Below are 71,139 nucleotides of genomic sequence, written 5' to 3' on the forward strand. Positions count from 1 at the left end.
ATACAAATAAAACCATACAGTATGTAAACTTTGGGGATGGGCTTTTCTTCAACATAATTCACTGTAGATTCATCCGAATTGGGTGTATCAGTTCCTTCCTTTCTATTGCTGAGTGATGTTCCATAGTATGATCGTACCACAGTTCTTGCTTTTTTCCACTTTTTTACTGTGGTAAAATATTTATTGTTATGTGTATAACATGACAATCACCATCTTAACCATTTTAAGTGTTCAGTTCAGTGGTTTTAAATGCATTCACTTTGTTGTGCAGCCATCACCACCATCCATCTCCGTAACTCTTTCCATCTCGTAAAACTGAAACCCTACCATTAAACAGTAACTCCCTAGAGTCCTCTCCCCTAGCCCATGGCAACCACCGTTACACTTTCTGTCTCTCTAATTTTGACTACTCTAGGTACCTCACATAAGTGGAGTCACACTATAGTTGTCTTTTTGTGACCGGCTTATTTCACTTGGCATAATGTCCTCAAGCTTCGTACACGTTGCAGTCTACTGCAAAATTTTCTTCATTTTTAAGGCTGAATGATATTCTCTTGCATGTATATACCTTTCTGCATATCCATTCATCTGTTGATGGACACTTGGGTTGCTTCAACATTTTAGCTATTGTGAATAATGCTACTGTGGACATGGTGTACAAATACTCTTCCAGATCTTGCTTTCAATTCTTTTGGATATATAACCAGAAGTGGAATTGTTGGAACATACAGTAATTCTATTTTTAAGTTTTTGATGAAGGCCATGCTCTTTCCCACAGCAGTTTCATCATTCTACATTCCCACCAAGAGAGCATAAGAGTCCCAATTTCTCCAGATCTTTAACTGCACTTGTTTTCTGGACTTCCTTCCTTCCTTCTTTCCTTCCTTCCTTGTAGCCATCCTAATGGGTGTGAGGTGGTATTTCTTTGCACTTTTGATTTACATTTTCCTAATGATTACTGATGTTGAACACTTCTTCATGTGCTTATTGGCCATTTGTATAATCATTTTTTGGAGAAATGTCTGAATCCTTTGTCCACTTTTGAATTGGGTTTTTGTTTTTGTGTTGTTGAGCTTTGGGAGTTCTCTATATATTCTGACTATTAATCCTGTATCAGATACATGATTAGCAAATATTTTCTCCCATTCTATGGGTTGCCATTTTACTCTGTGGATAAGTGTCTTTGATGCACACATTTTAAAACATTTTCATGAAGTGAAATCTATTTTTGTTGTTGTTGTTGTTACCTGTGCCTTTGGTGTCATATCCAAGAAAACATTGCCAAATCCAATGTCATAAAGTTTTGTCCTATGTCTTCTTCTAAGATTTGTATTGTGTTAAGGCTTATGTTTAGGTTCTTGATCCAATTTGAGTTAACTTTTGTATATGGAGTTCGGTAAAAGTCCAACTTCATCCTTTTGCATGTGGATATCCAGTTTTCCCAGCACCATTTGTTGCAAAGACTGTCCCTTCCCTATTGACTGGTCTTGGCACCCTTGTAAAAATTCATCTGACCATATATGTGGGGGCTTATTTTCAGACTCTCTATTCTATTCCACTGGTCTTTATACCTGTCTTTATGCCAAGGCCACACTCTTTTGATTTAGCTTGGTAGCAAGTTATTCAATCAGGAGTGTAAGTCCTCCAGTTTTGCTCCTCTTTTTCAAGTTTGCTTTTGCTATTTGGGGTCCCTTGAGATTTTATATGAATTTTGGGGCAGTTTTTTCTATTTCTGCAGAAGTGTCATGGGGTTTTTCATAGGGATCGCATTCAATCTGTAGGTCGTTTTGGGTCGTGTTGGCTTTTGAACAAGATTCAGTCTTGCAAACCATTAACACGGGATGTATTTCAATTTATTTTTGTCTTCTTTTATTTCTTTCAGTAGCGTTTTGTACTTTTCATACAAGTCTTTTACCTCCTTGTTTAAGTTAATTCCTAAGTATTTTACTCGTTTTTTGGGGATACTATAGTGAATGCAATTGTTTTGTAAGTTTCTTTTTAGATTGATCATTGTTAGCGTATAGAAATGCCGTTGATTTTTCTGTGTTGACCTGTATCCTCTTACTTTGCTGAATTTTTTTCATTGTAACAGTTTTTTTTCCCCCACAATCTTCAGAGTTTACTACATATAAGATCATATCATCTGCAAACAGAGGAAAATTTACCTCTTTCTTTCCAATTTGTATGGCTTTTGTGTCTTTTTCTTGCCAAATTACTCTGGCTTGAACTTTCAGTGCTACATTGAATAGAAGTGGTGAAAGCACACATCCTTGCCTTGTTTCTAATCTTGGAGAAAAAGCTTTCAGTCTCTCACCACTGAGCATAATGTTCATTCTAGTTTTTTCACATATGACTTTTATTATGTTGAAGTCATTTCCTTCTATTCCTAGTTTGTTGAGTGTTTTTATTATGAAAGGATGCCGCATTTTGTCAAGTGCCTTTTCTGCATCAATTGAGATGACCATGTGTTTTTTTTTCTCTTCGTTCTGTTGATATGGCATATTACATTGATTGATTTTCATATGTTGAGCCACCCTTGCATTCCAGGAATAAATCCCACTTGGTTATGGTGGATAATCCTTTCAATATGCTGGTGAATTATGCTTGCTAGTATTTTGTTAAGCATTTTTGCAACGTTGTTGATAAGAGATAAGGATCTGTAGATCTCTTGTGTTGTCTCTGTCTGGCTTTGCTATCAGGGTAATGCAGGCCTTATAGAATGAGTTAGGAAGTGTTCCCTCCTCTTCACTTTTTGGGAAAAGGTTAAGACAGATTGGTATTAGTTCTTCTTTAAAATTTGGTCAGTGAATAATCAGGTTCAGGGCTTTTCTTTGATGGGAGACATTTGTTTACTGATTCAATCTCCTACTAGTTATAGGTCTATTTGGATTTTCTGTTTCTTCATGATTTAGTCTTGGGAGGTTTTATGTTTCTAGAAAGTTATTCAAGACTGCCACCGTATTTGTCCTATTTTTAAAATTTCACATACATCATGATAATTTCCCATTCCATAACATATCCTGTGGAAGCATGACTGTAAATGGTTGCATAATACTCCATCCCACAAGTATGTCATACATTATCTAACCTTCTTCCTGTTGTTGAATGTAGGTTGATTTCAACTGTTTGTCTGCAACGAATATCCTCATTCTGTGCACACATCTCTTCTTAGTTCCTTAGTATATATTCCTTGGAGTAGAGCTCCTGGATCATTGGGTCTGTAAGCATTATTTCCTGCTCTGACCTAATCTTTTGAGATGATGCCGAAGAGGAAATTAGGCTCAAATCTAAGCTACCAGTTGAGCAATGAGAACAATTTATTTAGAAAATTTTCTTGTCAGTATCTTATTACTCCAGTCTATTTATCCAGTTAGTTATCTGCTTAATAGAAAATTATGGATATAAATATAATTAGCTTTAATAGCAATAAATCTTAAATACAACATTATAGTAGTTTTTATTCTTATGTTCAGTACTCATATGTGAATTCACGAACATTATTTAAAATGTGATAACAACTAGTCATAAACATCATAATCAAAACATTTATTTATTGAAAATTTGATCTGTACCAGACATAGTGCTAAGCCCTTTATATGCATAATCTCATTAACAAATGCCCTAACAGGTGGATGTAAGGAGCTCTAGTTTACAGAGGAGCAACCAGAGTCACTGAGAAGTCCAACCTGACAGCCTCTCCAGAAGCTAGAACCGAGACCTAAGCCTAGGTCTTTCTTTAACATTCATTTAGTGCTCACTACAAAGCAATGAATGTTCTAAGCTATAAAAATGAGGATTTTTACAAATGACAAAACAAAGACCCTGAGAGGTTTGTTATCTGTCCAATGGAACATAGCTAATAAATGGTGGACCCAGGCTCAGACGAATTCTGGATATCGTCCGCTTAGGAGTTCTCCCTCCCTGATCTGCTGCAATTGCACATGAAGTGCAAAGGAGGAAAAGGAGCCACGCTGGGCTAAGCAATTAAGAAGATTTTTTTTCTCTGACTGACAATAGACCAGGCCGCCTGAGCAGAGAAAAGGCTGGACTTTGGGCTCCCACCTGGTCCCCCTCCACCAGTAGTACCCTATTGTGGGAAACAGTGTGTCCAACCCAGGAGCTGGCACCGGCTCCATCTCTCTCTCTCTCACCCTCAGGACCACAGTCATCTTTTCGCATCAGTGTGGCATTTTCTGGTCACACTAACTGGGTAGTCCGATTGTCAGGAGACCTGGTTTCTTGTGCTCCTGTCACTGAAGACAGGATTTGACCTCACGGAAACTCAAGGTGCAAAGACGCATTTGGCACCTGCTGCGATGCTGGGCGGTTGGTGGTCAGTAGGCGCCAGTTTGCCAAACCTGTTGGAAATCATTCAGCTGCTGCTCCTGCTGACTCACCACAAGCCCCCTCTCGGTGCCCACTGGCATTTCTGGAAACATAATCAGACCCAGACCTAAGGCACCTTCCTGCCTGCGGCCCACGGGCTGCTGTGTTGCCCCGCACCAGGCGCACTCAGCCACAACTTTGAAAGGTCAGCCTATCTCGGAGTCGCGGCCTTAACGTGAGATAACGTGGACATTTCACTCGTCTGGCAGATATTTTTAGTCCTTTGTCCAACTTTTGAAAGAATGGAATTTTGGAAATGTTTCGCCTTAGACGTTTAGCATTCCTAGGCTGATTCACTACCCCGGTGAGCCCGTGGTTTCCCCGCTGCCCTGATTACGGTAAAAATAGCAGTCATTCTGGGAACTTGTTCAGGTTTTTTTCCAAATCCACCGAGCCTCGTCTCCGACACCACTGCTCTCCGGCGAGTTCCGGCACCAGGTGCTCCGGTCCGGTTAGGCCCCCCGTAGGCGCCCGGCGGAGTATGGACGCAGTCCAGGTCCCTACCCGGTTCCTGGGTTCTTACTACCTAACACATAGACGGACCTGACCTGCGACGCGTTTCCTTTCCTTGTTTATAGACTTTTCTTTCTGACAGTTAAGAGTAGTGCTCAGGTAGAGATTTAGGAAATTAAAGAGTCAGAAGTTTCCAAACACGCTGAGGTCACTTTAAGAATTCAAAGGACACGAGACACCTGCCGGGGTGGTGGGGGGGCCGTGAGCCGCTCTGCCCTCCCCCAGTCCGGAAATGCCAGCGTCCAACGGGGACCCGAGGCACTCCCAGGCTGGGAGGAGGCGGTGGATACCTGGATCTGAACCAACTCGATCCCTCCCCGTTCCTCTGCCCTGTGGCGCAGACTGGCCCTTCCAGCTCCGGAGCGCCGGGCTCCGCGCGCAGCCCCCTGGGGGCAGGTCCGCCCGCAGTCCTCCAGGCTACTGGCTGCCCGGAGCCAGTGTGGGCGGGGGCGGGAACCGGGAACCGGGCGCGCGGTGAGGGGCGGGGGCGGGAACAGGCGGGGAGGAGCCGGCGGGGCGGGGACCCAGGCAACTAGCCAATCCGCGCGGACTCGGGTTCGCCCAGGCTCCCGACTAGCCGGCGGGAACTGGGGAGCCGCTCCCCACCACTCGCGGACTTCGGAATTGGCTGGCGGCCTGACGGGCGCCGCGGCCGCAGCGCGTTTCCGCAGTTTGTCGAGCCCCGAGGATGCGCGCCCTGCCAGCCCTGGACGCGCCCCCGAGCGAGCGCCTCCTGTCCCGGGACTCCGGGGCCCCCCGGGCCCAGGACCCGGCGGGGCCGACGCGCAGGAGCGCGGTGGAAAGGCTGGCAGCCGACCGCTCCAAGTACGTGCGGGGCCCGCCGGGAGCCGGCCCAGGCCCGGCTTGCGAGGGCAGCGGCCCCGGGGCGAGCGAAGGGCAGGCGGGCGACCCTCGGCCCCCGGCGCGCGTCCCCGGTGCGGTGGCGCGCAGGGCCATAGCGCGGAAGCCGCTGAGGCCGGACTCGCTGGTTATCTACCGACAGAAATGCGAGTTCGTCCGAGGGTCGGGAGCCGACAGCCCCAGGGGAGGCCTGGTGAAGAAGCTCTTCCCGGGGCCGGGCAAGGACAAGACGCCGGGGTCCCCCGGCACGTCCCGGGTGGGAGAGGAGGGCGGGGCCGGGGCCCAGGAGGCCGCCCCGACCGAACCCGGCCCCGTCGTGGCTCCCGCGGTGCCAGGGCCCTCCGCGCCCCCGGCTCCCGCCCCGCCGGTCAGGGCGCCCTCCAGAGTTCCGGCTGCGCCCCGGGCTCCGGAGCTGCTCGGGGCGAGGCACCGGGGGCTGCAGCGTTCGCAGTCCGACCTCAGCTCGCGCTACTCCGCGTCCTTGGCCGAATTTGACACCTTCTTCCAGTACTGCGGCCTGGAGCCCGAGGTGGTGGAGGCGATCGGGCGGGAGAACTTCTCCGCCGGGTCGGACGTCGTCGCCCTCAAGGTCCGCAGCGTGAGCGTCGCCACCTCCGACAGCGGCTTCTCCCGGCACAGCGGCGGCGACGAGGGGCTGCAGGAAGAAGAGCTCACGGAGCAGGTGCCCAGCACCACCTCGGTGGTCGAGAGGAACGCCCGCATCATCAAGTGGCTGTACACCTGTAAGAAGGCCAAGGAGACCCCCGGCCAGGGGCTGCAGGGCCCGGCGTGACCGCTGCGCCCCGGGAGACCCGGACCGAGGTTTGCGTCCAGAGAGGCCGGGAGGGGTGTGTGTGCGGCGTGCCTGTGAGGGCTTGGGGAGTGACCGAGCCGGGTAGATCCAGCCTTCTCAAGTAGCGAGGGACCCTAGCGATAGCGACGCAGAGGCTCCTGCGTCAGAGTGGCCGCTGCTGAAGAGCAGAAGGGCCGCCAGGCCAGGTCCCCGCAGGGCCTGCACCAGTTCTTTTGAGTGTGCGATTTCTGACTGCCTGGAGAGGTAACACCATCCCAGTTGGTCTATTATTGTGAAAAGTGGAGAAACTGGGATTATAAATGCTCAGTTAGGAAGTGGTTTTACACCTCAGCAGTTATCCTGATTTGAACGTAGCCTGAGAGCCCCAGTTCCTGTGGGCATCCAGAGCTTTGATGTGAGTTGACCGGTCAGCCTGTGGCCCTGGGGTGGGGCTGCCATCTCCCCTCCAGCAGAAAGGAAGGCTCTGCACTTCCTGGAGGCCTTTACCCAAGTGGGAGGGAGGAGAACTTCTCTACAGGATCTTGTCAGCAGTTTGACATTCATTTAGCTGCAGAGATCTTTATTTGGCTAAAGTTTGTTCAAATTGTTCTGAGACCTTCCTGCGGAGAGCCGCTGCAGCGTAGTTCACAGGAAGGAGCTTCGGTTGGTTGAACTGGAGCTGGACGAGATCGGAACTAGCATCTTAGAGTGCTGCTTGGCAGTGATTCTGTATTTTATTTGCCTCTGACGATAATTTGGGAGGTAAATTTCTTCGCCTTGGGCGTCAGTAGCTCAGGGTTGATCGCAAGAAGTTCTTTTTCCCTGAGGAGCTAAGGAGTGCTTATCCTCACTGTCAGCTCTGTGGAGAGAGCACTTCCGGGGCTGCTGAAGAGAGAAGGGAAGGTACCTTTTCAGGGCTCTCTTTGGGAGCCAAGATTTTAAACATTGCAACATCTTGTTTTCTCTGACCCTGCACTGACAACCTGCTACAGGTGTTTGTGAAATTCACGTGGTGGAAGTATTTTTTCTGCCGTTGAGATGACTGATTGAACACACAGTATCAGTCTTCAGCGTGGTGGGGAGTCTGCCACAGACATGATGCACACAGCTCACCTGTGTCTGAGGCCTGGAAAAAGCCTGACTTCCCCTAGTGGCCATGGTCTTGGTACGGTTGTGACAATTCGCAAAAACAGAGGAGTTCATTGTTTCTCTTGAACTCAGAGGGGTCATGACTTAAGTGCTCCCTTGTCGTTCATTGAGGATTATTGCATTTCCACTAGCCTGAATCCCCAAGGAATGTATATAGGCAGTCAGAATTTAAACTAAAAGCACACATTAACTTGTACTTTTCACCGGTTGTGCTGGGAACTGAGACGAGTGAATGCTGGCCAGGGTTAGGGTTGGCCATGAACACCCTGATGTGGAGGAAGGAAGCTGCAGAGGCCAGCATGTCCCAGAGGGATGTTGTGTAGGATGGAGCCCTCAGTGGGGAGTGGGGAGTGCTTCTGGTAGCAACCACTCCCGCACTTCTAGCTTCGTTGTCCATAAAACGAAGGTAGATAGCAGATGCTTTCCAGCCTCTACGCTTTATGATTCCACAGAGTCAGTAATCTGTATGTCTGTGTTGCACGATTGAAACCCAGAAAAGGAAAACAAAAAAACTGTCGTCTATTGTAGTATGTAAAAAGTAAACTTACAAATAAGCTCCTTCCAAGTGGCCAGAGTGCACTGTACTTTATGCAAAGAGTGTAGGTGAAATTGGTGGTGCAAATAGTGCTGAAGTAACACAGTGGTGCGCAAACACACCAAAATAAAACCTGACACCAAAAAAATAAAAGCACTGTCCTCTGATCCATCAAGACCCAGCCCCACCTCACCCAGTGCTCACCCACAGTGCTCACCGACAGTGCTCACCCACAGCGCTCACCCAGTGCTCACCCAGTGCTCACCCACAGCGCTCACCCAGCGCTCACCCACAGTGCTCACCCAGTGCTCACCCAGTGCTCACCCACAGCGCTCACCCAGTGCTCCAGTGTGAAAGCTGAGAGGGAGTTTAGGATTCAGTCCATGAAGTAACTTTCCAAATAACCTTTCCTTTTAGGTCTGAGTCTGTGTAAGATTTAAGAAGGTTGGTTAGCCTGTAAGAACTTTCACTTTTATGACAGAGAAGTAGTTGAGGCAAGAGGGAAAGTGACACAGGTTTAGGAAACTGGCCAGGTGAGCCTCTGCAGAAGAACAGAGGTTCACTCACTCACCCTCTCCCTCCCTCTACATAACCCTGTTTGTTCAGGTGGGGGTCGGATGTCACCTGTATCCTGAGCTGTTTCATGTTACTGCTCAGAGAAGGGAGATGGAATTGACACGGAACCTGCCCAATTTTCTGTATGTCATTGGCAATCACCAGCACTGTAAAGATTTTCTCTACAAATTCACTCTCCTAGACCCAAAACAGCTCAGGTTATTTGAACTTCCACCCAGGACACCTAAGGGCTGGCTGCTCGGAGAACTGTGAGGAAGAAATGCATGTCCTTTCTCCAGCTCCACTGGGACTGGGACGATGTCTGCCCATGATCACGGCCCCTCAACTTGCCATTCGCAGACACGAAGCCCCCTCTGAAGAAGAGCCAGGAGGGCGCTTAGACCCTTCGCCTTCATTGGTGAGGGTCTTCTGGCAGCTTGAACAAAATGCAGCTGACCTTCTCCCACAGGATTACTTGGCCGAGATTAATTCCATAACTTCTGGAAGCTGTGGAAGCAAGACTACAAGGTGTAATTTTTCTCTAGTTTATCAGGACATTTCTGTTGGAGTCCATATGGATTCATTTTAAGATTTCATGAAAATTCAGAAAATTTGAGATGAACAAATATATGCTTTCTAAGTGAAAAAAGAAAACATTTTATATGGAGGGTTTTGTCCCCTTGCTAGATAGAGATATTATAAAGTAAAATAAAAATATCCCATCCAGAATTAAATAAAAGGTTCACAAATTTATTACCCCATGGAGTAAAAATATTTGCTTTCCAAAACTGAGGATATCAGAGCTGGAGAATGACTTGTAGAATCTGCATGCAGTCCCGCTGGGATCCATTAGTGATAGATAGTTACATGTGGATAATTTTGGTGTTCTGTTTCCCAGTGTATAATTCCTGAAAACTGCTCTTCTGTCTACTGGTGTTCAGTCATCTTCCTGTCATTCAATTCATTAAAATGATAGGCCTGCCAAAATTTCGGTTTTTGGTTTTCTATCTTTTGCACAAATAAATGTTACCGATCTTAAAATTGTTAGAATGGTAACTTGCCCTTTGAATTAATTAGGGCTAAACATTGTTCGGTTTTAAGGCAAAAATCTCAGACATCGCCAGCTCTCTTCACATTTCTCTTTGATAGATGTGGGGCAACTGAAAGCTAGGGGGTAGAACTGTCTCACCATCTGCAAAGATGCCGTGGGGAGATAGCGCAAACAAACTGGGACACCCCTGAATTTCTGCTTCTTTCTTTTTTGACTAGCTGGGAAGCTCTGTAGTCACCAACTAAGAGTACATTTTAGGTAAGCTAGTGGCTTGAGCTGTAATAAGGCTACCTACTCTGTCTTCAGGCCAGCCCCTGGGCCTTTTAGAGAGATTTGTGTTTGAAAGCAAAGAATCTGTTTGCCTCTAAAAATTTATTTGTACTGCTTCCTTTGTGTTCTGTTTTGTTGTCCAGCTCTGTGCTAGTGGGCGCTGGCCTTACCCATCAACATTCAAAGAAATTTTTCTTTACTTCCCCAGAAAAAGGCCTGCGGGGAGATGGATGCAGAGAAACCAGATGATAGCTGCTTTTGCCACTGATTTCTTTTCAAAATTTAAAATGTGCAAAGGAGATGCTTAAAATGCAGAAAATATCACAAAACCAAAAACTGCAGGGACCTGACTTCGTAGTTCAATGCTTGGCTTTATAACTTTTGCCTAGAATGGTGTTGATTGACAGCTTTTTCCTTATCCTCAGGAAGCAAGCCTTCCCGACAGTGGGGACTCCTTGAAGTACGTCTGGTTGATTGGGACCCCAGGGCCATCCTCATGCCAGGTTTTGTCCAGTGTACCCAGGTGTCCATATGATTGCTGTTTTCCCAGGAATAAAGCACACCATTGAAGAAGCCTAAGCAATTTCAGAAGGTTGGAAGTGCTATGGAGAAGATGGGAACATAGAACTTGGAAATTAGCTGAGTTATAACTGTTATGACACAGCTGTAGCTCTGGAAGATATTTTCTTGTGTTAGGTGGACCTATCCTTGCTTCCAGAGAGCAGCAGAAGAGGGAAAAACTGCTTGGAGATATTTTCAAGGGCATCTTTTTGAGTGGCTTGCTGACAAAGAGGTACAATTATACATTTTGATGATATCTAAATTAATTTTAAAAAGAAAAAAGGCAAAGAGCATGAAAAGCAAACGCGAATGCCACGGTATTTACTTCTTCAATCATATTGGATGGATTGGCACCATTTAAATCAAAGTTCTGTGATCATAAGAAGTTATATTCTACACAAATACTATGGCTAACAAAGAGCAAACACATGCTCACACTTGCATACTCACACGTAGACCTCAATTTCTAAGCACCACTGCACCATAAACTACAGTGAATTCCCAAACTGTGCAACGGATCATCTTATGAAATGAATCAGAAAGCACTTTTAAAACCACTTGAGAGCTGCAAGGTCATTCTGTGAACATCACTCCTGTTGGGTTGTAGACATGCAGAGGTACCAGTAAAAGATAAAGAGCTGAAATACTGCTCGGAAACCTTTTCTTGTACCTGGACAGTTCCTTGAGAGTTGGCAGAAGAATATTGGAGCTTCCTTCCTTCAGATCAACAGCAGTGGTCCTCTTCTGCAGCACCGTTTAGAATATGGGCCTCCACGGTTCTCTTGCTCCCAGCTTCCAAAAGGATAAAAAGCCTCGGTTTAGACAGAACATGGACTCATGACAAGTGATGTGCCCTGCTCTCTGGTCTAATTCACACACCCACCTATCAGGCAATCATTCCAAACTTGGCAACACTTCACCGTTCTCTGAAAAGGGTGTGTTTGAGACAAGGGTTAGCCTCTGGGTGTCCATAAGGAGTTACTGTGACCCTAAATCTGAACCAGCTCATGGCACTCAGAGTAAATAGATTTCAGATTCAGAAACTTCTGGGAGGAATTTTGTATCGATGATGACAACCCAAAGAAAACTTGTCACCTGGTCAAAGCTTACAATGTTTTGTCAAAATATGTCCCTTCAAGAATAAAATTATTAGAAGAATCGGGAGGGAAGAGAAATAGCTTTCTCAGTGGTAAAATATTTTATAAACCAATTTTGATATATTCATGTATTTGTTTAATATTGTATTCTATTTTTGTAACTGTTTTACTGTGAATATGTCCTTGAATTACTTAAATATTTATTTTTACATAGTTATTGGTCTTCAAATAGTTTTCCTACACTTCGTATGGTTTTAGTTTTTATCAGGATAATTTTAAATCATTCTCTCCTTGATTATCTTTTTGTGTGTTGTTTAATTGAATTTCCAGATTTGACTGTAAGCAGAGTGCTCACTGCTCTAGAAAGTGCTCTGTACTCGAGGGATTTGTTTTCAAGTAAAACACAGATGCGCATTTGGGGAGGCTCTGTTGGCTGGTGGATGTACCTCTGTCAATGTAGTCTCTAGAAAGACAAAGATTCCCTGCTCGAAGAAATGTTTCCCTGGTGTTTTTTTAAAAATGCTGCTGTTCTGCTGTTCACTGGATTACACTTAGTTTAAAGATAATGTCAAAGATGAGAGGAGTTTTCTTTAAAGGACCTTTTCATATATGCAGTTCCCTTGTTTACAGGTTCCATTAATTTTATATGTGAATGCTTTAAGTAAAATTGTTATGTGCCTTTCTATTGTCAGAATAGGATGAACCGAAACCTAGCTCAGATTTATCTGAGATCAAAATGGTGCGGACTCTACCATCCGTGTAATAGATGAAAAAGAGAAAAACAAATTGGTTACCATTTAAAAGCACCAAGATCTTTGAGAAGCATTTGCACTTCAGTGGAGGCGACTCCTGGAAGGAGCTGTCAGGAACAGGGTATCCCCAGACCCCAGCAGGATGGGTTAAGCTCCCTCTTGTCCGTTCAGATTCATGCCTAAGCTCCGGGCCTGAGTGTGTGGTTGGAGGCCAGAGGTCCTTTCCTCACTGAATTACCCCAATTTGCTGAGTGACTTTGAGAAAATCAAACTGTGTAGCTCAATCTGAATGAAAAAGCTTGTAATTGCTGTTCACTATTGCGGCAAAATAGTTTCTTTTGTTCACAAAAGAATAGCTTCTCAGATAATATGATTAAGCACGATGGAGAGAAAAAATTATTGATACAGCATGGAAAATATCTTGGTAGTATCTATTTCATTAATACATGGGTACAGATCAGCAATGCCTCAGAGTGAAAGGTATTTATGTAACTGGAAAGCTTCCTCACTATATACTGATGCATATAGTTTCTAAACTGCTGGTCACTGACACTGGAATACAAAGAAGGATTTATCAAACGTTGCCCTTTTCAGTGGGTTAAAGGTGCAGTGCTGTAGTTGGTGATTCCGTAAGATATCAGGCCCAGACAATTGTTATGGCTGTTTCTGAATAGAGTTCATGTTTTCTGCACGCTACTTGCGACATGAGTGCAATATTGTATATTCTGTATCAAGGAAATAAAGTATTTTTTATCATTTTTAGTATTACTTTATGAATTTGTACAATGTGAAAAAACTGAAGCAAGAGTCTGCTTATTATAATTACTCAAATCTTTGGCTTTCTCCCTTTTTTCCTAATATCATCTCAGCAGATTATCAGTAGAAATGAGGAGCGCATTCTAAAATCTGGCCCAGGAGAGCCATGTGGTGTCCGAAGTCTCCAGTTCTCCCTGGAGACGGAATGCAATGAAAACAGTTTGAATGTTTAGCGCGTTGGTTTTCTTTGTTTCATCAGTCTTTTGTTTAACTTTCTTTCCTTCATGGTTTATTAATATTATCATTGTAAACTGGGTCCAAAGATAAAAATGAGAGTATAGTTTGTAACCTTTCCCATTAGTTAACTCCTTGGTGAAGGCAAACTCTACGTACAGCAGGTTTGCTCTCTGTATCTGCTGGTACTGGAGATGTAGGCCTGAGCCAGTGGGGAAGTCCAGTCTCTAGCTGATCCGGCTAAGCCAGGCCAGCTTCTTTTTCAGTCCTGCAGTGGCTTATGCACAAATCCACACAAGCATCCGAAGACAGGATTCTGGAGAATAGTTTACCCTGTATTTCCACGAAGACCATGGACAAGCCCCCGGGGACTGTCGAAACCTCTGATTGTAACTGTTCAGAACTGTCCCGACATCGTGCTACGTGGCTTCCATCACAGAATCCAACAGCAGCTGTCATTGTCTTCCTTCAGGTAAACGTGAGTTCTCACCTTTCTGTTTCCCTTTTTGAAAATTCGATAAGACGGAAGCAATGAAGTGATGCACAGCGGTTAGATGTTTCAACTTTGCTTGTGTTTTCTGTGATGAGATAAATTAATTTATATAATAGTTAAATGTTCCAGGTTGGAAATACCAAACAAGAAGGAAAGCAAATTCTCAACCAGGAGCTTATAACTCTGGTCGTGGAAGTAGGAGCAGTTCATGGGGAGAAAATACAGAAACACCAGGCAGTGCGCTCCTATCCAGTAATATTTTCTCTGCTACAATGTCCCCAATCCTACAATTGTCATCTTTGTGTCATCTCCTTGAAAATTGTCATTAAAATTGAAATGCTTTCTGAAGGGGAGAATGTATTAAGCCATTGATAACTATTCATCTTTAAGTCAAAACAGAATATTGATGTCTTTAGAAAGTGAGAACCCGAGCCACAGAAACAGATATGGAAAGACCGGAACCTTGGCTTTAGTATATAGCCTGTGGGATACTCAATTTTGAGCTTAAGTAGGACTCTTACTACAAGTGCCAGAATGGAAATTACGGTATCCACTAAACGCATACCCTGCTGTTGAGACACTCATGGTCCTGAGCAGTAGCGGCTATAATCAAGGACAACCCACTGATGACAGGAAGCAGATTCACCCACGTTCATGTGTTGAGGAGCCAGGCACCGCAGTAGGCACTGGGGCTCCCCAGGCGCCCTGCCATGAGCGGCGTGCGTTCTAGGAGGAAGGTCGGATACTCAGTAAAGGGTAGATAGGCCGGCAGTTAGATGACAGACGTGGGAAACACGCAGATGGAAGGTGGGAGAGGGGATAAAGCGGAGTAAAGTGGAGCAGGCAGAAGTGAGCGGCGCCCTGAGCCAGACTCGCGGATTTCAATACGACCCTTCGCTTTGTAGTTTTTATTTATTGGCCAATGTGTCTGAACCATAAATGGAACCCAAAGTCCAAATCATATAAAAAGAGTCAAGCTACTGGGAAATAAAACATGCAAGTTGCGAATGGTTTATTTTAATCCCTGGAGGCCCTTCACCCTTCAAATTCAGGTGAAGTCTAAACTGAATGAAAAGCAGAGCGCGTTCCAAATGGGGCCTCGGGGCTTGGGCTGTATCCAGTCAGAACGTTGTTGATGGAGGACTGTGTGGCTTTCCTGGCTCTTAGAGGAAGTCCTCCTTTCAAATAGAATAAAAAGTCAAGACAGCAAAGAAGTGGTGACTGCCAGAGGGCAGAGCAGGCCCGCTCTCACGAAGGGGCGGTGTTTCCTCTGGTGACCTCTGAGCCCGTGTCGAGGACATGCCCTTGGAGGTAAACAGCTGGGTGCAGGCTGGGCCTCCTCTGCTTGGCAGTCAGGACTGCAGCGCCCACAGTCCGGAAAGGGGTGCATGCGCAGTGCCAAGTAGAGAGCTCTCAGGCCGCTTCCTTGCGGGTGTGAGTCAGGCACCAGAGAGGATGTCCGTGCAGCATCTGCTGGGGTGGGCAGGGACCCGGGACCACAGACCCTCAAAGCTGGAACGGATGTTAGAACTCGTGTACCGCCGCCCCAGCCTCCAGCAGGTGGACGCCCCTGCGTCTGTCCAGGCTCCTTCCCAGCCCTGCCTGAACGTGAGCAGGGCAAACCAGCTGTCCCTGTTTGCCGGGAACTTCCTGGTGTCCTCGGAGAATCTCCAGTCCCCAGCCAGCTGGGAAGATGGGACACCCTAAGAGGGCACCTAGATTAACACACGTCTCCATGCCAAGTTCTCGATTTCACTTTAATTCCCACCCTGAGGAAATTAATGCCAAAACTACTGTGAGCACATGAGAACTCGAAGTTCGCGGCGTTAAGGGTTTGGCATTTTCACTCTTGCCTTAAATTAGGGCGGCTTAGGTAGAGTGTTTCCTGTCTGGTGGGGAAGGTCATGTGGTGAGGATGAAGAAGGGTTAGCTGCTTCTCTGGTGTTAGCCCTGCTCCTGGGAGAGCCTAGCTCCCCGGAAGAAGCTGGTCAGCACAGCCCAGGAGGGAGGCCGCATGTCCTGGGCGCCCGCAGCAGGAGGAGCACGAAGCGCCCACCTTGGTTATTCCGCCTCAGCCTCGCGCCAGTCTATCAGCATCACCATTTTTTTTTTTTTTTTTTTTTTTTTTACTTTTTTTAGCATCACCATTTTAACCTGTGAGGTAGCTGAGGTGTGGAGAGATTTAGTACCTGCTCGGGTCAGAGAACTAATATGCTGGAGAAGAAAGAGTATGAACCCAACCTGCCTGGTTCCAAAAGCAGCCATACCCTCTCTTTTAAGAAGTGAACGAGCGCCAGAATGCTTGGAGAATTTCGTAACTTCTCAAGGGCGCAGACTGATTCAACAGATCAAAACCTAGGCAGGATTCCGATCCAAGCCGCCACTCCCGCACTACCTGACCGCCCTGCCCCCATTTCCGTCCGCTGAGCGGCTCCGGTGAGGGTGGCGACGCTGCCCCAACGTCTCACACGCTGAGAGGCTCAGGGCAGCGTGCACATGTCCACGCTGCGGGACAGGCTCTCACGGTGTAAGGTATGTTGGTCATTTTACATGAGATGGCATGTGCCTTAGAAACAGAGTCTTAAATAAAGAGAAACTCGGAGGGGGAGCAAAGCAAGCTGTGCCAGAAGAGCTTGGGACAGTGAGGTGGAACGTGCCAGACTGGGCGACGGCCCGCCTGCTGCACCACAAGCTCCACGAACGAGCGTTGCGAGTCCAGCGGGCATCCGCCTCATGTACATCACAGAATTCCAATGCCCGATAAGAAGCTCAGGCCTTCTGGACCGCCTCAGCGAAGCCTGGCAGAACCGTGATTGTTGCAGGGGCTACCCAGCGACTTTTAGGTAAATGAGAAATGGCCACAGTTGTAAAAGGAGGAGCACAAACTCCTTTCAAGTCACTTTGAAGTCCTGGGAACTTTGGCACGTCTTTTGGTTTGTGAAGTTTTTTCAGCAACAGTAAAAGAGAAGAGCAAGATATGCACTAAGTCTCGAGTGTGCTTTAAAGCTACGGCGCAAAGCCGACAGGCAACACTTTCCCCAGGCAGGTAGAGGCAGAAGGAAGCCTGAGTCACCTTTTCCTGTTGCCTCCGGGCTGAGTAAACTCAGACCTGAGGGCCACAGGAAGTCGTTGCACCCACTCTGCCAGCATCCTCAGGATTGCTCACCCAGTACTAACCCTGGTCACGGGATGTACTTATGTGGTCAGCGTAGTAAACCTGCAGTGGTCCATGATGTCAGGAACCCTGTCAGAGAGCTACAGGGCCTTTTCCAAGGAACGTTTTCTAATAAAAATGCATCTGCAGGAGAGATTAAACTCCGAGCTCTGAAAGAGCGAACGTGAGCGCTGTCCATACAGTAGAGTGGGAGCTCATTGAAACAGAGGCTTGTGGGAGGTAAGTGCCTCTAGAGCAACTTGGAGAGCAGTAAACCGTCTCTCAGTTTCCTTTTTATTAAAAGGTAAACGGGCAGTTTAGAGGGTGAAGAATGTTTTCAAAGGCACTTACGCAGAGGAGACACTGAATAGTTATTATTATTCTCATCATATTAGTCCCCTAATGATTCAATATATATTTATCACTCAATAATTTGTCTAAATATTTATGAACCAGTTTATATATTCAAGCTGCCATCACTTGGTATCAATGTTTTTTTCTTTTCTGGAGTTCTCCGGGTTTCACAGCTCTGGAACATGGGATTTGCTAATCGGCTCTGTGTTTAGCTAGCCATTTCCCTTTGTAGAACCTACTTCCAGCAGAAGGGGAATCAATGGTGATAGGTCCAGTTGGTGTATAAAGTTCTCTCACCACCATGGTTTAGTAAAGTAAGAGTGGGTTAGAATTTCAAAACAGAGAACAAGAAAGAAAGCAAACACATTTTTCTGGTCTAGAGAAAGCACCAAAACTGCACTAGGAAATTCTGAAAAAGTATTGTGGGATTTTTCTGATCATTTAGTGAAATATCTGGAAGCTATGAAGGAATATTAATGGCAAAGCACCGCTACCTTGAACTTATCTAGAAGTTTAAAGTTTACTAGGCTCTCTTGATATCTATTTTCTCATTTGATCTTCGCAAACATCTCTGAGGTAGTCGGGGCAAGTATTGCTACCGCTTCTGTTTTGCAGAGGAGGAAAGACACCTCCATTTAGTGATATAATTGACCTGCGGTTGTGGAGGAGTGATAGAGAATCTATTAGCCTCACTAAATGGTTAAGTGATTCATTCAAGAACTTATCCGAGGCATCTCTGCTTTGTGTCTTGGCTGCTGGGTTTTCCTAGAGCTTTCTGTCAAAAACCCCTATAGCTTTCTCATGAGATTCTCCACTAATTACCTTATCCAGTTCAGTGAGAGACCCGATTAAATTTTCAAATTCATCCTTTTGCATAAAACCTTTTATATGTTGAGTGCAGTGTGTGTGTGCATATGTTTGTTCCATTTTGACATGATTGTTCTCTTGTCTGCTCTGACTGGTCACACATGCACATAGCAGCTTGTGCGTCATACACAAAAATAGTTTTTTACGCTTAGTGGAAGGAAAACCTACGCCACATTATTTTAAGCCTAGATTATTCTTCACATCTGCAGAGAATGTTTACAAGGGTCTTCACATACACTGCCATCTCATTTAAAATGCTGCTCCGCTGTGGCATAGCTGGAGTGGAAGTAATTGACCTGTTTTCAGATAGACTTGGAAGAAATGGACTGATTTTGTGGATGTTGCCATCCAGCCCTCACACTCCATAAATACTCCGCAACCAAAATTTTAGGGTGCTGATCTGGTTCTTTTGTTGGTTTTGTTATTCCAGTTCTGATAATAGTTCCTTTTTTATATTCAGAGTTTCTAGAAATAAATGTCTTAAAATGCATAATGCATAAGAGTTTACAATCTAAAATCCAACACTTCATACTCTACTTCCTACTCTGACGTCTCTTCATTTCTGATCAGAGAACATTTTTCTATTTACAGCAAAGTAGAACACGTGATCTTAAAAACTGTTCAAAGATATTGTTACTAATTAGTCACAAGATTTCAAAATCCGCTTCCATTATGGGACTTCACTGGCTTGCTCAGAAGACCCCATACTTGGTACGGTATGCATCCCACGTGGACAAAACCTGTAGGCAGAGGCTGACTGTTTTCTCTGTTCAACAGTTTTATGATCTGTAAACAACAATTGCTATAAAGCCAGCCATTCTGCATGAGACAAACTGTGCATCTCTAGTTTTTCAGACAATTTTAGATCCTTGATTTCATCATACAAAGAAAAGAGAACCACCTAAGTCAAAGGACATGGAGGATGGTTGGAGAATCTTTCTTGCACCAAAAGACATTCCTGCCAGCCTTCTCAGAGCACCACATTTTAGATATTTACATTACTCACAATTATACAACACAACCGTTTACAGGTGACTGTTTCTTTGATTTGGAGAGTTCATGTATGACTCTGTAAATTCTCCTTGTTATACCTGGAGTAGCGTGGTGCAAATTTGCCTACTTTGTTTTATACCTAATAGTAAACATTAGCATAGTTGGTTAGTGAACATACCAATCAGAAGGAGCTGGTTAATGAATCCAACAGTAGCTTCATTAGGTGTGACCCCGCGTTTGCAATTGCCTGGTATCGTAAAGCTCCATTACGCTGTTGCCCTTCTTGGTTTCTGTTCACAGGGTTTCAAGTCCTCTCCTCTTCATTGTCCTTCAAGACATCCCTCTATCACATCCATTATATGCTTATCTGAAGCTCTATAGCTCTGTCTTCACTTCTGTGTTCACAGCAGGATTTAAAGACAAAAGTTGATAAAATGCAAGTATAAATCTAAGTTGTGAGGAAAGAAACGAAGTCATTCCCTTTACAGTCGTTGCTAGTTCTGTTTTCTAAAAAAATCGTCACTTAGAAATATTACTGGATTTGTTCCACCCAGGAATGCCAATTCTTTGTGTTATTTTATATCTCTTAGAAAAAGTTATGGGGGGTCCTCTTCACTCCTTTGAAATGCAGAAAGGAAAACGCCCAACAGTTAGACTTCAGTGTGATCTTCTAGAAGTTACTCAAAAAATTCCTAGTGTGTCCTCCCATGAGCTTCCAATTTCTAATTCTCATTCAGTTTCATCTCTTCTCACTCGCTGACGTCTATTTGACATATTTTGGCACTTTTCAAGTGTGTTGTGTGTATCCAGAGTACCCACACTGTGTACTCCTTAAGATTCCCCAGTGAAAGCATCTAGGAAAATTGTACCAGCCTAGGGCTTCATCGCTAGGACCTGAACCTCACTTAGAAGGATGGGTTATTACAATTTAAGAGCTCAAAAACAATATTTCCCAAGGCTGAGATCTTTATTCAATGCTAGGACAACTCAAAACAAGACCTGCCCCATAAAGTATTTGGGAAATGATTATTCAGCATTGTACACACCCAGATTTCTGTCTATTCCTTTTATTAAAAGCAAAAGGGATTAACTACTTTTGTGAGCCATTTATCCCCTTTGTAACTGGGCCAATATGCATCAGTAGTATTGCTTTGTCATTATAGTTTATTCTCCTCCTTTTCATTCTGAAGTGTATTTCTATGTAGTGTCTTTTATTTTTCTCAGACTTGTGGGCTCTCCAGTTCATTTCCCTGAATTGATTATCAGCCAGAAGAGGTAAACCCTCATAGACAGGCCTTTTACACCCCCTGGTACTCCTCAGTTGACAATTAAAGTTAAAATCTGAATTTGCAGAATAGGAAAGCCTAAAAAGTTTAATGGTTTCCTGAAATCAGAGGCAGATATGTATATTTATACAAAGGTGTTCTCAGCCTCAAGGAATAAGTTTGGGTTCCCTGATGAGAGATGTTCATGGAAAACCAGACACAATTAGAATGAGCCTAGGTTAAATCCAAGTCCTACTTGATAAACTGCCTGGATATACTGTATCCTCATTAAAATTGCCAAGAAACAGGCCCTCTCTCTTGTGGCATCCGGTCTCTTTAGCTGATTTTTGGCTTGCGTCCCTGGTGTCTTCTTGTTCCCCCTAACTAGTCAACACACATTGCACTTGGATGTCTCCTCTTCTGAGCTGGAACTTGCAAGCACTACCGTGAAGGTATTTGATGGAGGGACACTCTGAGGCCGAGATTGCAAAGGCAATAATGGTGAACAGTCAGTATGAGTAACGGCAAAAGGAGGCTTGCGGGCTGTCAAGGCCCCAGGAGCTGCCATGGTAAGGTGCCCCAGCTAGAGGCCCCTGGTGCTCTTCGGCCCATCACCATCCTTTACACAACTCTGTTTGGCTACAGTTATTACCATCACATCATTCCATCAGTAGGCGAAAGTGGAGGCTTGCTGAGATGAAGCAGGTGGCCTATGGTCACACAGCTACTGACCCACAGAACCATGCTTAGATCCAGACCCTCTCACTCAAGATTCGTGACGCCCAGCCACAGTCATGAGCTGCTTCTGAGTCCAAAAGGATCAATGGGAATTAGTTTTCATGGAAGGGGAGGGTTGCATTTGAGGCAGAGAGCATAACGTTTCCAAAGGCTGATAGGCATGGGATCCTCTAGCACGTGCAGAGAGTGACAAATAACTTAGTAGAATTAGAAGCCAATGGGTGAAGTGACCCAAGATCAAACAATTATCCAAACTGATACTGACACTGCTCTGACTCTCAGGATAAGACTGAAACCTGCTGTGGGTAGTGTGTGTGTGTGTTTGAACAGGCATGTGTACGTGCATGTGTGTGCACTGAGGGGAGAGTGCACTGAATAAAGAGGTGGAATGAGGCACGACTGCAGAATAAGACTGACTGAGGAAGAATCTTCCAGAAACAGGATCCCAGCTGCTAGTCGCTTTATTTGTTCCACTGGGCCAGTTACAGGATCACCCACCATCTCAGGAAATAACTGTTTTGTGGTGAATCGTTTCTGGTAGATGCTCAATAAATAATGGATTCAGACTTTATCTTACCTTTCCTCCGTCAACATCCCTGTCCCCGCCTTTCCCCCATGTTCATCTGGCAAAAGGTGCAGAAGGAGAGTTAAAATAAATATGGCTCTTTATTGACTCTATGAGAGAGGCCCTGAGAAGCCCCAAGTGTCACCACACCCTTAAGTAAGTAAAATTGCTGAATCAGTGAGAGTAAGCTCTCTCTCCCCTCCACCCAGGGTTCTCAGCCAGCCCCGTAGCACCCTTGGTTCTTGAATGCCAAGGTCTTCCTATAGCTCCAGCTTTTTTCCGTGCTCTATTACCATTAGCAAAGAACTTCTCTTTAACTAGGAGAGCCCTGATCAGGTTTCTGCAAATCAGCTCCTCTGAACAGGGCTGTGCAAGCCCAGACTAGATCCAAGTAATTAACGGGAGGCGGTAAAATGATTAAGGAATAAATCACAATCGGCGGTGGCGCCTCAGGGGCCAGGCGGGAAATAAAGGAGCTACTAACTTCCTCAAGGAGTTCAAGTGGCCCCATTGCTCCTTAATCTGCTAATCTCCAGGTAAAACTGTGGGGTTAGTACCTCCCAGTTCCATGGAGATAAGGCAGTGTGTACAAAGAGGGTCTGCACCGAGGTGGAGCTCCAAGGACCCGTGGCAACTTTCTTTGTGTATGTTTGCTACTTTACTAAGTTGGACACATGCAGTGGAGTTTCAGTGTGACTCCACTGTGTGGGGCTGGAAGCAGTCTGGTAAACCAGAACACAAGTGTAGAGCTTAGGAGTACCAGGTATAAAGACTTGGAAACTAACCTAGCTTGAAAACACTCTGCTTCGGCTAAGTTCCAATTGGTAGTGGAAGTTATGTCACAGTAGGTGACCAGCTGCTCCAGTCTGCCAGGACTGTCCTAGGTATTTGGGATGATTGGCCACCCAGAAGGACACAGTCAGGAATGTATTGATAACATATAGTATAATGACTATAGTTAACAATACTGGATTCTATATTTGAAAGTTGATAAGATTGTAGATCTTAAAACTTCTTATCACAAGAAAAATATAATATGTGAGGTGATGGACATCAACTAAATTTATTGTGGCAATCATTCTGCAATGTATACAAATATAAAATCATTATGTTGTACACAAACTTGTACAATGTTATACGTCAATCATAGCTCAATAAAACTGGGGAAAAAACATAGTTAAATTAAAAGAATGAATTTAATTTAAATTAAATGTAAATTAGAACACTTATTTAATTACAGAAAATGCTCCTAACCTAGAAAATAGTGTTCCTTGGAAATTAGAACTAAAATTGAGTGAACAGAAAGAAACCAACTTATGGAGGCCTTAGGTCATAGGACCTGTCTCACCTATGAGCAAGATGTGGGGCTGGACCATCACTGCCAGCGTTGAATGTTACCTAGGACAGGCAGGAATTAAGTAAACAGTCCACTGTTTCCTTTGTGGGTCATTGTTTCTTTCATTTCCACTTTTGACTCTGATCTAAAGCTGGAAGAGTTACCGGTTCAAATGTCACTGTTAGTATAGTAAAACTCTACCATTATTCAATGAATAGGATCCAAAAAATTCAACCGTGTGAAATATGGAGTCTTGTCTTTGCAAGGTAAATGAAAAGTAATTTGCTGTTGGTCATTACCGTGACAAAAAGCACAAAAATAACAACACTAAAACTTATGCTGTTTACAACTGCGTTACATCTGAAGTAATCAAGAGCTAGTCCCTTTCTAGCCACCCCTTCCCCAAAAGATGAGGACTTTAGCCATCCCCACATGAGCAGAACAGCTGGATGGAGGATGGGAGACAACAGTGTTACATGTAAATTCCGTCACCACAAGAGGTTTCGCTGCTTTTCTACTTTCGTAGATGAAAGAAGACTGAGCAGCAGATGACTGTGACCAAACCAGCTCACCACTCTGGGCTTCATTACATTTCATTTGTAAAATAGGAAATTGGAATGAGTTGTTTAAATCATTTTTCAAAGAGAATCCTTATTTAGAAAATAAATAAAACTGGTGCAGGGCTGACTGAAGGGGGCCGGGAGTGCAGCCCATCCCTTAGTCCCCAGCCCCTCACCCTGGCTCTGCTCCTTCAGATCGAAACCGCAGCACTTCCACATCTGCCATCCGGAGCTGAGCCATGTTAGGCACTTCTCTACACTCATTCCATTATGGTTTAATATTTAATTAAAAGACACATATTGTGTTTCCTCATTACACAAGCTTGCCTCCATCCACCAGGCTTGTCGAAGACTCAACCCGTCATTTCTAAGAATTACGTCCCATTTCCTGGAGCCTGTTCCCTTTGGCTCCACTGTCAATTTGTCACCTGCGGCTGGGGAAGAGATGTGCTCAGAAGTTAAAGATGTGTTGGGCGAAGCTTTGCATGGTCCAGATTGGCAGTGGGCCAGGCAGTGAGGAGACTCAGCCACTGTGGGCCTGAGACCCACACATGTGGTGCTTCTACAGAACCACCTGCCTCAGTGTGTAGACACACTATATTCCAAAGCCTGCAAATCGCAGAAACAAAAGTCCTTTACAGCGCTGTGTGCTCACCCAGAAAGAGATGTCCCCCTAATTCCCACAGTTGGGGCACCTGTGTTAAATCAAGATGACAATATGCAAAAATTAGGAGAGACCAGAACCAGGTCTGCTGCTGCCATTGTGTTCAGCCACTCGCCAGCCACGCTGCTTCAGGTTTGTCCTCACCTGTGTGGCAATATGGCAAAGAGAAATGAGGTGTTAGCTGTGCTACCTACTGCCCACAGTCAGCCAGCAAATGCTGGGTTTTAAAAAGCTCAGGCAGGAGATCTTGATCATTAGCTATGACGAGGGCTGGCAGGGGAGCGTGTTCATTTCTAACTTACCAATGCATAATATGAGACATTAAAGTTTGAAATATGGTGATTTTGTCCTCTCACAAAGTGTTTCTCTAAAAAAAGCTCTCGTCTTTTAGGTGCCAGTGACATTAACTATGGCCCTGATAATTTGAGAAAATTTTGAAAATGAGCTATGTGAACCAATAGCTTCGAAAGTGACATTTAGATAAATAATGTCTTTCTATATAAAAGGAAAACCATTGCTTAAGTGGGCAACATTCTTGTCTCTCAGTGAATTAATAGAATGGCTCTCTGGATACACTGTGGCCACAGGAACTTGCTGGACTCCTGGAGGGCAGGAAAGTGCGCTCCTGCGGCATCCTGGTGCGTTTGAAATCCACAAATCGCAGGAGTGCTCCTGACTTTTGGACCCTAGATCAAAACACGTGAGTCATTACTCTTGATCCCACTCAAAGTCTTCTTTCTCCAGAATTTCCAGGTGTATAGGCCCATAAAAAGCATGATGTAGATAATTTTAAAGGCTATTAGAACATGTTTCTCTTCAAAGACTGACCTCAGTGTCTATAGGCAGTGCTTCTTTTCTTGCTGAATAGCTGATAAAATGTGCCTTTCAACAAAAGACACACTACAGCAGATGTTTTTCTTCTATACCCTTTACCTCAACGATATTCCCATTACTTCTGGAAGCTCCTTTCAGTCCAATCTTGTCAACACAGCTGATACTTAGCAAGGAACTGTTGCGTTCCAGGTTCCAGAAAACTAAATGTTTTGTGTGCTTGTTATTATTCACCAGATACAACTGACAAGGCCATGAGAAAGTGTCACTCATGCTGGGACTTAAGCTGAGAAACACCAAGTGACCTCCCAGGGCCACAGTGCTGCTAGGGGCAGAATCATGGCTTAGACCTGGGTCTCAATGGCTGCAGAACACAGAAATGAACTAGGCTCAAGAGGCTCCTCAAGCCAACTGTTCTCTTCCTAAGGAAAATCTTCATGTGAATTTTAAACTGCAAACACTTTTAGAGTGGCAGGCAGGAATCTAGAGCTGAGCCATGCGTGCGCACAGCAGCTGGTTACAGCTGCCACCGCAATCTCTGACGTGCTCCTGCACAGAAGAAAGAAACAGACATAAAGAGGTGCAGTGAGTGCCCAGACTGTCCAGGAGACGCTGGGGTGGCAGACAGACATGTCTGAGGTGGGGACACATGGGCTGCCTTTTCAAGAGGAAAGAAGGAAGTTGTCCCAGAACAGAAAGGTGTTTGGAGTTAGAGTACAATGCCCAGAATAAGTGAGAGATTATATCACATTTGGGGGCTGCTATTCCATAGGTATGGCTACAAGGAAAGTGACAAGAAGGAGTGAAAGCAACTGAGGCTGGATGTGAAGGTAGGGCTAAAGTGATGGAAAACCTGCACAGAACAGGTGTTGGAGCAAAGACAAGTCCTGAAGTAAGGCCTGCGCCCACCTACTACATGCATTTCCCTGCTAAAAGATGTGTGACCCATAGGCTCTGCAACAGCACAACTACTTTGTAACCAGCCGTATTCAATACGAAGGAAAATAATGTCTTGGAAATGGTGCAACTGAGCAATTCTGGAAGCACTGAAGACCACCTTTACTAAGTAAGACAAAATGAAAATAGAAACTTAGAAAACCTATCTATTAAGTAGATAACTTCAGTTATCTAAGTCAAAGGTCTAAGAAGAGTTTCAGCAGCTCATAATTCTACCATGATCTCTCCCCAAGCACAAATCATACAGAAAGGTGCTTTTGTAATCGCAGCTTTTTCTTCTGTTTTTGGTGGTGATGGGAGTACGGGGGTGGGCGGGTGCTTCAAGTCCACCAAATGTTTCAACTTTATTTTTTCTCCTCTTCCCTGATTTTTGAACACAGCAGACTTTGTCAGTTCAAACACTGTGAGTTTTCTCTTTTTTAAGTAAAAATTTATAATAAATTTTCAACTAAAAATGCAACAAATCTGAAACTTTGTATTCTGCAGAAGCAAGATGGACAAAGGTGCCCTTATGTTCACTTTTCCTTGCAGCAGCCTTCACCTTGTACACAGCCACTTCTCTGGGGGCTAAACCCCAGAACCATTGTAGGCCTGGCCACCCCTTTCCTCTTCTAGTCTCTTCTGCACTGTGGAAGACTGTATTGTTTTAATCTCAGTGAGGGGGAACCAATGTAGCTCTAATACAGTTATGGCCTAGATGCCTCTATTTCCAGCACACTTTATTTTATTGTAAACATTACGTCTAATTTTTTGTTTTTTTTGTTTTCTTTGAAAAACAGGTATCTATAACTTTATTTAAAATTTTGATTTACAACATAATAAGTTTCTCTTTCATCTTAGTATTACCTCTCTGTTGTTATTTGAAATTTAGTTTTGTTTCCAAAATCACACTGTAATCATTCTTAGATTCCTTAAGCAACTGACTCAAGTTCAGATTTACTGAAGACAAAACAATATAACAGCTTAAAAAAAAATAGGTTCTTGAAAATGAGTAAGCAGTATCTCATCTAACGTTGAGTGTTTGTAAATGTCAATTGTGTTTTGAGGGAGCAAAACTGATCTGTTCTCTTTCCATTGCATTCTGGGGAAAGCAAGGGCCCCATTCATGAATAATCTAGCTCTAACCTTTTGTTAAACTTTCATCTGCACACTGTAGAATGGGTAATGAGCAGATATTGAAGAAAGTTCTGCTTCATTCCAATAGCAGCCTCAGTTTTTCTCAACAAACTTCTTTTTCCAGCAGTGGAATCCCAGACTTCCTAGAGAATCCACTGAATTCTCACAACCTAATCTGTGAAATCCTTCTGTTCTTTTTTCTTTTGTCGTAATATATACAATTGGAGCACGTGAGGATGAGATAAAGCCAGAGACATTCCTTCAAAACTGAAACCTTTCTGTGACATTTGCTTCAGCTCCTACTGTAGTCTTCTGCTTTTTATTATTAATCATTTAACACTTTTTAAAACTTGAAATCAATTTATTCTGAATTTTAGCATATTTTTAGTGGAGAAATGTTCAGATCTGTCTTCCCTTCTGCACCCCTGACCTATTGTCGGATTAATTGTAGCTCAACTTTAGTTTCTGTCTTCAGTACAATGGATCTCGAAACATCAGCTTTCACTCCCAGCACTGGTGCAACCTCCAATTCTCTCTCTTTCTAGGTCTGTGTGAGGAAGCTCCAATGTGACCTGTTTGTCCACGTTTCTTTCCCAGCCACTGTGAAGGCACACACCTCCCCCTAAACACACATGTGCCAGAACCTCCCAGCCAAATGTCCTCTCAAGGCAATGGATTTTTTTTTATGAATCTCCATTTTGCTGTGGTTTGACTTGCACCCCTGTGATTCACTTCATCACCCCCAAGAGTTCCAAGAGGGGAAGGAAGGGAGCAGACGAGGCGGTCAACCCTGTGTGTTAACCGATACGGCAGAATATCTGTATTTAACAAGCTCTGGCAAGTGTGAATCATTTTGCGCTGAATATGCATGCCTACGCAGTGGTCTTGGCTTCAGATCTCCTGATCATTAGACTCTTCCACCCACAGAAGGGAATTGCAAGGACCACTTAGTAATTTTAGGTCTATAAAAAGTGAAAGGTGCTTTCCTAAACCTTGGAGGAAAGAATGAAAGCCGACAGCTTTGCCCGAGGGCACAGCTGTAGGAGAGTCTCTCATTGCATGTCGTTGGAGGACGTGGCTGATTTTCTCCTCTGGAAGTCTCCTAGAGCAGAGCCTGTGGTCCATCCTTGGATAAACCAGGGCTTTTAATGGCTTTGTTTGGCCATCACAGCCCGAAATGCTCAGGCAGACACTGGAGTCTCCATGAACCCAAAGTGAAACTTTCTCTTGAAGTCTAGCTCCTCATTTCTGCATGTGGTATTCCTTATGTGTTCCTCATCCACCTCAATAGCACACAATGCTCACTGTCATTTTTGAGATAAGACTTGCATTTTACTCTGCTCTTTGCATCTCTTCTCCAGATCCAGCTTCTACCCATCCTTCAGCCTGCAGCAGTCAGGTAGGCTCAGTTACACTGTGGTAACAAGCAACCCCCAAATCTCAGCGGCTCAAAGAAGCTTCTCCATAATATACATGCTCCTCAAAGGCCAGATGGGAGGGGCCTCTATTTTATGTCATCCAAACTCAGAACCCCAGGGTGAGGGAGGTATTGTCAGTATTCCCCCCAATTACTGTGAAATGGAAAAGAAGAGAGCTGACTCACACACTGGTTTTTGGAGATTTCTCCTGGAATACTCACATGACATTTCCCCTGCACCTCCACTGGCCAGAGAAAGTTGCATGGTCATGCCTGAGTGTAAGGAGATGGAAAAGCTCAATCAGGTGAGTCCCTGGAAGAAGACCTGGAGATATTTGGTGAATGGCCCTAATGACTGTCACAAACACAATGCGTATTCCCACCACTCCATGCAGTTGGCCTCCAGATATCAATCCTTCTTGCAAAGTCTTAGGATTTCTGATCTGAATCCATATGGCTCATGGCATTCTCCTACATGGAACGTGTCTTTGAGGAGGCATGAGAGTAGTCACAAGCACTGATTTAAAGCAAGACAAACATGCATTTGGGCCTGGGTACATGCCAGCTGAGTGATCTCTGAGAAGCTTCTAACTGCATCCTGTCTCAGCTTCCTCATCTGTAAAATCAGAAGAATGGTGCTAACTGTATGGTTCTGAGTTTGACAGAAAATTATTGATAAAGGCACTGCTGGCAAAGGTGTAAGAGCAGAGTGTAAGGAATCCAAAGGAATAATGCTACACCGCAGGTGAGTAATGAGGGGGACAGAAGCATCATCTCCTCAGGCCTGAGCTGGCTCCTAATAGGACTCAAACTCAGAGAGAAAACTTTGTGAAGTATGTGATCTGACAGGAGCTGCGACCTTGGGTCAAGGATCACCGTGCCCCTCGTTGGCATGCAGAGCAGTAAACACTCACTGACTGAGCTGATGGGAAGCCAGAAGGCGGGAGAGCCTGTGGACTGTACATACAGGTCAGCTCTCCGGGAAACTAAGCAGGTAAATGTGGCTGAGGGTAGCTCTGGAAAGTGAGCAGAAGATCTCTAGCACATTCAATCATTGTGCCTCTGTGATGGTCACAGTGACCACCAATGATTCTATGGTAAATGTGAATTTGCTTTTTTATTGTACATCACTGCTATGGAGTGTGTCGTTGGTATTCCTGTGGAAACGCAAGGCTTTTATATTGTATGATTGGTTCTTTCTCAAATGTATATATGATTAATTTGCCTAATATTCTGTAGGGTTCATATTAGTGTACTAAGATCTAATTCAAGTGTCTGGGTTACTCTGCAAAACTAGCATTTGATCCTTAGTAAAGCTTTCCCTATATTCTTTTTTTTGTTGTTTTTAATTTTTTAAATAATATTTTTATTGAAGTACAGTTGATTTTGTGTTAGTTTCAGGTGTACAGCAAAGTGATTCAGTCCTATGTGTGTGTGTGTGTGTGTGTGTGTGTGTACATATATATGCATATATATATATATTCTTTTTCAGAGGTTATTACAAAATATTGAGTTAGTTCCCTGTACTATAGAGTAGGTTCTTGCTAGTTATCTATTTTATATATAGTAGTGTGTATATGTTAATCCCAAACTCTCAATTTATCCCTCCCCCACCCATTCCCCTTTGGTAACCATAAGTTTGTTTTCTATGTCTGTGGGTCTATTTCTGTTGTAAATAAGTTCATTTGTATCATTTTGTTAGGTTCCACATATAAGTGATGTCATATGATATTTGTCTTTCTCTATCTGGCTTACTTCACTTAGTATGATTATCTCTAGGTCCATTCATATTGCTGCAAATGACATTATTTCATCCTTTTTTATGGCTAATAACATTCTAGTGTGTGTGTGTGTGTGTGTGTGTGTGTGTGTGAGTGTGTGTGTATGCCACATCTTTATCAATTCATCTATCGATGGACATTTAGATTGCTTCCATGTCTTGGCTATTGTAAATAGTGTTGCAATGAACTTTAGAGTGCATGTATCTTCTTGAAAGGGATTAAAGACCTAAATGTAAGATTGGGTACTGTAAAACTCCTAGAGAAAAATATAGGCAGAACAGTCTTTGACATAAATCTCAGCAAAATCTTTTTGGATCTGTCTCCTAGGGTAACGGAAATAAAAACAAAAATAAACAAATGGCACCTAATTAAACTTAAAAGCTTTTAAGTTTAGAAAGAAAAGAAAAGAAAAGCAAAGAAAACCATAAGCAAAATGAAAAGACAACCTACAGAATGAGTGAAAATATTTGCAAATGTTGTGACCGACAAGGGATTAGTTTCCAAAATATACAAACAGCTCATACAGCTTAATATCAAAAACACAAAGAACCCAATCCAAAAATGGGCAAAGGATCTGAATAGATATTACTCCAAAGAAGACATACAGATGGCCAACAGGCACATGAAATCAATGCTCAACATTGCTAATTATTAGAGAAATGCAACTCAAAACTACAGTGAGTTATGGCTTCATATCGCTTGGAATGGCCAAAGTCTACAAATAATAGAAGCTGTAGAGCAGCGGTCTCCAGCCCCCAGGCTGCACAGCATGAGGTGAGTGGCAGGCAAGCAAGTGAAGCTTCGTCTGCTGCTCCCAATCGCTCCCCAGCGATCGCATCACTGCCTGACCAACTTCCACCCTCGTCCATGGAAAAACTGTCTTCCATGAAAGCGGTCTCTGGTGCCAAAAAAGGTTGGGGACCACTGCTGCAAAGGGTGTGGAGAAAAGGGAACCCTCTTGCACTGTTGGTGGGAATGTACATCGGTGCACCAACTGTGGAGAACAGTATGGAGGTTCCTTAAAAAACTAAAAATGGAGTTATCATATGATGCAGGGCATATATCTGGAGAAAACTGTAATTCAAAAAGATACATGCACCCCAGTGTTCATTGCAGCAGTATTTACAATCCCCTATATTCCTCTAAGTGTGCTTGGAAGGACCACAGGTATGCAGCGATGACTAGATGACACCTCATACAAGAGAGCCCTCTGGTGGAAACTGGCCGATGCGGACCATTGCTTGCCTGGCCCCAGGCCTGGGCTCATATAAAAGAATGAAATGTCTGCTCAGCCCACAGATGGTTTTAAATCCAACTCAACCTCAGTCAAGGGTGTTAGTGCCCCAGAGGTCACATAAGGTTTGATTTTCTTCTTCCCTCGCACTTGGGGAGGGTGGTGCTGGCCCCACTCTGCCTGGTTCCTGCGTAGCCTTGACATGCACAGCTCTCAGTAGACAGGAGTGGGTGTATGTAGACGCGGTGCAGCAAACTACCAGCCCCCAGGTGCTGCCTTCCTGAGGGCTGGTGAAGCCCTCCTGGGACTGGATGGATCCTTCCGCCCAGCCAAGTGGGCAGCAGTAGATGGTCAGGTTCAGACAGGAAAGCCCCTGACTTCCAAACATCCAGGCAGCCATCTGTGGTCCTCCAGCTCAGGCCTGCCTTGGCCCTGTCAAGCTCCTGTGGCCAATTACTGAGCTGACCTTGCTGCTGGGCAAATGAACAGCTACCTGGGCAGCCTAGACAGTCCCTGGAATTTTTCAGTTTCCAATGCTCACATGGTTGAGACAAGTGTCCACTCCCTCAGAGCCTCTTAGCCTGCCAAGAGAGGTCATAACCCAGCAAGCATTGAATATGGCCCTGGTCCCAACCACCACATAGCAGATTGTGGCGTGCTATCCTGTAGGCTTCTGGTTATAATAACCTTGGACATTCATACTCACTGAGAATCAAATGTATGGGAGCAACTGTACCTCCACCCTGGCAGTTTTACACTAAGGCCCAAAGGTCCCAGAGAGCCACATGCATTCATGTCGCCTCCTGAAAGCCGGTCAACTCTGCATTCCCTGCTATGGAATAATCCTTGAGCCTCCCACTGCTTCACTGAGGAATAATTTCTTTACCACCATAGCATTTATTCTCTGCTCTTTGTAAAGGAGAGAGGAGACTGGATAAATGAGCAAACTTGTTCTTGGGGCATGGGTGAGTAATGTGGCTGGGGGGCGGTGTGACTCCTGGGCTCCCACCACCAGGGACATCAATGAGAGCTGTGCCTTTTGCAAGAGGAAGAGCTTCTTGCTGTCATGGGAGGACAGCAAAGGCACTGGATGGGTGGCTGCAGCCCTGACCCTAAGTCAACGCCGTCAGACCCCACAGCTGAGCAGTGCACTGTCAGAGACGTGGAATCTGCTGCTTTCTGCAAGCCAGCCTCTGTTCTCATGCCAAAATCCAGCACCCCAGCTTTCCTTTGGAAGCGTCTTACCTGCTTCCAATCCAAACAGTTCCAGAGGGCTGACCCCATCTTCCATCCACATTGAAGATGGGCATATCATCCACATCTAGCTAATCTTATGTTCCATCCGCTGGGTGCTCTGATGTGTTCAAAGATGATAGTATGACCCAAGCCAGGCCAATGGCATTTAAAGCCATGAATTTCTGTGGAACACAAAGGAAGGAAAAACCTTTTCTAGTAGACTAGATGGTGAGTTGGTGTCAGCTGGAGTTGGTGGAGGCCCTGGATGCAGTGAGACTGTGCCTGTGAATGGGGCCACCCAACGTCACATAGCAGGACATAGGGTTGGAGAGGGAGCAGGCCACACTGTGAGAGTGTGAGCCCCTCGACCTGCCAGGTCCAAACCCACTGTTAAACTCGCCGCATAAAAGTATGAATTTATTTCTACCATTTACAATATATTAAATTATTTTGCTTCAGTAAGTGTGTCCAGTTCCTCGGAATCAGAAAAAGTCCTTGCTGACTCATCAGCATCAAAGGTCTCTGAGTCTCCCTCACATGGTGTCCTCACTGAGCAGGGCCTGACTGGGGAGGTGACCACACTGGCTGGGCTCAGATCTGAGGGGAGCTGCCAAACATCTCTGTCCCTGTTCCTTCCCTCCCCCAGGAATGAAAAACCCCTGAATGATGAGAGGAGAACCAGAAGGGGAAAGAGGTCCCTGGATGGCTAATTGGTTTGTCTATATTCTCTTTATTTTAAGGTCCATCTTGTTAATGTGTGTTTTTCCTAAGAAATCACCCATTTCCTCTTGGTTTTCGGTTTGATGTAATAACTTTCTCTTATTTGATTTTTATTTTCTCCTCTCTTTCTAGTTTTCTACATAGTTCTTACAACTAACAAACAAATATCAATACCTTACTCGTAACTAGAGTCTGTGTTTTTCCAGTTCCCTTCACTCTCTTTTTCTGTCCCAGATTCCATCCATGGTAAAGCATGATATGTAGGCATCATGACTATGTAAGCTCTTTTTGTCCTTGACCGTTGCTCAGACTCTTTTTGTTTCAATTACCCTGACAGGAGGAAGGCACTATGTGGAACCCACACTTCAGGAGAGGTGTTTTAGCTCCACCTCATTGAAAGATGGCTGAGTGTCTATATCAATTATGTGGAATTCTCTGGCATAGAATATTTCTATTTAACCTCATCAATTCTCAGGAATTCTCCTGCATAGGAGATTTCTATTCAATCCTATTAATAAAATACCTGTGCAATCATTTCTTTTTACCAGTGTGGACATGTGGATAGTTAATTTAAACTTCTGGGTATAACCCAGCACTGCAGTATTTTGTTGCTTTGTTTATTCCTGTTTTGGCTATTGATATCCCTTTCGTTTGGCCCCTGTTTCCTTTGACATCATTCCGTCTGTGAGTTTTTCTTTGTCCTTCCTGCCTGCGTTGACTACTTCTTACGTCTCATTTCTATGAGACCCCTGTGTGCAGGAATTAAATTTGTTTCTTTTTCTTCTTTTGATCTGTCTTGTGTCAATTTTATTATTAGTTCAGCCACAAGATTTCAAGAGGGATAGAACTCAAGAGTTCTAATACGTGTGCAGCAATATCTCATTGTAGTATTAATTTGTAATTCCCCAGTGGTGTATGATGTTGAGCAAATTTTTTAATACTCTCTGTATATTTTCTTTGGTCAGGTGACTTCATATCTCTACCTATCTTTAATTGGGTTGTGTTAGAGTTTTTTGTATATTTGAGACAGAGCCTTTATTAGGTATGTGTTTGCAAATACTTTTTCTCCCAGTTTGTGGCTTGCACTTTGATTTTCTGAATAAGGTCTTTCACAGAGTAGAAATCTTTAATTTTTATAAAGTCCACAGTATTCCTTGCACTTTTTTTTTGTGGATAGGCTTTTTGTGCTGTGTGTTAAAACTCAAAACTCATGATCTACATGACCAAACCCAAGGACATATAGATTTTCTTCTCTGTTTTGTTCTATAATTTTGAATAGTTTTGCATTTAAAATTTGTCTATGAAAATTTTTCAGTGAATTGGGGTAAGTTTTAAAGTTTGCACCTACATTCATTTCATTCCATATGGTTTCCAATTAATTGTTCCTTAACTACTTTGGAGAACTTATGGGGTATAGTCTCCAGTTCAGTTTGAATTTGCACAGTTTAATGGATTTAGCAGTTCCACCAGCAGGAGGCGGTGTCTCAAGTGCCATGGGAGGGAGGCGCGGCCTGCACTTCCGAGACTGACCAAAAAGTGGCGCTGAGCTCGCCCCCTTCCGAACCACAGCACCTGTGCATTCCCAGCGCAATCAATTCTGAGTGCAGCTGAGAGGGGTACGGGTTCGGGTTAGGGTTCCGGTTAGGGCTCGGGTTAGGGTCTAGGGTTAGGGTTTAGGTTTAGGGTTGCCATTAGGGTTAGGGTTAGGGTACAGGTTAGGGTTAGGGTTAGGGTACGGGTGAGGGTTAGGGTTAGTGTACGGGTTAGGGTTCGCGTTAGGGTTAGGGTACGTGTTAGGTTTAGGGTATTTATTAAACCTCTCCCACTCTCTAGATACCACTTAGCACGTAAAGGAATATTATTTCGGGTCCAGCCATGGAGAAGATTTTAGACACTAGGATAAGATAAAGAACACACACATTATAAATAAATCACATTAGGATTCTTTTTTGAACCTGTACATTAAAACAGTAGTGCTTAGGAAATCTAATGGAGGCAAAAGCAGTAAAGGGAAGTTTTATGGGAATAACATCACAGATTTTCTGTAGAGCACACAGATTTTGAGTGGTTAGAAAGTCAAGGAGGAATGCTTTCGTTCTGAAGATATAAACCCTCTTCTAAATTGAGCTGTTACTGGAAGTTAGAAATTTTTTGTTGCGGTTGTGTTGCTTTGTGTTTTCATGATTATTCTGCTTGCATCTCCCTTGTTAAACCTTTGATTTGGGGAAGAGTGCCATTACTGGAAATGAGTTTACAGAATTATTCTCAAAAACAGAAGGAAATTGTTCTCACTTAAATAGTAAATAAACTCTATACTGGTATACTAACAGAATTATGATTCAGGGATAATAATTCTATGAAATGTAATTAAACACACAATATATATTTTTTTCTTTTAAATTTCCATTGTTACTTTTTTAAAGTACAATTATAATTCAAGTACTTTGTAACAAGTGAAATTTAAAAAGACTAAAGGAAAAGATAATATTTTACCATTTGCCATCCTTTCCTACTCCCTGAAACGATCAGCATAATGTGTAACTTTCTCATTTTATCCAGGTGTTCCTTACCTGTGGAACATCATGTTCCTCACTGTAGAGAAACAGATTTAGCTCTCACACTTTTTATAGGCTACATAACAGTCCGTAGAACAGAAGTACCAACTATTTCAGACTTAGGTTTTTGAGGGCCACTCAAGTTAATTTCTGTTTTATTTTGTTGTTCTGCTAATCTGTTTTAATGCCAGAAAAAATATATTTTAAAATACAAAAAAAATTAAGTTAGGGGTAAGGATTATGGGTTAGGGTATGGGTTAGGGTATGGGTTAGGGTTAGGGGACATGTTAGGGTTAGGTTATTGGTTAGGAGTAGGGTACAGGTTAGGGTTAGGGTGCCGGTTATGGTTAGGTTTAGGGTACGGGTTAGGGTTAGGTTATGGGTTAGGGTTAGGGTACAGTTTAGGGCATGGCTACAGGTTAAGGTTAGGTTACGGGTTAGTGTTAGGATAGGGGTTAGGATTAGAGTATGGGTCAGGGTACGGGTTAGGGTTAAGGTTAGGGTATGGTTTAGGGTACAGGTTAGGGTAGGGCTATGGGTTATGGTTATGGTTAGGGTACGGGTTAGTATTAGGGTACAGTTTAGGGTATGGCTACGGGTTAGGGTTTGGATATGGGTTAGGGGACGGGTTAGTGTTAGGGTATGGGTTAGGATTAGGGTTAGGGTTAGGGTATGGGTTAGGGTTTGGGTGCGGTTTAGGGTACAGGTTAGGATTAAGGTACAGGTTAGGGTTAGGGTACAGGTTAGGGTTAGGGTTAGGGTACGCGTTAGGGTTATGGTACGTGCTAGAGCTAGGGTATTTATTAAACCTCTCCCAATCTCTAGACACCACTTGGCACTTAAAGGAATATATTTTGGAGTCCAGCCATGGAGAAGATTTTAGACACTAGGATGGGATAAACAACACACACATTATAAATACATCACATTAGGATTCTTTTTTGAACCTGTACATTAAAACAGTAGTGCTTAGGAAATCTATTGGAGGAAGAAGCAGTAAAGGGATGTTTTACGGGAATAACATCACAGATTTTCTGTAGAATACACAGATTTTGAGTGGTTAGAAAGTCAAGGAGGAATGCTTTTCTTCTGAAGATATAAACCCTCTTCTAAATTGAGCTGTTATTGGAAGTTAGAAATTTTTTGTTGCTGTTGTATTGCTTTGTGTTTTCATGATTATTCTGCTTGTATCTCCCTTGTTAAACCTTTGATTTGGGGAAGAGTGCCATTACTGGAAATGAGTTTAAAGAATTATTCTCAAAAACAGAAGGAAATGGTTCTCACAAAAATATTAAGAAATAATCTCTGTACTGGTGTACTAACAGAATTATGATTCAGGGATAATAATTCTATGAAATGTAATTAAACACACAATATATTCTTTTTCTTTTAAATTTCCATTTTTATTTTTTAAAGTACAATTATAATTCAAGTTCTTCATAACAAGTGAAATTTTAAAAGATTAAAGGAAAAGATAATATTTTACCACTTGCCAACCTTTCCCACTCCCTGAAATGACCAGAAAATTGTGTAGCTTTCTCATTTTATCCAGGTGTTCCTTACATCTGGAACATCATGTTTCTCACTGTAGAAAAAAAAATTAGCTCTCACACTTTTTATAGGCTACATAACAATCCATAGAACAGAAGTACCAACTATTTCAGACTTAGCTTTTTGAGGAACACTCAGGTTACTTTGTTTTATTCTGTTTCCCTGCTAATATGTTTTAACCCCAGAAAAATAATACTTAAAATACAAAAATTAAAGAAGTTAAGTTAGGGGTAAGGATTAGGGTTTAGGGTATGGTTTAGGGTACAGGTTAGGGTACGGGTTAGGGTTAGGGTACAGGTTATTATTAGGGTACAAGTTAGGGTACGGTTTAGGGTACAGGATAGGGTATGGGTTAGGGTTAGGGTTATGGTTAGGGTTAGGGTTAGGCTACGGTTTAGGGTACAGGTTAAGATACGGCTACGGGTTAAGGTTACGGTACATGTTAGGGTATGGGTTAGTGTTAGCGTACGGGTTAGGATTAAGGTACAGATTAGGGTTAGGTTTAGGGTTAGGGTTAGGGTATGGTTTAGGGGACAGGTTAGGGTATGGCTACGGTTTGGGTTAGGTTACTTCTTAGGGTACGGGTTAGGGTATGGGTTAGGGTTAGGGTATGGTGTTAGGGTTAGGGTTAGGGTTAGGGTACAGGTTAGGGTACGGCTATGGGTTAGGGTTAGGGTACGTGTTAGGGTACGGGTCAGTGTTAGGGTATGGGTTAGGATTAGGGTACAGGGCAGGGTACGGTTTAGGGTACAGGTCAGGGTTAGGGTTAGGGTACAGTTTAGGGTACAGGTAAGGGTACGGATAGGGGTTACGGTTAGGGTATGGGTTAGTGTTAGTGTACAGGTTAGGATTAGGGTACGCGTTAGGGTAAGGGTTAGGGTCAGGGTTAGGGTTAAGGTTAAGGAACAGGTACAGTTTAGGGTACAAGTTAGGGTACGACAACGAGTTAGGGTTAGGGTACGTGTTATGGTAAGGGTTAGTGTTAGTGTATGGGTTAGGATTAGGGTACAGGTTAGGGTAAGTGTTAGGTTTAGTGTTAGGAAATGGGTACTGTTTAGGGTACAGGGTAGGGTACAACAACGGGTTAGAGTTAGGGTACGTGTTAGGGTATGGTTTAGTGTTAGTGTACAGGTTAGGATTAGGGTACGGGTTAGGGTAAGTGTTAGGGTTAGGGTTAGTGTTAGGGAGCGTGTAGAGTTTAGGGTACAATTTAGGGTACGACAACAGGTTAGAATTTGGGTATGTGCTAGGGCACGGGTTAGGGTTAGTGTACGGGTTAGGATTAGGGTATGGGATAGTGTAAGGTTTAGGGTTAGGGTTAGGTTTAGGGTTAGGGTATGACAACAGGTTAGGCTTAGGGTACTTGTTAGGGTATGGGTTAGTGTTAGTGTACGGGTTAGGATTAGGGTACCAGTTAGTGTAAGAGTTAGGGTTAGGGTTAGAATTAGGATTAGGGAACGTGTACGGTATAAGGTACAGGTTACGGTATGACAACAGGTTAGGGTTAGGGTACAGGTTAGTGTTGGTGTACGGGTTAGGTTCAGGGTATGGGTTAGGGTAAGGTTTAGGTTTAGGTTTAGGCGTAGAGTTAGGGAACGGGTATGCTTTATGGTACTGGTTAGGGTACAACGGGTTAGGGTTAGGGTTCTTGATAGGGGAAGGTTTAGTGTTAGTGTACTGGTTAGGATTAAGGTATGGGTTCGGGTAAGGGTTAGGGTTAGGTTTAAGGTTACAGTTAGGGTTATTGAAAGGGTACGGTTTAGGGTACAGGTTAGGGTATGACAACAGGTTAGTGTTAGGGTATGTGTTAGGGTATGGGTTAGTGTTAGCGTACCGGTTAGCATTAGGGTAATGGTTAGGGTAAGGGTTAGGGTTAGTGAACGGGTACGGTTTAGGGTACAGGTTAGGGTATGACAACAGGTTAGGGTTAGGGTACGTGTTAGGGTACGGGTTAGTGTTAGCGTACAGGTTAGGATTAGGGTACAGGTTAGGGTAAGGGTTATGGGTAGTGATAGGGAACGGGTACTGTTTAGGGTACAGGTTAGGGTAGGACAACGGTTTAGGCTTAGGGTACATTTTAGGGTACGAGTTAGTGTTAGTGTATGGGTTAGGATTAGGGTATGGTTTAGGGTAAGGGTTAGAGTTAGTGTTAGGGTTAGGGAACGGGTATGGTTTAGGGTACAGTTTAGGGTACGACCAGGGGTTAGGTTTAGGGTACGTGTTAGGGTATGGGTTAGTGTTAGTGTATGGGTTAGGATTACGGTATGGGTTAGGGTTAGGTTTAGGATTAGGGTTAGGGAACAGATATGGTTTAGGGTACAGGTTTGGGTACTACAATGGTTTAGGGTTAGGGTATGGGTTAGGATTAGGGTAGAGGTTAGTGTAAGCGAAAGGGTTAGGTTTAGGTTTAGGGTTAGGGAATGGGTACGTTTTAGGATACATGTTAGGGTACGACAACGGGCAAGGGTTAAGCTACATATTAGGGTATGGGTTAGTGGTAGTGTACGGGTTAGAATTAGGGTACGGTTTAGTGTAAGGGTTAAGGCTAGGGTTAGGGTTAGGTTTAGGTTTAGGGAATGGGTACTGTTTAGGGTACAGCTTAAGGTACGACAACGGGTTAGGGATAGGCTACGTGTTAGGATAAGGGTTAGTGTTACTGTACGGGTTAGGATTAGGGTATGGGTTAGGTAAAGGTTTAGGGTTAGTGTTAGGGTGAGGGTTAGGGTTAGAGTTAGGGAATGTGTACGGTTTCGGGTACAGTTTAGGGTATGACAACGGGTTAGGGTTAGTGTACGTGTTAGTGTATGGGTTAGTGTTAGTGCACAGCTTAGGATTAGGGTACAGTTTAGTGTAAGGGCTAGGGTTAGGGTTAGGGATCGGGTACTGTTTAGGGTACAGTTTAGGGTACTACAATGGGTTAGGATTAGGGTACGGGTTAGGGTAAGGGTTAGGGCTAGGGTTACGGTTAGGTTTAGGGTTAGGGAACGAGTACGGTTTAGGGTACAGCTTAGTGTACGACAACGGGTTAGGGTTAGGGTATGTGTTAGGATTAGGATTTGGGTTAGCGTAAGGGTTAGGGTTAGGCTTAGGGAACGGGTACGGTTTAGGGTACATGTTAGGGTATGACTTAGGGTTGGGGTACCTATTAGGCTACGGGTTAGTGTTAGTGTATAGTTTAGGATTAGGGTATGGCTTAGGGTAAGGGTTAGGGTTAGATTTAGGGAACGGGTACAGTTTGGGGTACAGATTAGTGTACTACAATGGGTTAAGTTTAGGGTACGGGTTAGGATTAGGGTACAGGTTAGTGTAAGCATAAGGGTTAGGGTTAAGGTTAGGGTTAGGGTTAGGCAATGGGTACGGTTTAGGGTACAGGTTAGTGTACGACAATGGGTAAGGGTTAGGGTACGTGTTAGGGTACAGGTTAGTGTTAGTGTATGGGTTAGCATTGGGGTACGGGTAAGGGTTAGGGTAAGGTTTAGGTTTTGGGTTAGCTTTAGGGAACTGGTACGGTTAAGGGTACAGTTTAGGGTACGACAGCGGGTTAGGATTTGGGTACGTGTTAGGGCATGGGTTAGTGTTAGTGTATGGGTTAGGATTAGGGTATGGTTTAGTGTAAGGGTTAGGGTAAGGGTTAGGGTTAGGGTTAGGGTTAGGGTTAAGTTTAGGGAACGGGTATGGTTTAGGGTACAGGTTACAGTACAACAACTGGTTAGGGTTAGGGTACCTGTTGGGGTATGGGTTAGTGTTAGGGTTAGGGTTAGGGTTAGGGTTAAGTTTAGGGAACGGGTATGGTTTAGGGTACAGGTTACAGTACAACAATTGGTTAGGGTTAGGGTACCTGTTGGGGTACGGGTTAGTGTTAGTGTATGGGTTAGGATTAAGGTACGGGTTAGAGTAAGGCTTCGGGTAAGAGTTACGGTTACGGTTACGGTTAGGGTTAGGGAACGGGTACGGTTTAGGGTACCGGTTAGGGTACGGCAATGGGTAAGTGTACCCTTTTTCCTTTCAATGTTTCATATAGAGGCCCAGCTATTAGACTGTAGTTAGAGATCCAGATGCAGCAAACCCCGGCCTCCCCAGGAACCTCTAAGCTGTCTTCTAGTTTTCGAAGTGGTATGGCTGCAATGGCTTCTTCCCTTTCCTGCAATGGGCTTCTCCTCCGACCAGGCAGGTCGCCTTAGTCTTTGATATTTGAGCCTTTTTATTGGACACCTTCTATCCTTTATTGTCTAGGTAGTTCAGAGGCCTCCTTAGTAGGACTGGCGATCAGAATGTCGTCTGAATATTGAAGGAGGGTTCCCTTTTCCAGAGGTAGAACTCTTAGGTCTTTAGCTAACGTTTCCCCAAAGATGGTGTGGGAATTTTTGAACCGTTGGGGCAGGATGGCCCAGCAGTATTGGGTTTTGTTTTGTTTTGTTTTGTTTTTGTGGTACGCGGGCTTCTCACTGTTGTGGCCTTTCCCGTTGCGGAGCACAGGCTCCAGATGCACAGGCTCAGTGGCCATGGCTCACGGGCCCAGCTGCTCTGCGGCATGTGGGATCTTCCCGGACCAGGGCACGAACCCGTGTCCCCTGCATTGGCAGGCAGACTCTCAACCACTGCGCCACCAGGGAAGCCCAGCAGTATTGTTTTTGTTGTATGTTGAGTTCTGCCACTCACAAGCCAAAATTTCTTGTAACTCTTGGACTAATGTAATACAGAAGAAGGCATCATTGAAGTCTAATACAGAATACCATGTCCTGGTGGATGGTAGAATGACCAGCAGGGTGTAGGAATTAGAAACTACTGGATGTATAACCTCGGTGGCTTCACTGACGGTCCTGACATCCTTTACCAGGTCCCCAGCAGCCCACGGGGCTCTCGTGGTCAGGCCAATCCCAGGATATGGTGCTCACCTGGGCAGGTCCCCAGCAGCTCATGGGGCTCTCATGGTCAGGTCCCTCCAAGGATATGGGGCTCACCTGGGCAGGTCCACAGCAGCCCATGGGGCTCTCGTGGTCAAGTCCCTCCCAGGGTATGGAGCTCACCTGTGCAGCTACCCAGTGGCCCATGGGGCTGTCATGGTCAGGCCCCTCCCAGGATACAGAGCTCCCCTGGGCAGGTACCCCGGCAGGGCTGGGCACACAGGAACTGTGCACATAGCCCTCATTGCAGAGAACCCCCAGCTCACCTGTCACTCAGAGCTGACACAGAGCACCTCAGAGCAAGACTTGAACTAACAAACAGCAGCTCTGACAGGTCTGTGACCCTGGGCGTAACTCTGAGTGGCCTCCCTCCTCCTGGTCTTCCAGAGACTTCCACTGCAGCCAGGACACCAGGCCTCTGTCTCCACCCACCATGCCTCCTCTCCCTGACTCCTGGGTTCCTCTCATTAGGATAGGGTCTTCTTGAAGTTGTCTCCCACTCATGGGCCAGATAAAATTATTAGAAAACAAGCCAGAGCTTCAGTCCCTTGTGTATCCTGACTCTCAGGAGCCCACACCTGTTCCTTGGACCTGGCCGGTTCATCAAGGTCTATTTTCTGCAACTGTGGGCCCATGAGGGGTGAGGATTGGCTGACCTGGGCAGCCTGACCCTGCCGGCCAGCTCTCCCCAGGTGTGCCTGCGTTGAGGTCAATATAAACACCGCTCCAGGCAGCAAGAGCCCCTGCAGCTGGGCCTGACGCCATATCCTCTGCCCCGTCAGCAGTGTCGGGGCTGGGCTGGTGGGTGGGAGTGAGGGGCCATGGCTTTGTGGGTGGCCCGGTGTGAGTGGGGCTCTGCTGGACTTTCTGCAGGAGTTGCCAGTCTGCCACCTGCTAAAGAAGAGGATGTGTCACCCATACCTGCCGCTGGACTTTCTCCCCGGGCAGAGGTGAGGAAGGAGAAAAGCCGTGGGGGCCGGGACAGGAGGGGTATCTCAGTCAGGGAAATGGAAAGCTTCCAGAAGAGCGCCTGGGGCCTGGATCATCCTGGCTGGCCTGCAGGCACCAAGTCAGACAGCGTGCTGTCGCTGGTGTGGCTCCACGGCCCTTCTTGTAGGCTTTCAAGTCCGTGTACATATTCAGGTGCTTTACCTGGGAAGGGTGGGAACAGTTCAGCAGCAGCTGGCCTGGGGCTCAGCTCACGTTTACTCACAGACGCCTCGGCATTGTCCCCCAGCTTTGCAATGAGGACGCTCCTTGCAGGGGGGCTGCTGGCTGCATGGGAGACGATTCCCCACCTCTGACCAACTTCAGAATTGTTTACCACTGGAGCAAGTGCCCTGATAGGCTTTTCCTCTGTATAACTGGTAGGTTCTTTTTTTTCCTTTCTTTCTTTTTTGGTTCAAGGTAGATTTTATTCCTCTTTTTTGTATTTATAGATATAAGCATGGAAATAATTCATTCATATAAATATATCTATGTGAAGGGAAGAACTTTTTTCTGTTTTATTTTTTTTAATTTTATTTATTTATTTTAATTTTTGAATTTTATTTATTATTTTATACAGCAGGTTCTTATTGGTTATCTATTTAATACATATAAATGTATACATGTCAATCCCAATCTCCCAACTCATCCCACACCCCCCATGGCTTTCCCCCCTTGGTGTCCATACATTTGTTCTCTACATCTGTGTCTCTATTTCTGCCCTGCAAACTGGTTCATCTGTACCATTTTTGTAGGTTCCACATATATGCATTAATATACAATATTTGTTTTTGTAACTTACTTCACTCTGTATGACAGTCTCTAGATCCATCGACATCTCTACAAATGACCCAATTTCATTCCTTTTTATGGCTGAGTAATATTCCATTTTATATATGTACCACATCTTTATCCATTCATCTGTCTGTGGGCATTTAGGTTGTTTTCATTACCTGGCTATTGTAAATAGTGCTGCAATGAACATTGTGGTGAATGTGTCTTTTTGATTTATGGTTTTCTCTGGGTATATGCCCAGTAGTGGGATTTCTGGATTATATGGTAATTCTAATTTTAGTTTTTAAAGGGACCTCCATACTGTTCTCCATAGTGACTGTATCAACTTACATTCCCACCAATAGTGGAAGACAGTTCCTTTTCTCCACACCCTCTCCAGCATTTGTTCTTTGTAGATTTTCTGATGATGCCCATTCTAACAGGTGTGAGGTGATACCTCATTGTAGTTTGATATGCATTTCTCTAATAATTAATGATGTTGAGCAGCTTTTCATGTGCGTCTTGGCCATCTCTATGTCTTCTTGGAAGAAATGTCTATTTAGATCTTCTGCCCATTTTTGTATTTGATTGTCTGTTTTTCTAATATTGAGCTGCATGAGCTGTTTATATATATTGGAGATTAATCCTTTGTCCATTGATTCATTTGCAAATATTTTCTCCCATTCTGAGGGTTGTCTTTTCGTCTTGTTTGTAGTTTCCTTTGCTTTGCAAAAGCTTTTACATTTCATTAGGTCCCATTTGTTTAGTTTTCTTTTTTATTGCATTACTCTAGGAGGTGGATCAAAAAAGATCTTGCTTTGATTTATGTCAGAGTATTCTTCCTATGTTTTCCTCTAAGAGTTTTATACTGTCTGGTCTTACATTAAGGTCTCTAATCCATTTTGAATTTATTTTTGTGTATGGTGTTAGGGAGTGTTCTAATTTCATTCTTTTACATGTAGCTGCTCATTTTTCCCAGCACCACTGATAGAAGAGACTGTTTTTTCTCCATTGTATAGTCTTGCCGCCTTTGTCGTAGATTAGTTGACCATAGGTGTGTAGGTTTATGTCTGGGCTTTCTTTTTTTTTCTTTTTTTTCCTTTTACACCTTTATTGGAGTATAATTGCTTTACAATGGAGTGTTAGTTTCTGCTGTATAACAAAGTGAATCAGCTATACATATACATATATCACCGTATCCCCTCCCTCTTGCATCTCCCTCCCACCCTCCGTATCCCACCCCTTTAGGTGGTCACAAAGCACCGAGCTGATCTCCCTGTGCTATGTGCCTGCTTCCCAGTAGCTATCAGTGTTACATTTGGTAATGTATATATGTCCATGCCACTCTCTCACTGCGTCCCAGCTTACCCTTCTCCCTCCCTGTGTCCTCAAGTCCTTTCTCTACGTCTGTGTCCTTAATCCTGTCTTGCCACTAGGTTCTTCATAAACTTTTTTTTTCTTTAGATTCCACATATATCTGTTAGCCTACGGTATTTGTTTTTCTCTTTCTGACTTACTTCACTGTGTAGGACAGACTCTAAGTCCATCCACCTCACTACAAATAACTCAGTTTTGTTTGTTTTTATGGCTGAGTAATATTCCATTGTGTATACGTGCCAGATCTTCTTTATCCATTCATCTGTCGATGGACACTTAGGTTGCTTCCATGTCCTGGTTATTGTAAATAGAGCTGCAATGAACATTGTTGTACATAACTCTTTTTGAATTATGGTTTTCTCAGGGTAAATGCCCAGTAGTTGGATTGCTGAGTCGTATGGTACTTCTATTTTTAGTTTTTTAAGGAACCTCCATACTGTTCTCCCTAGTGGCTTTATCAATTTACATTCCCACCAACAGTGCAAGAGCATTCTCTTTTCTCCAATAAATCTCTCTCCAGCATTTATTGTTTGTAGATTTTTTGATGATTGCCATTCTGACTGCTGGGAGGTCATACCTCACTATAGTTTTGATTTGCATTTCTCTAATGATCAGTGATGTTCAGCATCCTTTCATGTGTTTGTTGGCAATCTGTATATCTTCTTTGGAGAAATGTCTGTTTAGGTCTTCTGCCCATTTTTGGATTGGGTTGTTTGTTTTTGTGATATTGAGCTACATGAGCTGCTTGTAAATTTTGGAGATTAATCCTTTGTCATTTGCTTCATTTGAAAATATTTTCTCCCATTCTGAGGGTTGTCTTTTCATCTTGTTTATGTTTTCCTTTTCTGTGCAAAAGCTTTTAAGTTTCATTAGGTCCCATTTGTTTATTTTTGTTTTTATTTCCATTTCTGTAGGAGGTGGGTCAAAAAGGATCTTGCTGTGATTTATGTCATAGAGTGTTCTGCCTATGTTTTCCTCTAAGAGTTTTATAGTGTCTGGTCTTACATTTACCTCTCTAATCCATCTTGAGTTTATTTTTGTGTATGGTGTTAGGGAGTGTTCTAATTTCATTCTTTTACGCGTAGCTGTCCAGTTTTCCCAGCACCACTTACTAAAGAGACTGTCTTTTCTCCATTGTATATTCTTGCCTCCTTTGTCATAGATGAGTTAGCCATAGGTACGTAGGTTGATCTCTGGGCTTTCTATCCTGTTCCATTGATCTATATTTCTGTTTTTGTGCCCGTACCATATAGTCTTGATTACTGTAGCTTTGTAGTATAGTCTGAAGTCAGGACGTCTGATTCCTCCAGCTCTTTTAATTTCCCTCAAGACTGCTTTGGCTATTCGGGGTCTTTTGTGTCACCATATAAATTTTAAGATTTTTTTGTTCTAGTTCTGTAGAAAATGCCACTGGTAATTTGATAGGGATTGCACTGAATCTGTAGATTGCTTTGGGTAGTATAGTCATTTTCACAATATTGATTCTTCTAATCCAAGAACATGGTTTATACCTCTATCTGTTTATATCATCTTTGATTTCTTTCAGCAGTGTCTTATAGTTTTCTGAGTACAGGTCTTTTACCTCCTTAGGTAGGTTCATTCCTACGTATTTTATTCTTCTTTTTGCAATGGTGAATGGGATTGTTTCTTTAATTTCGCTTTCTCATCTTTCATTGTTAGTGTATAGGAATGCAAGAGATTTCTGTGCATTAATTTTGTATCCTGCAACTTTACCAAATTCATTGATTAGCTCTAGAAGTTTTCTGGTGGCATCTTTAGGATTCACTATGTGTAATATCGTGTCATTTGCAAACAGTGACAATTTTACTTCTTCTTTTCCAATTTGTATTCCTATTATTTCTTTTTCTTCTCTTGTTGCTGTGTCTAGGACTTCCAAAACTATGTTGAATAATAGTGGTGAGAGTGGAAATCCTTGTCTTTTTCCTGATCTTAGAGGAAATCCTTTTAGTTTTTCACCATTGAGAATGATGTTTGCTGTGGGTTTGTCATATACAACCTTTACTATGTTGAGGTAGATTCCCTCTATGCCCACTTTTTGGAGACTTTTTATCATAAATCGGTGTTGAATTTTGTCAAAATCTTTTCCTGCATCTATTGGGATGATCATATTTTTATTCTACAATTTGTTAATATGGTGTATCACATTGATTGATTTGCGTATATTGAAGAATCCTTGCATCCCTGGGATAAACCCCACCTGATCATGGTGTATGATCCTTTTAATGTGTTGTTCAATTCTGTTTCCTAGTATTTTGTTGAGGGTTTTTACATCTATATTAATCAGTGATATTGGTCTCTAATTTTCTTTTTCTGTAGTATCTTTTTCTGCTTTTGGTATCAGGGTGATGGTGGCCTCATAGAATGAGTTTGGGAGTGTTCCTTCCCCTGAAAATTTCTGAAGAGTTTGAGAAGGTTGGATGTTAGCTCTTGTCTAAATGTCTGATAGAATTCACATCTGATGCCATTTGGTTCTGAACTTTTGTTTGTTGGAAGATTTTTAATCACAGTTTCAATTTCATTACTTGTGATTGGCCTGTTCGTATTTTCTGTTTCTTCCTGGTTCATTCTTGGAAGGTTATACCTTTCTAAGAATTTGCCCATTTCTTCCAGGTTGTTCATTTTTTTGGCATAGAGTTGCTTGTAGTAGTCTCTTAGGATGCTTTGTATTTCTGCGGTGTCTGTTACAACTTCACCTTTTTCATTTCTAATTTTATTGATTTGAGTCCTCTCCCTCTTTTTCTTGAGTCTGGCTAAAGGTTTATCATTTTTATTTATCTTCTTAAAGAACCAGCATTTAGTTTTATTGATCTTTGCTATTGTTTTTATTTCATTTATTTATGCTCTGATCTTTATGATTTCTTTCCTTCTACTAACTTTGGGTTTTGTTCTTCTTTCTCTAGTTCCTTTAGTTGTAAGGTTAGATTGTTTATTTGAGATTTTTCTGGTTTCTTGAGGTAGGCTTGTATTGCTATAAACTTCCCTGTTAGAACTGCTTTTACTGCATCCCATATGTTTTGAATCATCGTGTTTTTGTTGTCATTTGTCTCTAGGTAGTTTTATGATTTCCTCTTTTATTTCTTCAGTGAGCTCTTGGTTATTTAGTAACGTATTATTTAGCCTCCATGTGTTTGTGTTTTTTACGGTTTTTTCCCTGTAATTGATTTCTAATCTCATAGCATTGTGGTCGGAACAGCTGCTTGATATGATTTCAGTTTTCTTAAATTTACTGAGGCTTTATTTGTGACCCAAGATGTGATCTATCCCAGAGAGTGTTCCATGTGCCATTGAGAAGAACGTGTAATCTGCTGTTTTTGGATGGAATGTCCTATAAATATCCATTAAATCTATCTGGTCTATTGTGTCATTTAAAGCTTGTGTTTCCTTATTAATTTTCTATCTGGATGATCTCCATTGGTGTAAGTGAGGTGTTAAAGTCCCCTGCTATTATTGTGTTGCTGTCGATTTCCTCTTTTATAGCTGTTAGCAATTGCCTTATATATTGAGGTGCTCCTATGTTAGGTACAAATATATTTATAATTGTTATATCTTCTTGGATTGATCCCTTGATCATTATGTAGTGTCCTTCTTTGTCTCTTGCAACATCCTTTATCTTAAAGTCTATTTTATCTGATATGAGTATTGCTACTCCAGCTTTCTTTTGATTTTCATGTGCATGGAATATATTTTTCCATCCCCTCACTTTCAGTCTGTATGTGTCCCTAGGTCTGAAATGGGTCTCTTGTAGACAGCATATATATGGGTCTTGTTTTTGTATCCATTCAAGGAGCCTGTGTCTTTTGGTTGGAGCATTTAATCCATTCACGTTTAAGGTAATTATCGATATGTATGTTCCGATTACTATTTTCTTAATTGTTATGGGTTTGTCTTGGTGGGTCCTTTTCTTCTCTTGTGTTTCCCACTTAGAGAAGTTCCTTTAGCATTTGTTTTAGAGCTGGTTTCGTGGTGTTGAATTCTCTTAGCTTTTGCTTGTCTGTAAAGCTTTTGATTTCTCCATCAAATCTGAATGAGATCCTTGCTGGTTGGAGTACTCTTGGTGGTAGGTTCTTCCCTTTCATCACTTTAAATTTATCATGTCACTCCCTTCTGGCTTGTAGATTTTCTGCTGAGAAATCAGTTGTTAACCTTATGAGAGTTCCGTTGTATGTTATTTGTCATTTTTCCCTTGTTGCTTTCAATAATTTTTCTTTGTCTTTAATTTTTGTCAATTTGATTACTGCGTGTCTTGGCATTTTTTCTCCTTTGGATTATCCTGCCTGGGACTCTCTGTGCTTTGTGGACTTCGGTGGCTATTTCTTTTCCCATGCTAGAGAAGTTTTCGACTATAATCTCTTCAAATATTTTCTCGGGTCCTTTCTCTCTCTCTTCTCCATCTGGGACCCCTATAATGCAAATGTTTTTGCATTTAATGTTGTCCCAGAGGTCTCTTAGGGTGTCTTCATTTATTTTCATTCTTTTTCTTTATTCTGTTCCATGGCAGTGATTTCCACCTTTCTGTCTTCCAGGTCACTTATCCGTTCTTCTGCCACAGTTATTCTGCTACTGATTCCTTTTAGTGTATTTTTCATTTCAGTTATTGTATTGTTCATCTCTATTTGTTTGTTCTTTAATTCTTCTAGGTGTTTGTTCCTTAATTCTTCTAGGTCTTTGTTAAGCATTTCTTGCCTCTTCTCGATCTTTGCCTCCATTCTTTTTCCAAGATCTTGTATCATCTTCACTATCATTATTCTGAATTCTTTTACTGGAAGGTTGCCTATCCCCACCTCATTTCATTGTTTTTCTAGGGATTTATCTTGTTCCTTGATCTGGTATAAAGTCCTCTGCCTTTTCATTTTCTCTATCTTTCTGTGAATGTGGTTTTCCTTCCACAGGCTGCTGTAGTTCTTCTTGCTTCTGCTGTCTGCTCTCCAGTGATTGAGTCTATCTTAGAGGCTTGTGCAAGCTTCCTCATGGGAGGGACTGGTGGTAGGTTGAGCCAGCTGTTGCTCTGGTGGGCAGAGCTTTAATCTGCTTGTCTGTGGATTAAATAAAATTTAATAAAAAGTTTAATCCACTTGTCTGCTGATGCATGGGGCTGGGTTCCCTCCCTGTTGGTTGTTTGGCCTGAGGCGACTCAGCACTGGAACCTACCTTGCTCTTGGTGGGGCTAATGGTGGACTCTGGGAGGGCTCACGCCAAGGAGTATTTCCCAGAACTTCTGCTGCCAGTGTCGTTGTCCCCATGGTGAGCCACAGCCACTCCCGGCCTTTGCAGGAGACCCTCTAAAACTAGCAGGTATGTATGGTCATTCACCTATGGGGTGACTGCTCCTTCCTCTGGGTCCTGATGTGCAAACTACTTTGTGTGTGCCCCCCCCCCCCAGAGTGGAGTCTCTGTTGAGACTCTGAGTCTCTGAGTGCAGTTGAGACTCTGAGACTCGGAGTGGAGTCGCACAGACTCTGGGTCCTGTGAAGCTTCGATGCTTTGTGGTTCTAGAAATCTTATAAGAGACGGTCCACAGCAGGTGAAGCTAATGCTGTCAGTAGAGGTGGTGAAGCCAAAGATCTGCAGTTCTGACTAGAGGTGCCGATGTACATACAGGACAAAATTATCTCGTGTGAATGTAGTTCAGGCACGTTTAAGATGAACGCAGTCATGTTAATGCCTAACATCTTCTATCTTGTGCCTCTCCTCAGGGACCGCCTCCTCAGTTCCTGAGGCTCCTGTAAGTCATCTACAGGGGAATGGAGAGTGGGCTCTGTCCAGTCTGAGCCCTGAGTTACCCTGTGTGTATCGTAGGATACTTTGTATTTCTGTGGTGTCTGTTGTAACATCATCTCTTTCATTTCTGATTTATTTGGGCCCTCTCTTTTTTTAAAAAAAGTACTACTGTTGTCTTTTATTCTTTACAGAAGTTTAATAAGTGTTTGATCTACTACCCTTACTCTATGTATACTTTTTGCAGTGAGATTTTTACTTTTGTTTGTTTGCTTGTTACTATCAATAATTAGTGAGACTTCTTTTAAGCTACTTTCAACATTGCTTATAAAGCTGCTTTATTAGTGATGACAGAGCTTTAATGGAAGTCGTGTTCTGGTTGTAAATTAGAATGCAATGTGCCAGCAAAAAGCCCCTTAAGTTTATGTCTCATTACTTCTTGTTCTTTTTTTAATTTAATTTTTATTTTTTATCGCAGCAAATTTGATTACAATGTTTTGTTTGTTCTAGGTGCGCAAGATGTGGTTCTTTTACACATATACATGTATCTATACTTCTTCAGATCGTTTTCTCATGTAGGTTATGACACAATGTTGAGTAGTCTTCTCTTGGTATTCCGTAGGTCTTTGGTGATTATATATTTCACATGTGTTTCTATATCTATGTTAACCCCAATATCCTAATGTATCCAATCCTCACACCTTTCCATTTGGTGAACCATAACTTTGTTTAATGAATCTGTGATTGCCTTTCTCTGTGGAAACATCTTCATTGGTATCAATTTTTAGCTAACACCTACAAGTGATATTATAGGATATGTGTCTTTTGCTGTCTGACTTAGTACAATTTGCCTGATTACCTCTGGAATCATCTATGGTGCTGCAAGTGGTATTGTTTCATTTTTTCCTTAGCTAATATTCCATCTGTACATGTACCAGTTCTTCTTTGTCCACTCACCTCTTGATGGACTTTTTGGTTGCCTCCATGTCTTGGCTATTGTAATACTGCTGCAATGCACATTTGCCTGCCTGTGTCTTTCCAATTCTGTCTTCTTATGTTATAGGCCCAGGAGTGGGCCTCCTGTATCATATGGTATCTTAGGGTTTACCTTTTAAATGCACCACGATTCTGTTCTCATTAGTGGCTGTTTCCAGGTTGCATCTCACTTAAACTTGAGGGTATGCATTTCCCCACAACAGCTTCAGCATTTATTGCTTGTAATTTTCTTGCTGATGGATATTCTGACTGGTGTGAGCTGATACCTCTTTGTGGTTGAATTTGCATGTGACTCATAATCCATTGAAATTGAGCTTTAATGCATGTCCTTTTTATTTTTCAAACTGTGATTACAGCTTAGTTCTTCAAAGTGTTTTCTTAAAGTATGTGTCACATTTTGAAATTTATTGACCATTACCTCCCTCAAGACATTTTGAGGGCAGGTTTCATTTACAGCCCTGCAGTACTTGTTCACATGAAGTGACCATCAGCACAGGCTTTAAAGCTGCTTTTGCAGGTAACGGCCAGAGTGAAGCAGCCTTTCTTCGTTCCCCATGCTGGTACTAGGGAAACAGACCTTCCAGCCAGTGGTCTTCCTCGGTTATAAATTAGAGTGGAATGTGCCCGGATAAACCCCCAAAAGCTGATGTCTCCTTACTTTTGTTTGTTTTTTTAATTTAATTTATATTTTTATTGGAGTAATATTCCATTGTGTATATGGACCACTTCTTGGTGCATTCCTCTGTTGATGGACATTTTCGTTGCTTCCAAATATTGGCTATATTAAATATTGCTGGAGTGCAAGATTGCCAGCCTGTGACTTTTTGATTCTCATTTTCTCAGGTGATAGGCCCAGAAGTGGGTGTGACTGATTGACTAGTAGCTCAATGTTTACCTTTTCAAAGCACCTCCATTGTGTTTTATTAGTGGCTCTTACCACGTCCCCCTTAGAACCGAGGGTACGGATTTCTCCACAATCCCTTCATCATTTATAGTTTGCAGCATTTTTGCTAATGGCCATTCTGACTGGTGTGAGCTGATAGGTTTTTGTAATTTGGGTTTGCATGTCTTTAATAATTCCTAATATTCAGCATTTTCCCACGTCTTTCTCTTTTATTTAGAAATAAAAAGTGTGAGTACAATATACCTCTTGAAATTGTCTTGTTGGAAGGTTGCCCTCTTTTGAATTTTGTGGTCGATTTTCGACTCCAGGATTTTTTTGAGGGCAGGTGTCATTTACAGGCCTGCAACGAGTGTGAATATTTAGTGACCATTAGCGCTGGGTTTAACGCTGCTGTGGTGAGAAACGGCCACAAGGCGGCAGCATTTCTCCATTCCCAAATCTGGTTTCCAGGGCAGCAGAGCCTTTCTGGAAGTCCTGTTACTAGGTTGTAAATTAGAATGAAATGTGCCAGGAAAAAGCCCCTGAAAGTTTATGTCTCATTACTTCTTGTTCGCTGTTTTAATTGTTTTAATCGGGGTAATGAGTAGAATACAGTTTGTCCAAGGTGTACACAATCTGGTCCATTCATACATCATATATATCTATTCATGTACAGATCCTTTTCCCATGTAAAGGATTACAGAGTGTTCTGTACACCTCCCTTGCTATGTGCTCGGGCTTTTTGATATGTGCACTTAATCTGTATTTGTATAGGTATGGTAAACCTAATCTTAATTTATACATTGCCACCACCTTTCCTTTTAGACACGCAGTTTGTTTTTTAAGTCTGTGTGTGTCTTTCTCTGTGGAAATATGTCCATTTTTGTCAGTTGTTAGGTAACACCTATAAGTGATATCATAGGATATATGTCTTTTTCTTTCCAACTTACCTCATGTTCTGTGATTATCTCTAGGCTCATCTATGGTACCTCAAAGAGCAGTGTTTCATTGTTTTCCATGGCTAAAGTTCCATTGTGTACATGGACCACTTCTTTATCCTTTCATCTGTTGATGGACATTTAGGTTGCTTGCACGTCTTGGCTATTGTGAGTAAGGCTGAAGTGCAGCTTTTGCAGCCTCTGTCTTCTGGATTCTGGTCTTCCCAGGTGAGAGGCCCAGCAGTGGGCCTGCTGCATCAAATGGTAGCTCAATATATACTTTTAAAGGCAGCTCCTTTCTGTTCTCATTATTGGCTGTTACCAATTTATATCTCACCAGCAGCTAGAGGGTACACAGTTCTCAAAAATCTCTTCAGCATTTATTATTTGCAGATATTTTGTTGATGGTCAGTCGACCTGTGTGAGTTGAAACCTTTTTGCAGGTTAGATTTGCATGAGTGTAATAATTCCTGAGGTTGAGCTTTTATCCATTTTCCTTTTTTTTTAAAGACAGTGAGTAAAACTTACATCTTCATACTATCTTCTTGAAAAATTTGCCTGTTTTGAATTTTGTTGGCCATTCCCTACCTCAGGACAGTTTTTGAGGGCAGGTATCCTTTACAGCCCTGAGTCCTTGTGAATGTTAAGTGACCATTAGCTGTGTGTTTAAGGCCGCTCTTGCGGGAAACGGCCACAAGGCGGCAGCATTTCAACATTTCCACCTCTGGGTTTTTGGGCAACAGAGCCTTCCTGGAAATCATATTAGTAGGCTTCAAATTAGAGTGGAATGTGCCAGCGCAAACCCCCAAGAGCTTATATCTCCTTACTTGTTGTTTGTTTTTTAGTTTAATTTTTATTAGGTATCAGAGCAAATTTGATAAAAATGTTGTTTCTCCTAGGTGTACAGAATCTGGTTCATCATATCAATGTATCTGTGTATTCATCATTGGATCCTTTCCCGTGTAGGTTATTAGAGTGTTGAGTAGACCTCTCTTGGTATTCCATACGTATTTTGTGATTATATATTTCATATGTGCTAGTACATGTCTGTTAACCTCCATATCGTAATTCATTCATTCCTTACACCTTTCCAATTGGTTAAACGTAATTTTATTTTCTTAGTCCATGTTTTTCCTTCTCTTGGAAATAAGTTCATGGGTATCAATTTTTAGGTAACACCTAGAAGTGATGTTATAGGATACCTGTCTTTCAGTTTCTTTCTTACTTCAAGTTGGGTGATTATCTCTAGGTCTTTGTATGGTGGTGCAAACGGCACTGTTTCATTGTTTTCCGTGGCTAATATTCCATTGTGTACATGGACCATTTCTTCGTTGTGTATTTTTCTGTTCATGGACATTTTTGTTTCTTCCAAGTCTTGGCTATGTTAAATGTTCCTGCAGTGCAGCTTTGCCAGCCTGTGTCGTTTTCATTCTGGTCTGCTCAGGTCATAGGCGCATCAAAGGAACTACCAGATCACATGGGAGCTCAATTTTTACCTTTAAACGCACCTCCATTATGTTCTCACTACTGACTGTTACCAGTTTACATCCCCCCAGCAGCCAGAGGGTACACAGTTCTCTCAAACCACATCAGCATTTATGCTTTGTAGACTTTTTGCTGATGGTCAGTCGACTGGTGTGAGTTGAAACCTTTTTGAAGATTAGATTTGCATGAGTCTAGTAATTCCTGAGGTTGAGCTTCTATCCATTTTCCTTTTTTTAACAAGAGAGTAAGTCAAACTTAGCGCTTCATACTACCTTCTTGAAAATTTTGCCTTTCTTGATTTTTTTTTTTTTTGCCATTCCTCACCTCAGGACACTTTGTGAGGGCAGGTATCCTTTACAGCCCTGAGTCCTTGTGAATGTTAAGTGACCATTAGCTGTGGGTTTAAAGCCGCTCTTGCGGGAAACGGCCACAAGGCGGCAGCATTTCAACATTTCCACCTCTGGGTTTTTGGGCAACAGAACCTTCCTGGAAATCCTGTTAGTAGGCTGCAAATTAGAGTGGAATGTGCCAGGGCACACCCCCAAGAGCTTATATCTCCTTACCTCTTTTTTGTTTTTTAAATTTAATTTTTATTTATTATCAGAGCAAATTTGATAAAAATGTGCTTGCTCTAGGTGTACAGAATCTGGTTCATTATATCTATTCATGTTTGGTTCCTTTCCCGTGTAGGTTATTACAGAATGATGAGCTCAATTTTTGACCTTAAACGCACCACCATTCTCTTCTCACTACTGGCTGTTACCAGTTTACGTCCCAGCAGCAGCTAGAGGGTACACAGTTCTCTAAAACCCTTTTAGCATTCATGTTTTGTAGACTATTTTGCTGATGATCATTCTGGCGGTGATAAGGTGAACGTTTTTGTAGATTGGATTTGCATGGCTTTATTAGTTCCTGGTATTGAGCATTATTCCACGCAAGTTTTTTAAACAAAAAGAAATAGAAAGAAAAGACAAAATGTGAGCAAAATATGCCTCTTGACGCTGTCTTTTTGAAATGTTGACGTCTTTTGAATTTTCTGGTCGATTTACGACCCCAGGAATTTTTTGAGGCCCGGTGTCCTTTACAGTCCTGCACATATTTTGAATATTAAGTGACCATTAGCGCTTGGTTTAAAGCTGTTGTTGTGTGAAACAGCCACAAGGCGGCAGCCATTCTCCTTTACCAAATCTGGTTACCGGGGCAACAGAGCCTTAATGGAAGTCCTGTTTAAGGTTGAAATTTAGAATGGAATATGCCAGGAAAAAATCATTTATGTTTATGTCTCATTATTTCTTGTTCACATTTTAACTTAATTTTTATTTTTTATCGCAGCAAATTTGACAACAATGTTTTGTTTGTTCTAAGTGTGCAAGATGTGGTTCTTTCACACATATACATATATCTATTCTTCTTCGGAACCTTTTCCCAGGTAGGTTATGACACAATGTTGAGTAGTCTTCTCTTGGTATTCCGTAGGTCTTTGGTGATTATATATTTCACATGTGTTTCTATATCTATGTTAACCCCAATATCGTAATGTATCCAATCCTCACACCTTTCGATTTGGGGAACCATAAGTTTGTTTAATGAATCTGTGATTGCCTTTGTCTGTGGAAATATCTTCATTGTTATCAATTTTTAGGTAACACCTATAAGTGATATGCGTTAGGTGTCTTTCGCTTTCTCACTTACTACAAGTTGCATGATTACCTCTAGACTCATCTATGGTGTTGCAAATGGCATTGTTTCATTTTTCCCCGAGCTAATATTCCATCTCTACATGTAGCAGTTCTTCTTTGTCCACCCATCTGTTGATGGACTTTTGGTTTCTTCCATGTCTTGGCTATTGTAATACTGCTACAGTGCAGATTTGCCTGCCTGTGTCTTTCCAATTCTCTCTTCTTAGGTTATAGGCCCAGGAGTGGGCCTGCTAGATCATATAGTAGCTCAATGTTGACCTTTTAAAGGCACCTCCATTCTGTTCCCATTAAAGGCTCTTACCAGATTATGTCTGACTTCAAATTAAGGGTATGCATTTCTCCACAACCCCTTCAGCATTGATCATTTGTAGTTTCTTTCCTGATGGTTATTCCGAATGGTGTGAGCTGATACCTCTGTGTGGCTGGATTTACATGTGTCTCATAATCCATTGAAATTTAGCTTTCAGGCATGTCCTTTTATTTTTCAAACTGTTATTACAGCTTACTTCTTCAAATGGTTTTCTTCAAATATGTGCCACATTTTGAGATTTTTTGGCCTTTACATGCATCAAGACATTTTAAGGGCAGGTTTCATTTGCAGTCCTGCAGTACTTGTGTATATGAAGTGCCCATTAGCACAGATTTCAAAGCTGCTGTTTCAGGTGTCGGTCAGAGTATGGCAGCATTTCTACGTTCTCCACTCTGGTACCTAGGGAAACAGACCTTCCTGCCAGTGGTGTTCCTCATTTGTAAATTAGAGGGCAATGTGCCCTGATATACCCCCGAAAGATTATGTCTCCTTACTTGTATTTGTTTTTTTAAATTTAATTTCTAATTTTTAGTGGAATAATTTTCCATTCTGTACATGGACCGCTTCTTCGTACGCTCTATTGTTTGCGTACGTTTTAGGGTATGGGTTAGTGTTAGTGTATGGGGTAGGATTAAGGTACAGGTTAGGGTACGGCTTTAGGTAAGGGTTTCATTTACGGTTAGGGTTAGTGTAAGGGTTAGGGAACGGGTACGGCTTAGGGTACAGGTTAGGGTACGACAACAGCTTAGGTGTAGCGTACGTGTTAGGGTATGGGTTAGTGTTAGTGTATGGGTTAGGATTAGGGTACAGGTTAGGGAAAGGCTTTGGATAAGTGTTACTGTTATGGTTAGGGTAGGGTTAGGGTTACGGAATGGGTACACTGTAGGGTACAGGTTAGAGTACGACAATGTTCTAGGGTTAGCGTATGTGTTAGGGTATGGGTTAGTGTTAGTGTACGGGTTAGGATTAAGTTATGGGTTAGGGTAAGGCTTCAGGAAAGGTTTTCAGTTATGGTTAGGGTTAGGGCGAGGGAACAGGTACGGTACAGGGTACAGGTTAGGGTACAAAAACTCTCTAGGGTTAGTGTATGTGTTAAGGTATGGGTTAGTGTTAGTGTATGGGTTAGGTTTAAGGTACGGCTTAGGATAAGGCTTTGGGTAAGAGTTACAGATAGGGTTAGGGTTAGGGAAAAGGTACGGTTTAGGTTAAAGGTTAGGGTACGACAAGGTTCTAGGTTTACCATATGTGTTAGGGTATGGGTAAGTGTTAGTGTACGGGTTAGGATTAAGTTACGGGTGAGGGTAAGTCTTCGGTTAAAGGTAAGGTATAGGGTTAGTGAATCAGTACGGTTTAGGTTACAGGTTAAGGTACAGGAATGCTCCAGTGTTAGCGTAAGTGTTAGGGTATGGGATAGTGTTAGTATACCGGATAGGATTAAGTTTCGGGTTAGGGTAAGCCTTCGGGCAAGGGTTACTGTTAGGTTTAGAGATAGGGTTAGGGAACGGGTATGGTTTAGTGTACAGTTTATTGTATGACAAAACTCTAGGGTGAGCGAACATGGTAGGTTACGGCTTAGAGTTAGTGTACGGGTTAGGAACTAGGTATGGGTTAGGGTAAGTCTCCTTGTAAGTGTTACATTTACGGTTATGTTTAGGGTAGGGTTAGGGAATGGGTACGGTTTTGGGTACAGGTTACAGTACGACAATGCTGTAGATGTAGCGTAGGTGTTAGGGTACGAGTTAGTGTTATTGTACGGGATAGGATTAAGGTACGGGTTAGAAAGGCTTCGGGTAGGCTTTATGGTTATGGTGAGGGTTAGGGTTAGGGAAGAGGTTCGGTATAGACTACAGGTTAGGATACGTGAACGATCTAGGGTTAGCGTCCGAGTTACGGTATGGGTTAGGATTAAGGTACGGTTTAGGGTAAGGCTTCGGGTAACGGTCAGGGATAGGGTTACGGTTAGGTAACAGGTACGGTTTCGGGTACAGGGTAGGATACGATAACGGTTTAGGGTTAGCATATGTGTTAGGGTACGGGTTAGTGTTAGTGTATGGGTTAGGATTAGGGTATGGGTTAGGGTAAGTCATTGGGTAAGGGTCAGGGTTAGGTTTAGGGTTAGGATTAGGGAACAGGTACGGTGTAGGGTAGAGGTTAGTCTACGACAAAGATTTAGGGTTAGCGTACATGTTAGGGTATGAGTTAGTGTTAGTGTACAGGTTAGAATTAGTGTACGGGTTAGGGTGAGGTTTCGGGTAAGGGTCAGGGTTTGGGTAAGTGTTCAGGTTAGGGAATGGGTACGGTTTAGGGTACAGGTTAGGGTACAGAAAAGATTTAGGTTTAGCAAACGTGTTAGGGTACGGGTTAGTGTCAGTGTACGGGTTAGGATTAGGTACGGGTTAGGGTACGGCTTTGGGAAAGGGTCAGGGTTAGGGTTAGGGTTAGGGTTGGGGAACACATACGGTTTAGGGTAAAGGTTAGGGTATGACAACGGTTTCGGGTGAGCGTACGTGTTAGGGTATGGGTTAGTGTCAGTGTATGGGTTAGGATTAGGGTACAGGTAAGTGTAAGGCTTCAGGTAAGAGTCAGGGTTAGGGTTAGGGTTAGGGAATGGGCACGGTTTAGGGTACAGGTTAGTGTATGACAATGGTTTAGGGTTAGTGTAGGTGTTAGTGTTTGGGTTACTATTAGTGTACGGGTTAGGATTAGGTACGGGCTAGGGTAAGGCTTTGGGTAAGAGTCAGGCTTAGGTTTAGGGTTAGGGTTAGTGTTAGGGAATGGGTATGGTTTAGGGTACAGGTTAGGGTACGACAACGGTTTAGGGTTAGCGTACGTGTTTTGGTACGGTTTAGTGTTAGTGTACGGGTTACGATTAGGGTACGGGTAGGGGCTTCGGGTAAGGGTTAGGTTTAGGGTTCGGGTTAGCGTTTGGGTATGGGTTAGGGTTAGGGAACGGGGATGGTTTAGGGTTCAGGTTATTGTACAACAACGGCTTTGAGTTAGCGTACGTGTTAGTGTGCGAGTTAGTGTTAGTTTACGGAATAGGATTAGGGGACGTGTGAGGGTAAGGCTTCAGGTAAGGGTTAGGGTTAGGATTCGGGTTAGGGTTAGGGTTAGGGAACGGAGCCTGTTTAGGGTACAGGTTAGGGTACGACAACAGTTTAGGGTTAGCGTACGTGTTAGGGTATGGGTTAGTATTAGTGTACAGATTAGGATTAGGGGATGGATGAGGTTAAGCCTTCATGTAAAGGTTAGGGTTAGGTTTCAGGTTATTTTTAGGGTTAGGGAATGGGGATGGATTAAGGTACAGTTCAGGGTACAACAAGGGTTTATGGTTAGCGTACATGCTAGGGTATGGATTAGTGTTAGTGTACGGGTTAGGATTAGGGGACAGCTTAGGGTAAGGCTTCGGGTAAGTGTTAGGGTTAGGGTCAGGGTTAGGGGACGGGATAGTTTAGGGTACAGGTTAGGGAACAACAAAGATTTAAGGTGAGCGTACGTGTTAGGGTATGGGTTAGCGTTAGCGTACGGGTTAGGATTACGGGACGTGTTAGGGTAAGGTTTCAGATAAGGCTTAGGGTTAGAGTTACGTTTAGGGTTAGGGTTACGGGACGGGGACGTTTTAGAGTACAGGTGAGGGTACGAGAACGGTTAACAGTGAGCGAAGGAGTTAGGGTATGGGTTAGTGTTAACGTACGGGTTAGGATTAGGGGACGGGTTAGGGTAAGGCTTCGGGTAAGTGTTAAGGTTAGGGTGAGGGTTAGGATTGGGGATGGGGATGGTTTACGGTACAGTTTAGTGTACGACACTGATTTAGGGTGAGCATACGTGTTAGGGTACGGGTTAGTATTGGTGAACGGGTAGAATTAGGGGACGGGTTAGGGTAAGGCTTCGGGTAAGGGTTAGGGATAGGGTTAGGGGACGGGGATGGGTACAGTTTAGGGTACAGGTTAGGGTACGACAAAGGTTTAGGCTGAGCTTACGTGTTAGGGTACGGGTTAGTGTTAGCGAATGTGTTAGGATTAGAGGACGGGCTAGGGTAAGGCTTCGGGTAAGGCTTAGGGTTAGAGTTAGGGATAGGGTATGGTTTAGGGTACAGGTTAGGGTACGGCAACGGTTTAGGGTGAGTGTACGTGATAAGGTACAGGTTAGTGTTGGCATATGGGTTAGGATTAGGGGAAGGTTAGGGTAAGGCTTCGGGTAAGGGTTAAGGTTAGGGTTACGGTTAGGTTTAGTGGACGGGGACGGGGACGGTATAGGGTACAGGTTAGGGTACAACAATGGTTTAGGCTGAGCAAAAGTGTTAGAGTAAGGGTTAGTGTTAGCGTACGGGTTAGGATTAGGGGACGGATGAGAGTAAGGCTTCGGGTAAGGGTTAGAGTTAGGGAACAGGGACGGTTTAGGGTCCAGATGAGGGTACGACAACGGTTTAGGGTGAGCGTACGTGTGAGGGCAGGGGTTCGTGTTAGCATACGGGTAAGGATGAGGGGACGGGTATGGGTAAGGCGTCGGGTAAGGGTTAGAGTTAGGGTACGGGGACGGTTTAAGGTCCAGGTGAGGGTACGAAAACGGTTTAGGGTGAGTGTACGTGTGAGGGCAAGGGTTAGTGTTAACGTACAGGGTAGGATTAGGGGAAGGGTTAGGGTAAGGCTTCCGGTAAGGGTTAGGGTTTGGGTTAGGCGAAGGGAAGGTTTAGGGTCCAGGTGTGGGTACGACAACGGTTTAGGGTGAGTGTAAGTGTCAGAGCACGTGTTAGTGTTAGCGTACGGGTTACGATTAGGGGACGGGTTAGGATAAGGCTTCGGGGAAGGGTTACGGTTAGGGTTCGGGTTAGGGTTAGGGTTAGGGGACGGGGACGGTTTAGTATGCAGGTGAGGGTACGACAACGGTTTAGGGTGAGCGTACTTGTGAGGGCACGGGTTAGTGTTAGAGTACGGGATAGGATTAGGGGACGGGTTAGGGTAAGGCTCCGGGTAAGGGTTAGGGTTAGGGTTTGGGTTAGGGTTAGGGGACGGGGATGGTTGAGGGTCCAGGTGAGGGTACGACAACTGGTTAGGGTGAGCATAAGTGTGAGGGCACGGGTTAGCGTTAGCGTACGGGTTAGGATTAGGAGACGGGTGAGGGTAAGGCTTCGGGTAAAGGTTAGGGTTAGGGTTCGGGCTAGGGTTAGGGTTGGGGGATGGGGACGGTTTAGGGTCCGGGTGAGTGTACGACAACGGTTTAGGGGGAGGGTACGTGTGAGGGCACGGGTTAGTGTTAGCGTAAGGGTTAGGATTAGGGGACGGGTGAGGGTAAGGGGTCGGGGAAGGGTTAGGGTTAGGGTTAGGGCTAGGGTTAGGGTTAGGGGACGGGGACGGTTTAGGGTCCGGGTGAGGGTTCGACAACGGTTTAGGGTGAGCGTACGTGTGAGGGCACGGGTTAGTGTTGGCGTACTGCCTAGGATTAGGGGAAGGGTGAGGGTAAGGCTTCGGGGAAGGGTTAGGGTTAGGGTTAGGGCTAGGGTTAGGGTTAGGGGACAGGGATGGTTTAGGGTACGGGTGCGGGTACGACAACGGTTTAGGGTGAGTGTACGTGTGAGGGCACGTGTTAGTGTTAGCGTACGGCTTAGGATTAGGGGAACCGTGAGGGTAAGGCTTCGGGGAAGGGTTAGGGTTAGGGTTCGGGAAAGGGTTAGGGTTAGGGGACAGGGACGGTTTAGGGTCCGGGTGAGGGTACGACAACATTTTAGGGTGAGCGTACGTGTGAGGGCGCGGGTTAGCGTTAGCGTACGGGTTAGGATTAGGGGACGGCTGAGGGTCAGGCTTCGGGCAAGGGTTAGGGTTAGGGTTCGGGCTAGGGTTAGGGTTAGGGGACGGGGACGGTTTAGGGTCCAGGTGAGGGTACGACAACGCTTGAGGGGGAGCGTACGTGTGAGGGCGTGGGTTAGCGTTAGCGTACGGGTTAGGATTAGGGGACGGGTGAGGGTCAGGCTTCGGGGAAGGGTTAGGGTTAGGGTTCGGGCTAGGGTTAGGGTTAGGGGACGGGGACGGTTTAGGGTCCAGGTGAGGGCACGACAACGCTTTAGTGGGAGTGTACGTGTGAGGGCGCGGGTTAGTGTTAGCGTACGGTTTAGGATTAGGGGACGGGTGAGGGTCAGGCTTCGGGGAAGTGTTAGGGTTCGGGCTAGGGTTAGGGGTAGGGGACGGGGACGGTTTAGGGTCCAGGTGAGGTACGACAATGCTTTGGGGGGAGCGTACGTGTGAGGGCGTGGGTTAGTGTTAGCGTACGTGTTAGGATTAGGGGACGGGTGAGGGTCAGGCTTCAGGGAAGTGTTAGGGTTAGGGTTCGGGCTAGGGTTAGGGTTAGGGGACGGGGACGGTTTAGGGTCCAGGTGGGCATACGACAACGCTTTAGAGGTAGCGTACGTGTGAGGGCGCGGGTTAGCGTTAGCGTACGGGTTAGGATTAGGGGACGGGTGAGGGTCAGGCTTCGGGGAAGGGTTAGGGTTAGGGTTTGGGCTAGGGTTAGGGTTAGGGGACGGGGACGGTTTAGGGTCCAGGTGAGTGTACGACAATGCTTTAGGGGGAGCGTACGTGTGAGGGCGCGGGTTAGCGTTAGCGTACGGGTTAGGATTAGGGGACGGGTTAGGGTCAGGCTTCGGGGAAGGGTTAGGGTTAGGGTTCGGGCTAGGGTTAGGGTTAGGGGACGGGGACGGTTTAGGGTCCAGGTGAGGGTACGACAACATTTAGGGGGAGCGTACGTGTGAGGGCGTGGGTTAGCGTTAGTGTACGGGTTAGGATTAGGGGACGGGTGAGGGTCAGGCTTCGGGGAAGGGTTAGGGTTAGGGTTCGGGCTAGGGTTAGGGTTAGGGGACGGGTACGGTTTAGGGTCCAGGTGAGGGTACGACAACGGTTTAGGGGGAGCGTACGTGTGAGGGTGCGTGTTAGCGTTAGCGTACAGGTTAGGATTAGGGGACGGTTGAGGGTCAGGCTTCGGGGAAGGGTTAGGCTTAGGGTTCGTGCTAGGGTTAGGGTTAGGGGACGGGGAGGGTTTAGGGTCCAGGTGAGTGTACGACAACGCTTTAGGGGGAGCGTATGTGTGAGGGCGCGGGTTAGCGTTAGCGTACGGTTTAAGATTAGGGGACGGGTGAGGGTCAGGCTTCGGGGAAGGGTTAGGGTTAGGGTTCGCGCTAGGGTTAGGGTTAGGGGACGCGGACGGTTTAGGGTCCGGGTGAGGGTACGACAACATTTTAGGGGGAGCGTACGTGTGAGGGCGTGGGTTAGCATTAGCGTACGGGTTAGGATTAGGGGACGGGTGAGGGTCAGGCTTCGGGGAAGGTTTAGGGTTAGGGTGCGGGCTAGGGTTAGGGTTAGGGGACGGGGACGGTTTAGGGTCCAAGTGAGCGTACGACAACGCTTTAGGGGGAGCGTACGTGTGAGGGCGCGGGTTAGCGTTAGCGTACGGGTTAGGATTAGGGGACGGGTGAGGGTCAGTCTTCGGGGAAGGCTTAGGGTTAGGTTTCGGGCTAGGGTTAGGGTTAGGGGATGGAGACGCTTTAGAGTCCAGGTGAGGGTACGACAACGCTTTTGGGGGAGCGTACGTGTGAGGCCGTGGGTTAGCGTTAGCGTACGGGTTAGGATTAGGGGACGGGTGAGGGTCAGGCTTCGGGGAAGGGTTAGGGTTAGGGTTCGGGCTAGGGTTAGGGCTAGGGGACGGGGACGGTTTAGGGTCCAGGTGAGGGTACGACAACGCTTTAGGGGGAGCGTACGTGTGAGAGCGCGGGTTAGCGTTATCGTACGGGTTAGGATTAGGGGACGGGTGAGTGTCAGGCTTCGGGAAATTTTATGGTTAGGGATCGGGCTTGGGTTAGGGTTAGGGGACGGGGACGGTTTAGGGTCCAGGTGAGGGTACGACAACGCTTTAGGGGGTGCGTACGTGTGAGGGCGCGGGTTAGCGTTAGCGTACGGGTTAGGATTAGGGGACGGGTGAGGGTCAGGCTTCGGGTAGGAGTTAGGGTTAGGGTTCGGGCTAGGGTTAGGATAAGGGGACGGGGACGGTTTAGGGTCCAGGTGAGGGTACGACAACGCTTTAGGGGGAGCGTACGTGTGAGGGCGCGGGTTAGCGTTAGCGTATGGGTTAGGATTAGGGGACGGGTGAGGGTCAGGCTTCGGGGAAGGGTTAGGGTTAGGGTTCGGGCTAGGGTTAGGGTTAGGGGACGGGGACGGTTTAAGGTCCAGGTGAGGGTACGACAACGCTTTAGGGGGAGTGTACGTGTGAAGGCGCGGGTTAGCGTTAGCGTACGGGTTAGGATTAGGGGACGGGTGAGGGTCAGGCTTCGGGGAAGGGTTAGGGTTAGGGTTCAGCCTAGGGTTAGGGTTAGGGGACGGGGACGGTTTAGGGTCCAGGTGAGAGTACGACAACGATTTAGGGGGAGCGTACGTGTGAGGGCGCGGGTTAGCGTTAGCGTACGGGTTAGGATTAGGGGACTGGTTAGGGTTAGGCTTCTGGGAAGGGTTAGGGTTAGGGTTCGGGCTAGGGTTAGGGTTAGGGGACGGGGAAGCTTTAGGGTCCAGGTGAGGGTACGACAACGCTTTAGGGGGAGCGTACGTGTGAGGGCGCGGGTTAGCGTTAGCGTACGGGTTAGGATTAGGGGACGGGTTAGGGTCAGGCTTCGGGGAAGGGTTAGGGTTCGGGTTCGGGCTAGGGTTAGGGTTACGGGATGGGGAAGCTTTAGGGTCCAGGTGAGGGTACGACAACGCTTGAGGGGGAGCGTACGTGTGAGGGCGCGGGTTAGCGTTAGCGTACGGGTTAGGATTAGCGGACGGGTGAGGGTCAGGCTTCGGGGAAGGGTTAGGGTTAGGGTTCGGGCTAGGGTTAGGGTTAGGGGACGGGGACGGTTTAGGGTCCAGGTGAGGGTACGACAACATTTAGGGGGAGCGTACGTGTGAGGGCGTGGGTTAGCGTTAGCGTACGGGTTAGGATTAGGGGACGGGTGAGGGTCAGGCTTCGGAGAAGGGTTAGGGTTAGGGTTCTGGCTAGGGTTAGGGTTAGGGGACGGGGACGGTTTAGGGTCCAGGTGAGGGTACGACAACGTTTTAGGGAGACCGTACGTGTGAGGGCGTGGGTTAGCTTTAGCGTACGGGTTAGGATTAGGGGACGGGTGAGGGTCAGGCTTCGGGGAAGGGTTAGGTTAGGGTTCGGGCTAGGGTTAAGGTGTGGGGACGGGGACGGTTTAGGGTCCAGGTGAGGGTACGACAACGCTTTAGGGGTAGGGTACGTGTGAGGGCGCGGGTTAGCGTTAGAGAACGGGTTAGGATTAGGGGACGGGTGAGGGTCAGGCTTCGGGGAAGGGTTAGGGTTAGGGTCGGCCTAGGGTTAGGGTTAGGGGACAGGGACGGTTTAGGGTCCAGGTGAGGGTACGACAACGCTTTAGGGGGAGCGTACGTGTGAGGGCGCTGGTTAGCGATAGCGTACGGGTTAGGATTAGGGGACGGGTGAGGGTCAGGCTTCGGGGAAGGGTTAGGGTTAGGGTTCGGGCTAGGGTTAGGGTTAGGGGACGGGGACGGTTTAGGGTCCAGGTGAGGGTACGACAACATTTTAGGGGGAGCATACGTGTGAGGGTGTGGCTTAGCGTTACCGTACGGGTTAGGATTAGGTGACGGGTGAGGGTCAGGCTTCGGGGAAGTGTTAAGGTTAGGGTTCGGGCTAGGGTTAAGTTTAGGGGACGGGGACGGTTTAGGGTCCAGGTGAGGGTACGGCAACGCTTTAGGGGGAGCGTACGTGTGAGGGCGCGGGTTAGCGTTAGCGTACGGGTTAGGATTAGGGGACGGGTGAGTGTCAGGCTTCGGGAAAGGGTTAGGGTTAGGGTTCGGGCTAGGTTTAGGGTTAGGGGACGGGGACGGTTTAGGGTCAAGGTGAGGGTTCGACAACGCTTTAGGGGGAGAGTACGTGTGAGGGCGCTGGTTAGCGTTAGCGTTCGGGTTAGGATTAGGGGACGGGTGAGGGTCAGGCTTCGGGGAAGGCTTAGGGTTAGGGTTCTTGCTAGGGTTAGGGTTAGGGGATGGGGACGGTTTAGGGTCCAGGTGAGGGTACCACAACGCTTTAGGGGGAGCGTACGTGTGAGGGCACGCGTTAGTGTTAGCGTACGGGTTAGGATTAGGGGACGGGTGAGGGTCAGGCTTCGGGGAGGAGTTAGGGTTAGGGTTCGGGCTAGGGTTAGGGTTAGGGGACGGGTACGGTTTAGGGTCCAGGTGAGCGTACGACAATGCTTTAGGGGGAGCGTACGTGTGAGGGCGTGGGTTAGCGTTAGCGTACGGGTTAGGATTAGGGGATGGGTGAGGGTCAGGCTTCGGGGAAGGGTTAAGGTTAGGGTTCGGGCTAGGGTTAAGGTGTGGGGACGGGTACGGTTTAGGGTCCAGGTGAGGGTACGACAACGCTTTAGGGGGAGCGTACGTGTGAGGGCGCGGGTTAGCGTTAGCGTACGGGTTAGGATTAGGGGACGGGAGAGGGTCAGGCTTCGGGGAAGGTTTAGGGTTAGGGTTTGGTCTAGGGTTAGGGTTAGGGGACGGGGACGGTTTAGGGTCCAGGTGAGTGTACGACAACGCTTGAGGGGGAGCGTACGTGTGAGGGCGCGGGTTAGCGTTAGTGTACGGTTTAGGATTAGGGGACGGGTGAGGGTCAGGCTTCGGGGAAGGGTTAGGGTTAGGGTTCGGGCTAGCGTTAGTGTAAGGGGACGGGGACGGTTTAGGGTCCAGGTGAGTGTACGACAACGCTTTACGGGTAGCGTACGTGTGAGGGCGCGGGTTAGGGTTAGCGTACGGGTTAGGATTAGGGGACGGGTGAGGGTCAGGCTTCGGGAAAGAGTTAGGGTTAGGGTTCGGGCTAGGGTTAAGGTTAGGGGACGGGGACGGTTTAGGGTCCAGGTGAGGGTACGACAACGCTTTAGGGGGAGCGTACGTGTGAGGGCGCGGGTTAGCGTTAGCGTACGGGTTAGGATTAGCGGACGGGTTAGGGTCAGGATTCGGGGAAGGGTTAGGGTGAGGGTTCGAGCTACGGTTAGGGTTAGGGAACGGGGAAGCTTTAGGGTCCATGTGAGGGTACGACAACGCTTGAGGGGGAGCGTACGTGTGAGGGCGCGGGTTAGCATTAGCGTACGGGTTAGGATTAGGGGACGGGTGAGGGTCAGGCTTCGGAGAAGGGTTAGGGTTAGGGTTCGGGCTAGGGTTAGGGTTAGGGGACGGGGACGGTTTAGGGTCCAGGTGAGGGTACGACAACATTTAGGGGGAGCGTACGTGTGAGGTCGTGGGTTAGCGTTACCGTACGGGTTAGGATTAGGGGACGGGTGAGGGTCAGGCTTCGGGAAAGCGTTAGGGTTAGGGTTCGGGCTAGGGTTAGGGTTAGGGGCGGGGACCCTTTACGGTCCAGGTGAGGGTACGACAATGCTTTAGGGGGAGCATACGTGTGAGGGCGCGGGTTAGCGTTAGCGTACGGGTTATGATTAAGGGACGGGTGAGGGTCAGGCTTCGGGGAAGTGTTAGGGTTAGGGTACGGGCTAGGGTTAGGGTTAGGGGACGGGGAAGCTTCAGGGTCCAGGTGAGGGTACGACAACGCTTTAGGGGGAGCGTACGTGTGAGGGCGCGGGTTAGCGTTAGCGTACGGGTGAGGATTAGGGGAAGGGTGAGGGTCAGGCTTCGGGGAAGTGTTAGGGTTAGGGTTCGGGCTAGGGTTAGGGTTAGGGGACGGGGATGCTTTAGGGTCCAGGTGAGGGTTCGACAACGCTTTAGGGGGAGCGTACGTGTGAGGGCGCGGGTTAGGGTTAGCGTACGGGTTACGATTAGGGGACGGGTGAGGGTCAGGCTTCGGGAAAGTGTTAGGGTTAGGGTTCGAGCTAGTGTTAGGGTTAGGGGACGGGTACGGTTTAGGGTCCAGGTGAGGGTACGACAACGCTTTAGGGGGAGCGTACGTGTGAGGGCGTGGGTTAGCGTTAGCGTACGGGTTAGGATTAGGGGACGGATGAGGGTCAGGCTTCGGGGAAGGGTTAGGGTTAGGGTTTGGGCTAGGGTTAGGGTTAGGGGACGGGGACGGTTTAGGGTCCAGGTGAGGGTACGACAACGTTTTAGGGAGAGCGTACGTGTGAGGGCGTGGGTTAGCGTTAGCGTACGGGTTAGGATTAGGGGACGGGTGAGGGTCAGGCTTCGTGGAGGTATTAGGGTTAGGGTTCGGGCTAGGGTTAGGGTTAGGGGACGGGGACGGTTTAGGGTCCAGGTGAGTGTACGACAACGCTTTAGGGGGAGCGTACGTGTGAGGGCGCTGGTTAGCGATAGCGTACGTGTTAGGATTAGGGGACGTGTGAGGGTCAGGCTTCGGGGAAGTGTTAGGGTTAGGTTTCGGGCTAGGGTTAGGGTTAGGGGACGGGGACGGTTTAGGGTCCAGGTGAGGGTACGACAACATTTTAGGGGGAGCATACGTGTGAGGGTGCGGCTTAGCGTTACCGTACGGGTTAGGATTAGGGGACTGGTGAGGGTCAGGCTTCGGGGAAGGGTTAGGGTTAGGGTTCGGGCTAGGGTTAATGTTAGGGGACGGGGACGGTTTAGGGTCCTGGTGAGGGTACGACAACGCTTTATGGAGAGCGTTCATGTGAGAGCGCAGGTTAGCGTTAGCGTACGGGTTAGGATTAGGGGACGGGTGAGGGTCAGGCTTCGGGGAAGGGTTAGGGTTAGGGTTCGGGCTAGGGTTAGGGTTAGGAGACGGGGACGGTTTAGGGTCCAGGTGAGGGTATGACAACGCTTTAGCGGGAGCGTACGTGTGAGGGCGTGGGTTAGCGTTAGCATACGGGTTAGGATTAGGGGACGGGTGAGGGTCAGCCTTCGGGAAAGGTTTAGGATTAGGGTTCGGGCTAGGGTTAGGGTTAGGGGATGGGGACGGTTTAGGGTCCAGGTGAGGGTTCGACAACGCTTTAGGGGGAGTGTACGTGTGAGGGCGCTGGTTAGCGTTAGCGTTCGGGTTAGGATTAGGGGACGGGTGAGGGTCAGGCTTCGGGGAAGGGTTAGGGTTAGGGTTTGGTCTAGGGTTAGGGTTAGGGGACGGGGACGGTTTAGGGTCCAGGTGAGTGTACGACAACGCTTTAGGGGGAGCGTACGTGTGAGGGCGCGGGTTAGCGTTAGTGTACGGTTT

At 45.1% G+C, this 71,139-nt stretch overlaps 1 protein-coding gene across 5 annotated transcripts; it reads left to right on the forward strand.

Annotated features, from left to right (window-relative positions):
- The first annotated feature begins 5,308 nt into the window (after positions 1-5,308).
- Positions 5,309-13,251, forward strand: FAM110C (family with sequence similarity 110 member C). Of its 5 annotated transcripts, none has more exons than XR_013831053.1 (3): positions 5,309-6,582; positions 9,032-9,320; positions 10,539-13,251. XR_013831053.1 is itself a non-coding variant. In XM_079940922.1 (2 exons), exon 1 carries the CDS (start codon positions 5,588-5,590, stop codon positions 6,551-6,553), a length of 966 nt encoding a protein of 321 aa, XP_079797048.1. In that variant the 5' UTR covers positions 5,309-5,587; the 3' UTR covers positions 6,554-6,582; positions 10,539-13,251. The 5 variants fall into 5 exon arrangements, 3 of the variants coding, with proteins under 3 accessions (XP_079797048.1, XP_079797049.1, XP_079797050.1); XR_013831054.1 differs by lacking the exon at positions 10,539-13,251 and adding an exon at positions 10,322-10,528; XM_079940922.1 differs by lacking the exon at positions 9,032-9,320.
- Positions 13,252-71,139: the final 57,888 nt, after the last annotated feature.

This window comes from Stenella coeruleoalba (genome assembly GCF_951394435.1).
Source record: "Stenella coeruleoalba genome assembly, chromosome: 13".
Lineage (NCBI taxonomy): Eukaryota > Metazoa > Chordata > Mammalia > Artiodactyla > Delphinidae > Stenella > Stenella coeruleoalba.

Bases quoted from the DNA above. Each gene is read 5' to 3' on its own strand.
- FAM110C (XM_079940922.1), top strand. From the start codon at position 5,588: ATGCGCGCCCTGCCAGCCCTGGACGCGCCCCCGAGCGAGCGCCTCCTG.